This window comes from Falco punctatus, assembly GCF_963210335.1.
Source record: "Falco punctatus genome assembly, chromosome: 8".
Lineage (NCBI taxonomy): Eukaryota > Metazoa > Chordata > Aves > Falconiformes > Falconidae > Falco > Falco punctatus.
In genome coordinates, this window is record NC_137588.1 from 51,242,720 (window position 1) to 51,314,808 (window position 72,089).

Consider the following 72,089-nt stretch of genomic DNA (forward strand, 5'->3'; position numbering starts at 1 on the left):
TCCCTGATCCTAGTAGCTAATTGCTCAGAGATGAGGTCTTGTAGTTCTGGTTCCTGATAAATTATTTGGAATGATACACTGTCTTAAGTTGTGGGCTGAGACTTTTGTTTTGAGAGGGTAACCTTAGGTCTGTCTGTTCAACAGAATAATAGAATAATTTAAGTTGGAAAGGACATCTGGAGGTCTTTAGTCCAGCCCTTGCTCTAAGCAGGTAAGACTAGGTCAGGTTCCTCAAGGCCTTGTTTAGTGGAGTTTTGAGTATCTCCAAGGATGGAATGTCTACAACCTGACTGCACTTTGTTCCAGTGTTTGAACACTCTGATGGTTAACTTTGCTTGCTCACCCCCTCCAAATCTGTAATAAGAATTTTACTTTTTATGAATTTATGTAGTTATGCATATGATCTATATCTCTATAGGTAACTGCAGTACTACTACTACTATGTGCATGCATGCACGTTTCAGGTACCACAGGCCTTTGTTATCAGAAAGTGGCTGAGACTCTCTGTAGATCCCCTCACTTTTTGGAGTAACCTGAGGAACTTTGCTTCATAATAGAATAAACACAGAGTTAACACTCCATGGCCTTTGTTTCTTCATGCCAGCTCTGGTTGCTAACATACTTTTTCTCTACATCCACCTGTATTAACTCCAAATACCTACCTAAACTGTTTTATCCAATTAGTTTGGCCTGAGGCATGTTAGTATCACTGACAGCTTTGGAGACAAACTAACAGAAAATTAGTTACAAGGTTCATCCTACTTGGACAGCTGTAGCTGGTAGGAATATCAGTTTCTACTCTTGCTTTGGTCTTGGGCCATTAAAGTTTGTCACCAAGCTCCTCAGAAAAAATTAAAATGTAGAGGCATCTGCGGTGCTGTTGGGAAGATGCAATAGCAGTTAGGACTGTGCCAGAAACTGTTTGTATGATTAGAAGTTAGATTATTGTTTCATGACACTCATCAGTTTGGATAAAGTAAAAAAGAATATTCAGGTTTGGTTACAAATGGACAGGGCTTTTAAAATCATTAGGTTTAAAACAGCTGTCTGTTCTTCACTGAGTTTAGGGAAAAGCTTTCATTGGTTCCATGATATATGCACCTGGGTGAGAAAAGTCAGAGAAACTTTTGCTTGTCAGCAGACCCAAATATTCCATTCCCTTGCTGAGGTCTGTGAAGCCTGGATCCGAACAATTCTTCATGGACACTTTCAGAAGGTCTTGCATATCTACAGTTTTCTTTTCCTTCTGCAGGTCCATCCCCCTACCTTACCACAACTGTCTTATAAATCAAAATAAGCAGAGTCTATTGATGAGCATTTTTGTTATACACCTTAATTAATGTCTTCTGCCTAATTTAAGCATTATTTATGATTTAAAATATACACTCTGTACAGTATTTGTAGTATTTGGGGGCATTAATGAACACTCCACTTTTTTAGCCACCAAAAGACCTTAGTATTATGCACTTTAATAATCTTTGCACAGTGGATTTTGACAAATTCTCCGACTGTGAAGCCTCTTTCTTCAGAAACTACCTATGTAATGGATGATTTAAAGGTCACCTTTTTTCCTGCTCTGTGTTTTTCTGCTTTCTTCAACAATTCAGTATAATCGATTCAACTATTCATGGAAACAGACAGAATAGAAAATACTTAAAAACATAACTCCTGCTGTCTCCAGATACATCTCATTACATAGTGAATGGTTTCTGCTGGTACATATTAATCAATAGAGAATGTAAACTGAGATGGAGGCTACTCAAAATGTTATACAAGCTTGCTGAAGCCTGCCTTATCCATGTTGTATTAAAACAAATGCCAAGAGACTAGGTTTCAGCTTCATTCTGGCAACAATATCTTTTGAAGGGGGGGGGGCACCTTTTTTCATGTATAACTAAGGAGTTATGCACCTGTGGAGATCCAGTTGTTGAAAATCTGGCCCAATATTAAGTGGATGGAGAGTGACAACATAAGCTTGTCTTCCAGTGATGAGTTATATGTGAACAGGGGGTACTTAAAAACTTTGTATAGTTAAACTATGGTTTCAGATAATTATGTTTTCCATTGCAGACCTGATATGGGAGCTGTGGGAAATCATGTAATGATTCCTAGACATGTGAAATCCCAGTGAGAGAGAAATGTCTGGGAATCTGCATTAAAAAAAGCTGTTGTGGAAATAGGTACTTTGTTACTTACGTAATTTAATGTAAGTCTAGCAGAATTTTTGGAGTTACTGGTAAGATGATTTCATCATCCCAGGTTTCATGAATCTTGTTGGATTTGTTTACTCCTGCTGTATAAAGAAGTGCAAAAGTTTTTGGATTAGTTCTTTTTTTATTTAATATTTAAAAAAAAATGAGCTGTATTTTCAATTAGAGGTCTGAAGGTGCTGTGTTCCTTCCCTTTTCCAGGTTTCTTTCTCAGTTGCATCAATATCACAGTCACATCCATCTCCTCTAGCTACATTTTTAAGTGACTCATCAGCCTCTTATTTCTTCAGTTCCACTTCCCAAGTTAGATCTATCGTTTTTCTTAAATCTCAGTGTTTACAAGTTGCTGTTCTGTCACTTCTGCCATCTTGGAAATTTGCTGCAGGACCTGTGCATTTTGATATAATGCCATGACAGTGATCTCTCCAAAGGATCATCTCTTAGTGGCTACAGTGACAAAAACTCCACAGTCAACAGAGTACATCCTGGAAAGAAAAAAACAAAGACATGGTAACTCTCTCCCTGTCCCCTATTGTCCCTTTTTTACTCTTCTAGCACTTTTACCTGCCCTTTTCTGTTCTTTATTCACCATTTTCTTTTCTTTTTTTGTAACTTTTTAAATTTTTCACAGTCTAATTTTTCTGCAGATGGGCATTTTTTAAATGTTACTACTTTTCTTTGACTTTTCCCTGCTCACCCTTAGTTTCCATAGTTTTTGTCTCACCTTTTTCTAGAGCTTTTGCTCTCTCCCCTGTTCTTTCATCAATTCTTCTTCCTCAGCCTTCTATATAGGCTCCTCTCTGTGAGAAAGAGAACTTCTCTCTCTTTACACTGAGTAATTGCTTTTTCCTTTCTTGAGTTATCTCAGTTCTCCTTTTCTCCTACTCCTCTCTTAAAGACGTGGTAGTTTTACCATTGTAGCCCAAGGGACTGTCCCTGAGGGACAGGACACCAGGTATATACTCAGAGAAAGAAATGAGTGGAGATCATGTGAGAAGCAGGCAGCGCTCTGCCACTTGGTAACTGTTTTCTCGTGCAGAGACTGGATTATATGAAAAAGGCAGCAAGCTGTCCATTTCCTTTCTATGGCACTTTGAAAGTTACTAACTGCTTCCTCTAGATGTTGAAAGATGCTGTTCTTAGCACAAAGATAAACAGCAGAGTGGACTGTGATCACATATATTTTAACCTTCCCCTGACCAGAGCCAGCATCCCTAGGTTTAAAGAGGGGAAAGGGTGCAAGGGTTAAAAGCTCTGACACATGCCATGAAGTGCAGCATGAGCTTTGTGTCATTGGGCAGGCAGAAGCTGCATTGCTTTGTACGCTTTTCAGTCTGTGCCTTTATCCTCTGCCTTTATCATCCTCTGAGCAGGATCACAGCGTAGAGGTTAAAATTGTTTTCAGGCTGCTTGTGTCCATAACTTAGTAACATTTAATTATTTTGTAGCTGAATATGTCTAAATACTAATCCTGTTAGTGTTGATAGGCCTACCTGTGGATGCTGCATGAACTTAGAGGGTCCCTTAGCAGGAATAGGTATTCCTGCAAACCTAATATGACAATTATTTAATGTGTCATCTCATAAAAATGGAACAGGATTCAATTAGTCCTGCATTACATCTGTGGAGGCAGTGTATGCACTGGCAGTACCTCGCTCTATGGTCTAAGATCAGAGTTAATTCCCTGTGGAAAATGATTTTTTTGTTAGATAAATGTTAAGTGGCTATCACAATTTCAGCAACATTACATTCTGTAAACTGTATTGCAAAGGCCAGTGATGACTCTGGCAAAGGATGAAAAGTCAGCTTAAATCCAGGTTTGCATTTTCTGACCCTAAAGGCAACTAGTAGGTAAACAGTTCGTACTAAATGCTCGCTGCCAAAGTATAAGGTATGATCTCTTCAGATATCTTTTTATTTTGGCATGTTCTGACATACATCCCTGCACCAGTCTATATCTCCTTACTTCACTCAGCGGGCATATTGATTCTACATATTCAATTTAAGATAATTGTATGCTTTCTCTAGACCTCTGATGTAGAATGTTCACAAAATCTAGTATTCTATGAGGAGATGTAACATAATGGCCTCTCTTACATGAGCTGTGTTTAAGTCAGGAATGGATTAATGACGCTTGCATGTGAACAGTAAAATGTTTTGGTTGCTTCTATTTTTTATTGCATTTTTTAGTTTTGAAGAAAAATCTTTTATAGATTTATACAAAACAATACTTCCCTTTTCAGGGCATTCAGCACATCCTTTTCATTTATAACACAATGCAGAGATTCTGTAAAAGGCAGTTACAGGATAACAGAAAAAAATATGTTCTCCTGCTACTTACATACAAACTAACTGTGCTGCGGAACCTCAGTATTTCTTTCACTTACAAAATTCCATAAATATAAGATTCTATAAACATAAAATTTATATTTATTTTTATGTGTCTGGCTATTCCTGGTATGTAATCCCTTTCAAAAAGCCTGCTAAATCTTAGTAGTATCCACAGATGCCTTGGTGATAACAGTTGCAGTCAACCATCTCTAAGGCAACAGATGCATCTTGAGGAATCCATATGAATCCAGGGTTTTTTTGTTCATCTTTAGCAGGACTCCATCAGACAGATGATAAAGAGACAAAGAACATCTCTTTATCATCAATAGGTCTGAAATGAAAGAGTCAGGGTGTGTAGGCTGGGGGTGGGGGTGAGGGGTGGTGATGGGTGAAGGGTGAAGGGGGTGTGTGTGTGTGTGTGTGAGAAAATGTCAGGAATTACTAAACATCCAAACTGGAATTTTCTGTATGAGTTCCCATAGAGTAGAGGAAATAAGGTAACTGGTGTGCATGGAGATGGTAGCAACCATAGTTTCTGGAGCCTGTTCCTAAACGATACTTTTTTATCAGGGACTATTTAAAATAGTTAACAGTAGTCTTTAGTTGTAATGACCCAGAATCTCCTGCAAGATTGTCAGCACCCAAGTGAACCTATATCAGAGGTTTCAATGTCTTCCAGAGCAGCCCAACAGCATGAAGCAAAACTGATATGCAAATAGAAATAACTTCATATTTGTCCTTTCTCAGCATAACTTTACCTTCACCAACATAGGCTGAATTGGTGAATGTTATTCTGTTGTTTAAAGTTGTGTGGTAAAGAAGCACACAATAGAGCACCTTTCATGGATTTTGCTGTATGAAGCCAAAACCAAGTAAAAGGTATTATATTTAATTTTTCTGTTTAATACATTTGAACATAACTAATGTGAAACCTTAATTTGTTTAATTGTGGTTTAGAAAAAATAGGTATTTATTTCTGTTAATCTAAATCATTTAAATTGTGTGTTTTGTTTTTTTTTTTAAATTATGTAAAAATTGAAATCCAGCTGCAGGACACAGAAAGAGAAAAGATTTCTGAAAAAAATGGGGGTTAATTTATTTTATTGAGAAACCAGATAATGGTATTTGCAGTTGATTTACTGCAAATATTTTAGTTTTGTAAAATGCAGCTTTGAATTGTGGTGCATATAGGTGGACTTCCATTTCATTAGTATTCTGGGTTGTTGGGATGTGCCAGCTAAATACAGCCATCCTATGGGATCTTGCTGTAGTCATAGCAACCAGATTGCAGTTTCGAATAGCTGTGCAGTAGAGGTCTGGCATAGCTGAAGCACAATGTGCTCAATAAATGGTTTGCTCCCTAATTAGTCAATGTATTTCTCAAAAACCAACAGTAAAAATCATTCAGTAATTAGATTAAGATAACTCTATCATGATTTTCAGTCATTTTTACATGACTGGCAAATTGCTGATAGTTTCAAGAGCTGTAAGTCTTGCTTTTTGTTATCCCTACCAAACACTCAGCTTTAGAGCCAATCCTGTTGGGTAGCTACTGCTATGAGTAGAATCACCAATAGCTCCACTAAGTCGTGAGGACACTGTAAATGAGAGATACAGTGCTGCAATATTAGGCATGACAGTCTCCCAAGCCTCTGATGGTTGACTGGAAACTCATTGAAATAATTGCAAATCTTAAAAAGTCATCTGACTGTAATCTGGGTTAGGCTCAAAGTACAGAAAAATGATGAGATATAGTGAAGACAGGAAAGAGGTTTCCTTGTAACATTCAGTAAGATCTGAGTACCTAATTCCATTGAATTTACCTGGAAGTCCCAGCTGAAATGCAGTTCATTTGCTAAACATTGTTGGTGATGAAATCTGAAATTAAATCATAACTAAATCACTGGAATTTGTTATATGGGGGTTTCACTCTGAATTGGATCTCAGCACAAATTCTTATCAAGAGGGAAAAATTAAACAGACATAACAAAGAATATAAAATGTTTATGACCTACAAAGAGTAATGGATGAAAAATTAGAAGAATCACAAAAAATCTTCACCCTCTAGTGAAAAATAGATTATAATATCAATGATTGTTAGTATGTATCAGAAATCTGTACTGACTCAGAAGACAAAGCCATAAAAATCATGGGTGATGCATAGAATGATGTGAAGAAAATACTGTGGATGCTGGAAAATATTCCCAAGTAATAATGACAAATATGTCAAATAGAGAAAGTATGATTATAAAAAGGATGGATAACTATTAGCTGTCAGCTGTGACAAATGCACAATTGGTTAAGAATTAAAGGAAAATATACAAAATATATTAAAACTAAGGATAATTTGGTATGAAAATTTTACATATTCTGAAGAATGTGACCAAGAACATTCATAAGTTGAGAATTCTGTTTTTCAAGGCCAAGTGTCCAATTTATCTAAATCACTTAAAAAGTTATATAGAGAGATAGAATTATATGTATGTTTTTTTATATATATGTTTGAATAGTAGTTGTGTCTCTGCATCTGATAGTCTTACCCTTTATAACCAGTAAAGCTGTTATCAATTTTCTTAAACCCAGACATTCAGAAACTATATTCTGCAGAAAGGATTGAAATATGAGCTGCAGACTTGAAAACACACTGACTATTTTCCATCTCCTCTCCCAAAAGACAGAAAATGTGTTTTCCTTAAATATTTGCAAGATATTTAAATAAGAGAATTAATGTTATTCTTAAGAACCTCACCTTGCACACAAAAGAATTTGTACCAACTTTATTAAGGTTCTGCTCAGCAAAATGGAAGCTAAATTTATATTGGGTTTAAGTCACAGAAGTATAATTAAAACAAGCAGAGAAATCTGAGAACTACTCCTTTTGGTTGACATGCTATGACTGCCTGATGCTTGGGAATATTTGTGCAAGTTTCAAAATATTCTGTGCCAAAAAGCTTTTCACTGAGTGAAGATTTACCAAGAGCAATCAAACTGGACATATTCTCCCCCAGACCAACTCAAAATGATTCAGAGCAACTGGGTGGTTTTACAGCCCAGTTTCTCCCAATGTCTCCTTGCAGACCGGGCAGGGGCTGCATTTATGTGATTTAGCCTGCTGGTTTAGCTCAACTTCTGCCTTTCCCCTATGGTTTACAGCTGACTTAGTAAAGGCTGTGGGACTCTCCCCAGATTTCATTGGGAGTAATATCATGTTACTAATTCCAAACCTTACTTGCCATAGTAAATTATGTTGGTATTTGAAATATATCTTTATTTTCAATAAAGCAAAATAAAATTGGTTTTTCAATAAGTCACAATAATTACCTTTCTCTCCCTCTCTCTTTTTATTATTTTTTTTTTTCATGGGGTGCCGAGAATCCTGAAGTGTCATTGCTAAAGGCTGGTAAGGAATTAATTTCATTAAAATCTAAGGCATCCACACTTTTAGTGAAACCACCATAAAATACAGGTCAATTAAGTTGAAATCACATTTTTATTTAAGTTTGATTAGATAAAGAAGAGAATATTCTAAATAGTTTGGATTGGAGTTTTATTTCTGAAGGCATTGTAAATAGTTTGGATTGGAGTTTTATTTCTGAAGGCAGATGCATTATGTTGTTTTCAATATAGTTATTTCAGCGTACAAGACAGATGTTGTGTAGGCATAGAAAGCTACACTAACTGTTCTGATGTCTGCATAATTGTTCTTCAAGAATACATTATAGTTCCTTTAAAATTATTTTCATATACCTGCAGGAAGCTGCAGAACTTACCCTGTCCTTCAGGTTCATAAGATTAGTCTTCTTTCAAAGTAAATCTTCTTGCTTGTCTGTCTTTGGATAAGTATTCATTCTTATTTTTAGGCACAGAAAGTCTCTCTTTAACGTGATCTGTAATGAATAAGCCGTTTTTAAGTAAGTTCTATCTTACAACCTTTCAGGTTTTCGTATGTAGTGGATGTCTGAGACTTCTCAACACAGTTGCTTTCAAACCAGTAAGGAGCAGAATTCTAGATCCGAAACCGAATCTAGTAAATACTGTACTGAAGCTTAACAGGCACTTAAAAACACTAGTAACCATGTTTGTTTGTATGACTAGTGTGTGAAAAGGTAATCTCTAAAAACAGCTTCTTGCAGATATGGAAGTCCAAGGCATCCATAAAAATGATCTGGAGGCCTTGAGCCAGTAAAGCTTTGAATATATGCTTATGTATAGCTCAGTGACTTTAATTGCTTCCTCCAGAAACAAGTGAAGCAAATCCTTTGCATTTATCTTAAGAAATTTTTACAGCAGTTTTTATGCAATGATTGATCAGTATATGCTTTACCGCTTCATGCTCCACCTCCTCCTTCATATACAATGACTAATCCTTCATCCTTTACACTTGTGTCCACAGTAGATGATTAGTTAAACAATCTTGCATTTTGTGAGTTTAGTCTGTCTAATTATGCATTAAGGTTGTTTCTGAGGATAGAAACTAAATGAGGGCAGACATTGCTGATAGGGTTGTCATCAGCCAGACGCCTTGGAATTAAACCTGAATTATCAGTATTGCTACATCCCACTATCATTCACTGAAACTCCTATTAACTAATGCTCAAATAGGACATATGCTGACATGTTAATCACACTTTGCCCACAAAATATGTCCTAGCAACCCTGTTTTAAATTTTTGTCATAATCAGCATTTATCTCTTGTAGTGCCTGCTTTCAAAATAATTAAATGTTGATTACATATATTTTGTGCAACATAATGTAATTATTTGCACATAAATAAGCAAATGTAAATAAAAGCTTGAGTACAGAAATGTCTTGGTCTTATAAATTGTTACATAACACACTGAATGTATAAGCACATAAATAAAGAAAATATCATGTGCTGTCCTGTGTTTTAAGAATATTATGCCTGTTATTTCATTATTGTAGTTACCATATTAAAGCAACATAATATTGCCTCTGCTCTTTGAAGTCCCATAGGACTTAGAATATCTTCAGAGATGAGGGTCATATTCCCTTAATTTTTGGTAGAAATCATTAAACCCACTACAAAATAATGCTTTGAATTCTCAGTAAGTTTCTTCTTTCTGGTTTTCCTTTATGATTATGCTTGCTGTTGCATATTTTATTTTTTGGTACTGAGGAGTCATAATCTAACCTGAATTCTGACATCCTTTTGCTAACACAGAAATGTTAACTCTACAACTGTTGTCTAATGAAATCTAAGACAAAATATGAAGGAAATTAATTATCTCCTAATGTGAACTATGTGCAGCTAATTCAAATAACCTCCTTTCATCAGATCCCAGACCCTCTAAAGAATAAATATTAAATTTTCTAGACATCAGGTGTCTAGAGCAAAAGATTTCCTAATTAATTAGTTCTTTCTCTAATGTTTACATCTAAGATAATTAAAGAATTATGCCATAAAGAAATATCCATGAAGATGAAGGGTTTTCTAAAGCAGTATTTTTGCAGATAGTAATATAAAATGAAAACTTCTGCCCATGTTCCCTTGAAAAGATGCACTTTTACTTGTATGTAAAGGATTTCACAACCATGAGAAGTTAAAATACGGATCATAAGTGTATCTTTATAACAAAAGAAACCTTTTTTGTGTTCTAAGATATATTCACATTCTTTTATTTATAACATTAAATACTATTGGAATAGTATTTCTGTTAGAAACATGATATTACTTGTCTGGGACAGAAAACATCATTAGTAATTTCAGTCTATAGTGCTACCTGCCTTTACAGGATGGTGAGCAGAGATCCAGTCCTACAGTCCCAGCCCTGCAAGACTTGCTTGGCTGGCTTCTCTGCTTTTCCCGGGGAGCTCTGTACAAGAATAGAAAACGGCTGAGCAGAGGCAAGCTGGAATTATGACATTTTAGCATATTTCCGCAGCCAAGATTTACGTAGACCTAAAGCCAAAGCCTGGAGAAAATTTGAGCCATTACAGTGCTGCTGTAGCCCAATATTAATCACCTAAGTGTCCACCACCAGGAACAGCCAGATTTTAATAGTACTCAGGGTATGTTCACCTTATGCAACAGTTGACTGCTGTAGAGTAAGCTGACAAATGTCAGCTACACGACCCACAGGGTTCCTTACAAAGTTATATATGGCCATTTCCACTGAGTTTGTTTCCTGTTTATAGGTCATATCATAGTTTATGCCACTGATCAGGCAAAGTAGTGAATTGTGTCAATGAAGATATTTTTGAAGGTAAAAAATATAAAATATAAAATGTATGAATAGGAAAAATAAAATGTTTAAGAACCCAGAAATGTGAAAGAGTGACAAAAAGTATTCTTTCTTAAGGAAAATTTATTTTTAAAATGGTAATATAAAAAAAGTCATAATGGACGTTTATGATTGAAGGTAATGAAACCACTAAAATGTAATCACTTCCTAAGGAGGGAAAATTATGCTGTGCAAAATCAAACCAGGGTGTTTCCAATTGTCTTTGTGTTGTATGCCTGCACAATTTATATATTTATGTTATCTTATATTATGGTTTACTATTACGACAACTTTAAATAAAACCACAAAACAAATGATTTAATATTCTGGTCATATATATATGGTGGAAAAAGATACTATATTGATTAAGATGCTACTTAGAGTTGCATGTATTATAAAACAGCATACTTTCTACTACCTGTAACTTTACATCGTATATAGATGTATAATTGTAAGATAAATTGCTAAGGAGTTACTTTGAAATAGTACCTTAAGAAACAAGGTGGTGTATAGCATTAGAAGTGTATAATTGAAACTGCCTCACTTTTCTACAGTCTTTTTCATTTAAATACAAAATACAAAAATATGATATTGCAATATTTTAACAATGCTTGTAGTTCTACAGGAGGAAAAAAATATTATGCTGAATATTTTGAAGGAAGATGGTTGTATGTCTCAGTTATAATTAAAGGATCATCCCAAAGCTGATCGAACTGCAGAACCATTCTTGAAAGATTGCTATTAATTTTATGGATTAGATTGCCAAAAAGAAAACCTCAAGACAAAATTAAATATTTGTTTTTGTATCTGCAGCTGTCCAAATTCTTCTTCCAAAAGAACTGTTTTAAATAATTAGTCAAGTTTTTTCTCTATTTACTTTATATTTTTCTTATGTAGAATTACAATAGAAAACTTCCATAGTATAAGATTTGGAGGCTTCTTGGGTGGATGATGCGTTTGTGGTTCCCATATTACCACAGATCTAGCAAGGCCAGAAGCTATTCCTCCCATCCTTCCTTACTAAAACCTCCCTAGGCAGTGATTAAATTTTAGTGGTTTCATTAGCTTCAGTCAATTTATGTGCTGGGTTTGCCTTCCCCCATCACTTCATACTAATCTCATTCTCCTCCCTCTATCAGCCTCCATATGCTGTTCCTCGACAAGCATGTTCATGACACTCACTATGCAGCAGGAAGAGGAGGAGTATATCTGTGTATTACAGCATTTCGACTCAGAAATTCATCTTCAGGATCTAACCCAGACTTTGTAAGCCATTTCTGAAGAACAAGACCTGTTCTATCCATCCTTGCCTGAATACTGCAAACATTACATAGCTTGCAATGCCGTCATTCCCAGAGAATTTGAAATAATGGCAGCTACTAAGCTATTTTCATTCAAAGCCATGTACTCGCTTCTAGCTGAAGGGTGGAATGTCAGTGCTCAGTATGCTCAGTATGCTCAGAATGTGGTGATCAGGGGGAAATTTTACATCACATTAGTAATAGACAAAGCTTGTCAAACTTGCATTAAATAGGGGGTTTGGTGGTTTTTGTTGTCTTTTTTTTTTTTTTTCCAATTTTGTTTTCTTGAGAACACAAAGTGAAATGGTAATATTTTGGAGTTTGGATTGAAATCATGCTACTTAGAAAAATGCATTAAACCTCAAAGGAGCTTCTGCTTTTAAATGCATTGCTGAACTTTGCAGTTTGGCAAAAATATGCTTACTCAAACACTTCAGTTAAAAAAGACAGCTAAAAATAGTTAATACAATCTGAATATGCATAAAATAACTTTAAGGTGTCAAGCTATCATCTCTGCTGGATGAGAACTGAAATGTAAGCTAAAAATGTTAAAGGTCAGACTATGTCGCCCTTTAATTTTGCAAAGTAACGTAGGTAAGCGGTTCCTGAATTTTGTATTCGTCCCACCTATGTGTAGCTATAGGAAAGTTAGTCTATTTAGTCCAAGAAAATTGGCTAAACTCTGTACATACCAGCTTAGATGCCTGTCCCATCCTGAGATTCAAATGAGTACAGGAAGCTGCAAGTTTGATGGATAAAGTCAGATAGGGGAGAATCACAGCCTAAATATTTTTACTGAGGGTCAACTCATTAATTACAAGAATGTGCACAAAAGTCGTATCAGCTCAAATGAAATGTCTGTTGTGAAGTCTTCCAGGTGCAGAAATTTCTTGTAGGTAAAGAATGGAAAGAACAACCCAGATTCCCAGTGGGATGATAATTCAGGAGCTAGGGCATCTGTATAACATGCAGATGATCAACATGCAAGTTTGGGGCCTAAGTGCTTGTTAAATATTTATTTGTCTAGTTAAGAGCAGATACCTGATGTCAGCACCCCTTTATTTTTGTGTGACTACCTGGTCTGGATGGCAGAATCTTGGAAAAAGAAATCTGGGAAACGCTCAAGGAGAATAAAATATAGCTGTGTAGTTCCTGACAAATGTTTGTATAACCTGTTTGTAAAATCCTCCAGTGATAGCTATACCATGACTACCCTAGGCAATTAATTTCACTGCTCCTTCATTACTATTAGAATTTTTTCTCAATCTCTAAACTGATTTCTTAGTGTAGTTTAAGCTATTACTCTTTCACTCATCCACTGTAACTACTGAGTTGAAGCATTCCCTGTTCTTTCAGTCTTTCCTTTGCTATGTTTCCTAAATCTCTGGTTATCTACCTCAGTTTGTTCATGTCTCTGCTAAAGCACAGTTGACACAGTTGACAGCTTCATTTGCTTCACTGAAGCAATAGTAGTCCTGCTGAAACCTTGCCAACAGTGAGTAGAGGAGAACCATTACAACAAGGATGACAAAGATGTATATATGTATGCTTACATGCTGTGGTTTATATGTTTATATGTTACAGATATATGTTTTAATGTTATATATGTTTACTGAAACAGGCACAAATATTTATAACACTTATTTTGTTATATGTTTGTAATGGCATGACATTGTCTCATGCTTCACTTATGAACAAATTTAAGTCTGTTTTTAAACTTTAGTTTCAGATTGTTTGTCAAGATCACTGTGAATTCTAGACATCTCCAATGTACATGGGGTTGTCTTATTGGTGGGAGCTGCATATATAATAAACATGCTTTCTGTTCCTTTATCTAGGATAGTGATGAAAACATTGCATAGAACCAGACCTGCAAATAGGCCTCTTATCTCCAGTGAGTATGTTTTTCGTTTTTGTGGTAAACCATTATTAACTATTTCATAATCACAGTTATCCCAAACATTTTTGTACCTATTCTGTATTACTTTTGTGATAGCTGTGCTTCCCTGGTTCACCTATTAGAATATATTCTGTCAAAAGCTCTACTAAAATTGAAATACACAAGATGTCTTCCACATCCATGTGATCTGTTGCCCTGTTAGAGAAGAAAATTAGAAAATTAGTTTGACATGATTTGTCCTGCACTAATTCATGTCAGCTCTTAGACATAATCATATTATTTTTCAGATGCCTAGTTATTTGTGATCTATTTGGCGTTGGGGAAAAATTAGTTATTTCAATTATATACTTCCGTAGCTGACTGGCTTGTGTTTTTTGTATTCCCTTATAATGATAGATAGTGCATTTTATCTTTCTGGGTTTTCAATTCCTCGCAGGTATCTAATGAGCATTAAAATGTCTGAATTGTTGCAACTAGTTAAGTAAATTCTTCAGTTTCTTTCAGTATGAGTAGTTGATTTAACCTGTTTTTGTTTATTCCAAGCTGTGACATCTGAACTAATCCATGTTGTACTGCATTTATTCTCCTTTTTAAAGATTGTCTGGGTAATGTAAATCTCTATTATTACCTTGTATTGTGCCCTGGATCATTGTGATATTTGTTCACAAAAGTTCATTCCACTGCATTTTCATGGGTTAGTCATCTGCAATGGGCACTAACATGTTTTACACTCAAGTTCAAGTTCCCAGACTTTCAGCAAGGATAACTTCCCAAATCTGGATCTCAAGACAAGTGTCATGTGTGAACATGCTAGCCTTTTCTATTGCAGTAAGGTGTCTATTTTGCTAAGCTTTTGTAGTGCTAGTCATTAGGTGCTTATTATTAAGAATTCCTATTCAGCTTCTCTTGTTTCTTCCCCACACTTCTTGCATTAATGTGCAGGTTTCTAAAGCATTGGGCAGATTGAGCCATCATTTGTCTCATTTCCTTCAAAGAGAATGTTCAGGCTGCTGCGGTTTATGCTTATGCGTGTTTTTGTCTTCGTTATTGCTGTCCAGGGCTATGGTAACCAAAGATGAATTTGAAAAAAACTTCTGATTAAAATCTCTATAAGAAGTTTTTGATCCCAGCATAAAAAAAAAATAGAAATTGTCATAAATCTCTGATTTGCTGTCTTGACTTCTGAGGTTCACTAACAAAGGGCAATGTCCAGAAGTTCAGAAGCAGGTTCAGTCTTCATTGAAACACAAAAGAGGAAGAGATGGTTCATGCATAACAGTATTATGTGATGTGAGGTTACACCTTGTACTAACTGAATTTGAATGGTGATGGTGGGAGAGATAAAAGGAAGCTTTTATTCACTGTTAGACTACTGCTTTAAATTTGTGCCTACCTCCTTGCACTTTCAGAACTGCACTACATTTACTGTTACTTTGTAGCTACATTATGTTATCATTCAAAGTGAAGTAGACGTTTTTGGATAGAAAGGAAAAACATGTCCCTAGATTTACACAGTGCTCAATTTATAGATATATGCATGAATTTTGATTTTGTGTATAATTTTCATTTGCCATATGTGCAAGCCTGGTTAATCATCAGTTTATACTATGTGTTGTCATAAACAGGCATCTATTAACATGCTTTTCGTCTTGCAAATACGTGCTTTTCCCTACTGTTCCAGTCCAGAAAGAGTAGTTATCTTGGCACTCTCTTCAGTGAACATCACCAGTTTAAAATAGTGCATTACAGTGTGACAAATGCAATACTGCTTGGCTTTAACAAAGACATTAAGTGACTTAGAAAATATAGATACAGTATGAACAGCAGGGCTAAGCCTGTAATTTTAAAGAAATGGTGTAAACGTAAATTGTACTGTGTCCTTAAGAATTTATCCTCCAAGGAGGTATGAGAGCCAAAAGGCTGGCTGGCATTAACGAGATAAGAAAAACACTTAGAACCATAGAATCAAAGCATGGCTGAGTTTGGCAGGGACCTCTGGAGGTCATCTAGTTGGAACCCCCTGCTCAAAGCAGGATCAATTAAGCAGGTTGCCCATGACTGTGTCCAGCTGGATTGTGAATATCTCCAAGGACAGAGAAGCCACAGCCTCTCTGAGGCAATCTGTTCCAGTGTTTGATCAGCCTTACAGTAAAACATTTCCTTACATTTAAACAGAATTTCTTCTAGTTCCATTTGTGCCTGTTTCCTCTTGTCCTGTCAGTGGATACTGCTGAGAAAAGCCTGTCTCTGTCTTCTTTATACTGTCCCATCAGGTATTTACTCACTGATAAGATCCTCCTGAGCCTTCTTTTCCCCAGGCTGAACAGTCCCAGCTCTCCCAGCCTCTCCCTGGATGTAACATGCTTCAAGCCCTTCGGCGTCTTAGTGGTCCTTCACTGGACTTGCTGCAGTAAGTCCATGTCCCTCTTGTACCAGGGAGCACAGCACCGGACCCAGCACTCCACATGTGTCCCAAGTTGCGAGCAGTGGAGGAAGGTCAGCCCCTGCAGCCTGCTGGCAACTCCAGTGCAGCCCAGGATGCGGTTGGCCTGCTTTGCTCCGAGGGCACATTGCTGGCTTTTAGTCAACTTGCTGCCTGCCAGGACCCTAGGTTTTTTTCCAAACAGATGCTTTCCAGGTGGAGTTATTCCTCCACAGGGGCAGGACTTGGCACTTCCCTTTGTTGAACTCCATGAGGTCCCTGTTGGCCCATTTCTCTAGTCTTTAGAGGTCCCTCTGAATGGCTGCACACCCGTCTGGTGTATCAACCGTTTCTCCCAGTTTTATGTCATCTAATAAATAGAAAGGGAGTTACGTAAGCACAGTAAGATTTATATAGCTGTGTTTTCATACTACGTGTACCAAGGAAAATCCAGCTGCACAGGTACTCTGCTGTTTTGACAGGGTTCTGGATTTTCTGAAATGGAGAAAACAGTGAGGGTCACTGTCCAGGTGACAGACTCCCCAGGGAAACACTGCCAGTACCTAAGCACTTGAGAATACAACCCCCTGTGCTCTGCTGTTCTGGTTGCTAGATCTGGTTGCTTTCAGAGAGATCACTCTTTTGTTCCTGATCTAGTGAATGATGTCCCTGCCCATAGCAGTGGAGTTGGACTAGACGATCTTTAAAGGTTCTTCCCAACCCAAACCATTCTCAGTTCTATGATTGGGGACAGTCTTTTCAGTAGGGTCTGTAGTGATAGGACAAGGCGTAATGGTTTTAAAACTAAAAAAGGGTAGGTTTAGATTAGATATTAGGAAGAAATTCTTTGCTGTGAGGGTGGTGGGACACTGGAACAGGTTGCTCAGAGAGGTGGTAGATACCCCTTCCCTCAAAACATTCTAAGTCAGGTTGGATGGGGTTCTGAGCAACCTGGTCTAGTGAAAAGTGTCCTTGCTACTGCAGGGGAGGTGGGACTAGATGACCCTTAAAGGTCCCCTCCACCCCAAACTGTTCTATGATTCCTGTGGGATATTCCATTAAATGCTTCTCAGTAGATATATATAAATTTTGCATTGGTTCTTATGCTGGTCATATTTAGACAGCATGGGATATAATATGTCCAGCATGACACTATGGTTAAAGATAATCCTAGTTATGGTGATGCTGGGTATAGATTGTCACCATCTCTTCTTTACTGCTATTTAATTCTCACTCAGGAGAGAGTATGACATTCCTTGGTAATTTCATAGCACTTTTTTTGAGTTGATACATACTGTAAACTCAGCAGTAAGTGTTACAGTCACATGAAGTTCCACCTGAGCAAAGAGAGGCCTTTATTTTTCATCAAAAATTGTCTTTTCAGGTTACAAATGCTGTGACTGGTAGATGTGACATAACAGAGAAAATGAGAAAGAATGTTCTGAAAGGGAGCAATCTTTGTCATATGCTTAAATTTGGAAATTCATTTATATCTCTTGGGAAATTAAAAATGGAAAAATAGGGGCAAACATTTCTACAGGTTTTATATTACAAAATTTCTGGGAAGAAATTCAAATTAATTCAAATAAAGAACACAGAAGAGAGCAAGACTATTCAAGGACAACTAGGTAGAACAAAACTGCAGGATAAGGTTAATTGGTATGGGTGGGAAGTCTTTCTATCAGGTTTAAGCAGTGAACACGTCTAAGTAACGCTGAGAAAATTGAGTTAGAGAATGTACACACAAAATTTAGGTACCGTGATGATTGCATTTCTGCTTAAATGGGAGATCTGACTAACAGAAATAATTTCCCCATTTATTCACGTGTGCATGAAGAAAAGGACATCTGGAATTAAATCTTAAGGAAAGCTCATGAGCTGCTGTCTGGAGCCTTCAACTTTAATGTGAGGACTGGCCCCTCCGATTTTCTGGGATGCTTATGGTCCTAGTGTATCCTGACTATCAACTCAAGAGATCACTTTGTGGCTTTCTCTGATAAAGCAAAAAACCAGAAGCCTTGGCAACTCAGACTTATTAGGATTTTTAAAATTTAGTTTAAACGAGTAGTGATTTTATTTGTATTAGATTTTTGATAACTGCTTTAACAGCAACCCTTTGACATGTATGTTATGAAAATGAATACTTTAAATCATAGCTGTAAAGCACTGTTTTGTAATTTTTAACTACATATAGCAGACAAAACCATCATTATCCAACAATTAAGGTGCATGAATTATTAATTTTTAATAAAAAGATAAACTCCTTGCTCTTTAATTAACTCTGTAATAAAGATTGTTCCAGTATATCATTATATCTCTTAAGATTTCAAATCCTAACTGGGTTTAAATTGGCACAGTATTAAAATATTTTTTTTCTCTGGAATGTATAATGAATAAATGTGCAGGTCTCTGTCGTGATTGTTTTCCATTAGCTAACTATACAAAAAAGCATACTGAGGTATACGAAGAGCTCAGTCCAATAGCTTTTTTTAATTTGTGGAGCTTTCTTTACCAGCCAAAGAAAATCAGACCATATATCGTGCATTTTAGTCTCTATTGGTATGAATGAGCTGTTCTGGAGCTTTGAAGAGATTTACCCCTGTGCCAAGACATTATTAAGCTCACCACTGGGATTTCTTTAGAACAGCCTTGTATGAATCCTGGCAGTGGGATTTTTCCATGGAGCTTGGTGGAGTTAATCCTCTAAACCCCAATGAATGTCAGTGAGTGGATGGATGCATAAACTCCATATGTGTTTTTGGAAAATTTCCTGAATATATTCTAATAATCTGAGAACAATAATAAGAAAAAATGTAGTGGATCCACAGATCCATATTCACATTGATTCCTTCCCATTTTCAAATTCTACTCTGCCAGCCAGTGGTACGTAAAATACATGTATATACATGTGTGTGTATGTATATATATCTCTCAAGATACATACATATTTGTGTGTGTGAATCGATGTGTATGCATGCAAATATGTATGTGTACACACACCCCCTGCCAACATAGTTAACTCCCACCTCAATGCCCCATAGTCATCACACAGACATTTCCTCTAGAGGTTTTAGTAGAAGGCTCCTTTGTAAATAGCAGTCAGGAAAATTTATCAGACATGCAAAGAGAGTATACAGACACTCTGAAGTCAACATAAATTATACAAGCTATTTTTAAAAATTGTTTTTTGACAGCTCTAGGGAATTTGGAACGGTCAGTTCCTCCAAAGGTCTAAATTAAAAAAATAAGTGCTTGTAGACTGTAAAAGTGTTGGTTACCTATTAGACCTGATGTAAACATACCATCCAATACAAACAGACAAAATATACCACAACAGGAGACATCGTGGTGATTATCCATGTGTTTATATCCCGCTTATGAAAGTGTATATATAAGAAAGTAAACAAAATATATGTAGAGTAGTTGTTATGAATAGACCTAGTATCTCCAAAACATTGTGCATTTTATGTGACCAAGCAAACATTAAAAAAAAACAGATGACTTCATGTTAAATGTACTACACAGAACAGAAGGAACTCTGAATTATAAACAGAATCTATAACTGGTTATCCAAAATCTTAAATGCAGAGATTTATGACAATTTCTTGAACATTCAGTATTGAGGATATTGAAATAAAATGCATATAAAATCAAAATTTATTTTACATCATTTAAGCTCATATATCATACCATCTACTGGCAAAATGCTCATAGCTCAGTATACATACATATATATATTTCCGCTGCTTTCATGGATAGTATAATTTATTTAATGAATGTAAATAGAATCTGGCACTTGGAAGCGGAGGCGGGATATACAGCATTGCTATTCAAACACATAGCATTATATTGTTTTCCCTGGGTTATTTTGCATGAATGTCTTGTCCTGATGCCAGTGTCAACCTTTTGCTAAGGGGTAGCATATGCCTGGTATTCTGAAGGCTGGCTTCTACATGGACAGGAAAGCAGTGACATGAAATTTCCATGTATTTTACACATTAATTATTTAATTTAATATTTATTGGGAGAGAACCCTCAAAAATATCCAGGATGTTTTCTTTGGAAAGCTCAGCCCCATAAAAATCATAGACTCCCAAGGAGAGATTTTTCATTAAGCTGTGTAGAAGAACAATGCACAGTGGCAGTTGCAAAGCTGAATATTTGGCCACTGAAATAAAAATAGTGTGCAAAGAAATGTGCAGTAGCACTATGTTGTGATGCCAGTATTACAATACTGTATTACACAAAGAAATCTGTACATAGTATGATTTGGAATGGAATTGTTTCTGGAGAGGGAATAACCCCTACACAGGTCTCAGTCTTTGGTGCAAATCTCTGAGGAAAATCAGAGAACTAAAGACTGCTTGGTTCATTTATATCTTATGCTTCAGTTGCACCTTCTCTCCTGTCTTTTTATGGTATTAAGGCAGAAATTTTAGCCTCATTATTTTCAGATGAAGCCTTGATCCCTAGCAGAAATTCTGAAACCAAATTTTGCAGCAGTCTCCAGTGTCTCTAAGTGGCTTTGAGGAAACAGCTGTGGATGAACCACAGTTGTATGAATGTGTGTCCCCAACCTCATAAGCTGGGTGAGTCAGCCGACAGCTAATCCCAAGGATGACTTTGGGTACCTGGCATTCTGTCTTCAAGATGTCTTCAAGCTTTCTACCCTGCTCTTTCAGTTTTATTGCACTGGTTACCTAATAAAAGGATGTAGTGTTTCCCACTGTGAGGAATTTTTGAGTTACTTCTGTGGATTCATGTTTAGGTTTTTATATGTAACTCCTAGTGTTACTTCAGACAGGTTGAAATTCAAGTTTCTCTCGAGACAAGGTTGAACACTCTTTTTTTCCTTATGCTTTGTACATAGCATGATGTAAATATTTTTAACAAATACTCACACTGTGTGGACTAGTTATATTCTTCTTGTTCCTTGCTTCCATGGTTTATAAAGCGGTGTCAGTAGAATGTTAAATACATATATCTCTTGAAATACTTTCATAGCAGTGGTTGCTACATTGTGATTTGGGTTCTCCCACTAGAGTGACACTTTGCAAGACTTGATTTGTACGTCTTGTAATAAGGATTTCCTCTATGTGCCATTTGACCACTCTGGTTTAGTACTGACATATAACCAGAAATAAATTCCATATAAATGATTTCTCATTTTCTTGGAAGCCCAGCTTGAAACATTTAATACTTCAAGAAAGATTGCACTGGCAGTATCACACTAATTTGTTTATGAAATATGTAGCCACATACACGAAAATGAAAACTTTATATAATCAACATTTTTACTGAAATGACATTCTATTTCACCTGTATCCATACATTGTATGAAAAATAGTAAGAACTACTTAAGATTTAAAGCTATTTTAAATTACTCTCTATACTTTCTGTCTTTAAAGTTTGAATTGCACTTCAAATAAGACCATTCTAATTTAGGAGTTTGGGACTAGAACTTTCAGAAAAGAATGAGTGAATCAATTTTTAATCAGCTTCAGTAAGTTCATATTGTGCCATAATTAAAAAGTAAAATTAACGGAGACAATTTAAAATTCATTAACATGCAGAAAAAAATATTCAATATAATCACAAGCAAAATTACCCTTGTGTGTGTTTGCCAAGTTGCGCAAGACTGCATTTTGGAAAAAAACACTTTAATGGCTAATATCTTAAAAGATCATAAATAAATCTTTGCACACCCTCTTACTGCAAGTATGATGAATCAGTGTTAGCATTAATTAATAAGTTTGCATAATTTTAATTAATGAAAGGAAAAATTGTATGTGAGTACATTTTGCATAAAACTGAATTGTTTTGATGCTTGGTGATCTTCATGTCTGCTTCATTGTTATGGTGTTACAGTAAGTATGCATAATATATACTCTGAGAGAGTCATACCTGTGAAAAGATTAGGAAGTTCAGTCCTAAACTGTAGTATTCAGAGTTTGTTATTATAGCTCTTGAGTTTTCACAATATAAACCAACATATTTCAGCATTTGTTATTTTTGCCTTTATACAATGGATAGAGTTGACAGTAGAACATGTGAAACTCCTGTTACATCCTTTGTGCTGGAAAAAACCTGTGTTCAGACAATCCAAACTTTAGCTGGACTTTATTGGCTTAGTGTTAGTAAGTTAGAAGGTTATCAGAAGATAAGATATAAAATATTAGTGAAGTTTCTGCCTGATTTTCCTTTTTGATATAAAAAACCCCACAGGAGTAAAGGTATATGCTATGACTTCTCCAAGGTCTATGTGAAAAGAACTCTGTTTTAGGGAATAGGATGCTAGGCAAAAAGGCTAGACATTCTTATTTTCTTATTCTTGGATAATGTCAGTTAGATAAGATTTAATACATGTCTATAAGAAATCAAAAAAGTAAGTCTTCCTTTTTTCTGCTTTTATGATTAACTCAGACTTTTTAGGCTTGCTGGTGCCTGTTCTTCCATAAGTTCATGTTCTCTTTTGCTTTGAACTTTTAACATTTTCTTGTCTAACAAGGTGAGAAGTGTTCTCAAAGTTCTTTACTATTCTGTACTTTTTGACTAGTCTTAGAAACGGTAAAAAGGTCAATGCTACAGGAAACCGGAATGAAGCAATAAGCTAACATTATAACTTACACTTTATAGGCAATTTTGATTGAATGTAAGTGAAAGTTAATATAGGCTATTAAGGCTTTTAAGTCAATCGAATCTGACCTGTTCAGTATGTATATAAATAATCCTCTATTATACTGACAATTCAAAGTACCTATATAAATCTGTGGTTTGTAGCAGCTTTTAAACAGAGAATGGGACTGATCCAACTCATACTGATACTGATATGAGTAATCAGTAATCAGTTGGAGTGGGACTTTTGAAGTCTCAGGGAACATGAAAATTGGATGTGCAACCTGAGTGTTTAGTGCTTAGTATTTTGAATGCATTCTGTCGGCCACAGCACATGCTGAAAGCTCTCCTAAGACTTACTGCCTGTATAAGGTGTATCATGTAATGACTTGTACATGTCCTACATGTAGCTCTGGTTGGAAGTGGAAAGGACTGTCCAGTTTAATAATTCTAATACTTCCCCACAGGAACCACAGTCAGGGTAGTTTATTTCAGAGGTATGTTTATGAGGACCCCACAGTATGATGCTAAACTTGTGATATCAGTGTAACAGAGAAATTGAAAGGTCTAACCCTACAGTTATCAACATAAATCTTCCTTTAATTTGCTCTTTCTGCCAGCTCTTTTTTGTACTTTGAGAGGATTCTCTCTCCCACTCTGGATTATTAGTCTCTGTAGCTGTGCTTTTCACTTGGTTTCTCATTATCTGCTAGAACTTGGATACAAGTCTGCTTAGATTAAGCCAGTACCCTGTGAAAACCAGGGTAACCCCCATCTGGAAAGAATGAATGATTCTCTTATATAAGTGTCAAGATAACAAAGAGCGATTAAAAGGACATTTCGTAGTATGAGTCATTGACAATGCAATGAGCTGCAGTGCCCTGGTGCCTCAGAAGCCAAATTCCCAAATCCATTTCTAGTGATTAGAGAACAAGTCCCTTCTTCTGTTATTATTACCAGACGGCATTTCTGATTTCACTAGATCTTTTCATAGTGCTTGTATTTCCTAAGTAATGCTCAAAACTCACACCAGATTAGCACTGCCAGCTAATTTATTAAGTTCTGCCTTCTGTTCTTCATAACATTAGTCTCATGAATAACCAAAATAATTAGTTCATACTTTTTACTTTGCCAGTAAAACCAGCACGATATCCCCCATTTACAAAGAATATGCATCAAGATGAATGAAACTGACTTAATGGGATGAAAGATGGACTGCAACCTGGTGTGGCCAGTTTTCCTGACGGTATGAGCTGCATACCAAAGTAAGTATTTCTGGGAATGGTTCACAGAAGAGAACTGTGGGCCCCCAGCCCTCTAGTGTAGGATATGGCCTGGCTGAAGGCACAGCTGGGCTCCCCAGAGTAACACTGTGATGCTGGTCTCAGTATTCTCTGTAACTGGGGATTTGGAGCTACTAGCAGGCCCTCAAATACAGTACAATATGAATTAGTAGTGAGACCAATTACTTTTATGTAAGTGTAGCAACAATTTTTACCTAACATTAGATAGTTACTGTGGCTTGAAGGAAAAAGACAAGAGATGATTCCAAGGACACAAACCCCTAAGTAAAAAAACCAAACAAAACCAAACCAAAAAAACAGGTGAAGGTGATCTTCCCAAAAGGGACAGAACAGGGATCTGTCTCTGAAGCATCTGGAAATGAAAAGACATACTGCACTAGGTATGTTAGACGGTGATGTGTTAAAGCAGTATCTAAACAAAAAGCTGAGAAAAAAAACCCAGACCCGAGGCTGTTTTATTACAGATTTTTGCTTAAGACCCTACATTCTGGAACAGATAATTCAGAGAATCTGACTGATATAAATGAAGTAAAAGATAAAGCATTGTTGAGCAGTAATCTATGGTAAGATTAATACTTCAGGGTGGGAGGTATGTTAGCATTAATTGTTAGAAATTGGCATAGATGCCTGGATGAATTGGCAAATTTGGAATGACTCATTTTGTGGAAATGAATGGCAAGACAAATTCAAAGAGAGTTCAAGTTCTCAGGTGGCTTTCTTCTCATTATGGTATTCTTTTTATAGGAATATCTTCCTGTGCTACATCTAAGCTAGTATTATTTTTGTATTTTGGAAAAATCTAAAAAAAGCCAATTAACTGAGGGATTAATTAGCAGTTAGGACTAGGAATTAGAGGTTCTAGGCATAGTAAGAAACTTTTAAGTTCTTCTAGTTTCATAGATAAATCTATGCCTGCATGCAATATCACTTTCTCAGCAAACAAGTCTATTACTCAGTGTGCACTTAGACCAATTTCCAGTTGTTTATATTATTCATCCATGAATCTCAAATTACCTGAGAAACCTATAAAACTTGCTCTGGAAAGACCTGTTTTCTACCTACAGTTCCGTATTTGGCTGTTTTGGGTATTATTCTTTTGTTGCACCCATTGCCTCAAGGACATTCTTTGAGGAATCTGTGTACCAAAAAGGAAAATCTGTCATGGAGGATTGCTGAGAAGAGACACTGAGGCAGATGTTTTGCAGCATGAGATCTGGGAAGAAAATGCAAGCAAACAGGTAGGCATTATTATGCCCTATGCAGATGACTCCTTCAGGGAGAGCTATTTTCCTGGGATATGATGGATAATTCTAGGTATAGATTAATTTATTAATTGGGCAATGAGAATATTTCCCATTTGTGCAGCTGTGGAATGGGTTGCTTCTTGAACCACCAGATTAGCAGACCATTGGCTGCCTCTGAAATAATTCTCTAAAGACTTTTTGATCTGAAAATGTGTGCTTAGTATTCATGCTTATCAGGTGGAAGAAGATTCTCCATCACTGATGCCAATGTGTTCATGCTTTATTTCATTCACTACTGCTTCTGCCTATTTAATTCACTGTGGCTCCTGCCATGTATTCCTTCTGTCCATGATTTCTTGCCGGATCACTGAGGGATGGGCTGGCAACCAAACATCTGTGTATGTATCTCTCCAAAGCCATTGGCTCAGGTGCAGTAGAAATCAGTGTTATTAATATGGACAATGAGTCACACTACAGTTTGTAGGTACAGGTGCTCAAAAAAACCCTGCAGACAAAATAGTATCTTGGACAAAGTGCAGATGAGTGGCTGAAGTCTTGGGTCTTGTCAATATTAATGGATAACAGATTTGTGTAACAACTATTACAGAGGCAGAGCATAATGGGAACAGTTAAACAGGAATTAACCTGTTTGAAAAGGGTTTGAAAGACATAGTGGTGGCTAAAATAAAGACAGTGTATCACCAGGCAACAACACGGTGTTAAATGGTGCTTCTGACATAATCCTGGTGCTGAGGAGGGTAAATTGGAAGGTTCTCTATGCCTTTTTGCATAAACATGAGAATTTTTGTAATGGTATTCTTGTCCTGAAGCTGAGAAGGAAGAGAGTAGTGTAACTGCAGCGGTGGGTGATAAAGGCCAGTGCCTTCAGCCCACTCATTCAGATGCCCTCTAGTACTAGTGGCTGAAAAAGGTGGCAGTGCAAAGTTTTCAGCAGGTGGCCATCACTTCCTTTACCCACCATCAGGCATAAATGTGTCAAGAATTCTTTAGTAAGGCAGCAGTCAATGTAATTCCTAAGCAGTTTTGACTTCTGATAGGAGAGATATTCAGATATTGTTCTTCTGGGTAAATAAATGCCGGCTTCCATAGAAATGTGCTTGGAGTACTGCAGAGGACAACAGCAAATCTTTCTGAGAATGTACGGGGAAATGAATGGGACCTCCCTACACTGCTGGGGTGAGGGATTTATTTCTATTAACAGCAAGAAGTTCAAGTGATGTTTGGAAGAAGTGGGCTGTGTGTAAAGAAGTATCCTTTCACCCTCTATTTTTCTTCACTTTCAGCATGGAAGGCAACAGTAAGCTCTTTAACAGCAGGATATTTTTTTGCACTCATATATTTGTGTTTAATACACACAGTATATATTGCCAGTTAATATTTTTATGGCATACCATTGAAAAAAAGATGGCTGCAGAGAAATCACACCTTTTTGTCTTTCCTTTTCTTTTTTCCTTCCAAATTATATGGAAAACCATGAATTAATTGCTCTTTCTGGCAATACATAGTGTCTCAGGTGTCTTTACTTTTCTGTATGCTAATTCCTGTCCAAAATCAAAGTATTCTGTGCTTTTGTTGCTTTGTGTTAAAAAGCCTAGGGATAAAGAAACATCCTGCCCTTACTACACATATTCCCTTTATCTCTGTGGAGTTCCAAATGATGCCAAAACCAAGTTCTGTCTTTCTTTTTTCTGTTCAATAGATCTATTTTTTTTATTGTTGCTGTTAGTATATTAGGCAGAGGGAGTAATTTGGCAGGGTAGCATCTTCTTTTAATTCCTAGTACCATGGTCCTTAACCATACTTAATAGAGAGCAGAAAAATTGCTTTCTCTGCTTGACAGCTGTAACTAACTTTGTTCTCTTACTTTTCTCTGTGGATTCTCAGCCAAGCTACAAGTATCGCTACAGTCCATATTGGGTTTACTTAAGTTCTGGAGGAATTAGGTTTTTTTTTAAATGTGTGTGTGTGTGTATGTTTTTCTCTAGGAAAGGAATCCTCCAAAATAGAGAAGTCAAAGCATTATCTCAAAAATTATTAGTCAAAATGGCTATTGAGCATTTCCTTTGGGGATAAAACACTTAAACAGTGATGCTAATGTGTTGTTAGTGCACAGCTGAGTTCTCTCACACACATTCTTTCAGCACATTGTCACATGGTGATGCATTCTTCATTTCCCTCCTACCTCCAACTCAGGAGTCAGAAATGTGCCTTTATTAAGTCACCTTAATTTCTGCAGTATTCCTGAGCTTATGAGTAGTGTAATTGTCAGAAGCTGTAATACTTCTAGCAGAAGTTTTAAATACTTTCCCCCTAATATCTACAGCTTTTTTTTATCAGGAACAAGGTATTCAGAAAGGTGTGTCTTTGAACTGATCAGGTATGGCAGTTCTTTTATATCATGTTCTCAAGTTTGAAGAATAAATCAGGTTGTTTTTTTTTTTTTTAAGTCACATTGCAAATGAACATACTTTGCTTTTTGTTTGCTAGAAATAAAGTCAAAAATATATTAATATTTGAAAAAAATATTCTTCTTTCTTGTTATCCATTTGAGGGGAGGGTTTTGTAATTCAAATTGTATGTACTCACAGCCCAGCTGATCATCTCCCTCTGCCTGCATCCAAACCTTTGAGTATCACAAACTGTGAAAATAGTTTCTACAGTTGTTTTGCAGCTACTTCTCAATGGCAAGGTATATAAGAACCTGAATATACTCTTTTTTAAAAGTTCTTTTAATTAAAATTTGTATTTTATTCATGGTTTATTTATATGTTGGTTTGGGTTTTTTTTAACTAGTGAATCTGTTTTTCTTTTGTAAGTCTCTAACTACAAATACACTGTAAAAAGGTACTTATTTCAAACTGGTAAAAAGCAGGGTTGATGCTGCATAAAAGGTGCAAAAATTGGCTTGGGAGTATTGTGAAGTGTTGAAAACAAGAATGTCCAATGGAAAACTATTTAATACCTATGAAACACATGTTTGTGCTTGGTAAGTAGAAAAGAACTGTTTCCTCAGTGAGTCACTCTTCACAAGTATGTGGATGACAGAAGTTTCACACTTCCAATGTGAAACCCAGAAGCCTTCAAACCATTTGCTACAAAAGAGGAAATTCTGCAACTCAGTTTTCCCTAGTGTATTTATCAGTAGCACACTGTTCAATTATCATGGCCATTATATAAAAAGATTACTTTCTCAGAACCATTTTCAGTACAGATTCAGTAATTTCTCTGGAAAGAAAGGACACATTTTCAAGACTGAATTCTTTGACTTTGTGAATGAGAAGGAACCCTTGAGAAGTAAAAATACCTGCTTTGAAATAGCTGGTCTCAAATCTACTCGTGGAGCTTGGTCCAATCCCTAGCACAGTCAGTGAGAAGTCTCTGACTGAGACTTATGGAGAATTAGAGACAACAGTGTACAACAGTGTACATCTCTCATGTAAGTGTTTCTGCAGAGGAGGTAGGTAGGTGTGGAGAAAGTGGAGAATGGGTACAATAGAGGGATGGCAATGAGCTGACAAAGAACAAAACGTAATATGACTATGAAATACCAAAACAGTTCTAACAATTCAGACATATAGAGCAGGACACTGCATCCTGTCTATTCCGTTTAGTTGCCTGGGCTTGATCTAGTCATCTATACTATTTCCCTTAGTGGCAGGTGGCATTAGGTATCTTGTAGCTTGGTCATTTTGTCTGGTTGGCAATAGCTGAGACATGTTTTCTTAAGGGTTGATAGGATATGTAGGAGTTGTTGAACCAAGCCCAACATGACTACCTATTCTTATAGCAGGTGTGGGTACCCTCCACAGCACATACTGCATAATCCCTAAGGGACATTGTAGACATTACATGTTGTGGAGGGAAAGGACGTCCGGCCTCAGACACAGCCAAAACCATGTGTTAAAAAAGGGATACAGAGAATGTTACATAAATGCTGTGTGTTGGCCAAGTGATTTGAGTGAACTTGTGTGCTGCCCAGTTTACCTGTATGAGCAGGCCACATATGTCAGGCTAATCCTGCCTCCATTGACCAGCAGCTTCTAATTAGGCATAGAAATGAAATGGCTTTATTTCCTGATGTTCCTAGGCAAGATGGTTAGCTCACATACCTGAATCAGGCTCTTTGGAAAAGCAAGCTACGTGCCTGTTTTTTTAATTGTTGATCTGTCTGACTGACAGGCAAGGAAAAGGTCTAAACTTTTTTTTGCCTGTATTTCTTACATTGCAACAAAACTGCAAGCGGAGATGTTTTCAGCTTAGAAGAATAAACTAACTGTTCAATAACTTGAACTTCTGCCATCTTCTTTTTCTCTGTTATCACTTAGTCACCTTGAAGTCAATCAGTTCTCCTAGTAGAAGCCCTAATCTTAGTGTGATGACTGATATTGTAAAATTGCTTAGGAAAATACTAATACTGAGCTAAATGGGCAAATTCTATCTCTGTTATCCTTTACACAGAAAAATGCCTGCTGGCCAACTGATCTGGGCTTGTATCAGGGAAACCCATGCTTGTAAACACAAAATTTATTTACATTCCTGGCTACTTGTCAGTTTTTTACAATTCTGTCTCCCAGAGAGGTTTCCTTTATAGATATTTCAAAATCAGCTGCTACTAAAATGGGGTCTAGCTTTGCCTTTCAAAAAGTTTCAGCCTTTAAAATGAAAATTGATGGATAATAAATGTTTAGGACATGATAAGAAGTTGACACAAGGTGTTCTGTGCCTCAGAAGTCTAAATCTCTGCAAGCATTTAATGGAAATTTTTACCCACTTTCCTGATGATTACATATGAAAGCTCATGCTTTTTAATTTCTTTGCTGGCACAAAACACCTCTTTAATTAGTATTTTAAAATACAATGCTACACATTTGAGATTATTAAAAAACATTCTAGGACATGTTGATGAACTAGAAAATCGAGATAAATGGTGTCACCTTTAACAAATGCATTCCAAAATGTAAAGGAATAGCTACACAATTGATGTAGTCAAGCTTTTCCAATGTAATGGTGTTTTTAAGAAGATTTGAGGGCCTAAAATGGACATAGCTGTAATTAAAGTTCTGCATGCTGATCTACTGTGGCATGTACACATCTCTGTTATTAAAAAGCTAAAGAAATAGACTGTGAAATGTATTTTAAAAAACCAACAAAACAATAAGAACAACCCCCCCCAAATATATTTATTCCAAGTAGAGATATCAGCACTCAGACAGCTTCTGCAGTGACTGTGACTGGAGTCAACAACTTAAAGAATGTAACTGAAAAGTTTTAATTGTTTCATTTGTCAGTCTACTGAAGTGATCATTCACCTATATGTTTGGGGTTTTCTGTTGCATTTATAAAACTCTGATTAATGTGGTATGAAATCTTATTCTGCCCATGGCATCTGAAAGAAAATAGTGCTCATAGTTTGATTACATTGCTTTATGTAACCTTTCTACAACTTTCTACCCTCCTATCTCATTCCCGAGTTTGCAGAGACATGTTTTCTGTTCTGTCCCCTTCTATTTCACATTTTCTCTACTATGCTTGTTTTCTTATTCAGCATAAATAATCATTTTGCTCTACAGCCATCTAACGTCATTTATATTAGGAATTAATACAATGTAACTCTAGGCTGTCTTCTCACTAACCAGAACAAAAAAGTAGACTGTCTTCAGCTCCTAATAAATCATTCCTTTTGGGGTGAAATACAAAGTGCAGTTGGCTGAAATTCCATTAAAATCTTAGATATCCATTAAAAGTGCAAGTGCAAGTGTACTATGTTTAAATGCAGAATGGAAGACAGACTGGGCATATGAAAAATGAATGAGCACTTACAAAAATGATTGTGCTCATTTCAAAAGCTCTAAAGGTTGCTCTGGAAAACCTCCAAATGTTGTGACCACAACCTCCTCTTAATTTTCAGTACTGTGGTTTGTCATAGTCATGAAGTGGAAATGGGGAAACTCACTTTTACAATGGCAGCATTGTAGCTCGAGTATTGCATCGTGATAGATTCTTCTGCATAGTTGCCTTTGCTCCAGGTTTGTCATTTCAGTTACCTCTACCTTGCCTTATGATGTCTGTACTATGTGTCATTTTTAAGATTTCAAGATTATTTTTAGCTTAAAAAAATATCTGAATTGTCACTTCTACATTTTGCACCATTTGCAAGCATCAGGCCAGTTATATTTCTCTGCATTCATTTATGGTTTTTCCCTTTATAATAGATATTACAGTTATGTAATTACTCTAGCTGAAACTCTCTAGGATGTACTCATAAGACTTCAGCTTGCCCTTCCATATGGTGATAAATTTGTTCTTTTACAACCAGAATCTTAGTCTTTTGTTTGAAGTGAAGTTTTTAATATTCTAAGGTATTAATTTAAATAATAACCAGACTCTGCTATTCTTTTTTCTAGTCCCTTACAGCTGCTCAGGAAATTTTTGATGAGTGTGAGAGAGCAAAAGTGAAGGGACAGAATGCAGATCAGTTAGAGTGAAAAAATATTATTTCCCCAATAGAACTGGTTTTGATGAATTTCTCACCTGAAAATGCAATGAAGAAAAATATGGGTTCTGGTTTTTTGTTTTTTTTTACAGTTTTGATACATTTAGACCAAAAATATCAAACAGATTTTTTCTCTCTGTCCTATCAGTGACAAGTGTCTGCAAATGACGACAATTTGGCAGTTATATCTTCAGGAGTTTCTGCAGGGTATGTATAATGTAATAAACTATTCAACATTCATTCACATAATTTTAAATTGCAAGATGAAATGCTCTATTTGTCAAAATAAAGGCTCTTATCTAGTGATAAAGTGCAAAATAAAACCAGCATTTCTAGTCCTGGATTCATCCCATCCTGACACAGAGCTCTAAGACAGTTCATATCAATCATGACCACTAGCACACAGGGTATACAAATACCTGGTGGTATCTTTCAGTACTGGTTTGCATACAACTAAATTTAGATGTCTAAATGCAAGAAAGCAGTTAAAATGCCTTGCCATGTCTCCTGCCAACTTCTTCTTTGCTCCAGAGTGGCAGCAATCTACTGCTGGACCATACCAATAGCGGTTTCTATCCCTGCTGCCCCGTGCCAGTTCAGTGCCGTGAGAATGAAAGGCTCAGGGCACCACAGCACCATTCCCAACACACACGGCTGCTCAAGGAGCAGCTGCTGCCAGCTTGGTGCAACACACCTTGTGCTGACCCCACAGCGTGCACACTTTTTATTCCCATTCAGATATTGAAGGTCAAGGAAGGTCAGCAGGAAGGACAGTGGTGGCCATGCCACACAGCGACAGTTGGACAGTGGCCATGCCACAGCAGGCAGCAGGTGGGTGGTGATGGCCATGTCACAATGAGTGGCAGTTGCACAGCGGCTGTGTCACAGCAGGCAGCAGGTGGGCAGTGGTGGCCGTGTCACAGTGAGTGGCAGTTGGGCAGTGGCCATGTCACAGCAGGCAGCAGGTGGGCAGTGGTGGCATCCCAGTGGATATAAAAAGGGCTGCGGGCAGGGGCAGGCCTTAGGCTGGGAGGCAGACCGGCGAAGTGAGTGCAGGGGGTGAAAGCAGGGTGGATGGGAGCTAAAGGGGTGCCACCTCCCTTCAGGGGCTGGGCCTGGGTCCTGCTCGAGCCCTACCGAGCTGCAGGCCTGTTGGCCATTCATCTCCGGCCTGTAAGGGAGCTGTGGGGATCAACAGCCTTTGTCTGTGGCTGCAAACTCACCTCATCCCTCTTCCCCAGATGCATCTGCAGGAAATGCCCCAGTGCTGCTGGAGCCATGAATTTTGGGAGTGCTTACTGGTGACCTGTGTTGTGTCGACAGTGAAACAGAAGGTGCCAGACATGAGAGGGGGTGGTGAGTGAGAGCAAAGTACCCACGCAGCTGCCTGGCGGAAAGCAAGGAGCTCCAGCGAGAAGGGGTAAGTGGAGCAGAGGGGAGAGGAGGAGGTGAGGGCAGGGCTTGGGCTCCCCTCATGTGCCCCAGCCTGGGCTTCCCGGAGCTGTGACCATGAACAAACCACTTGTTAGCTCTTGTGCTACTTGTACACTGAATAATGTGGAGTGTTCAAAGTTTGTTCATTCAACACACAAGAATGGAAAATAATGAAATAATCTTTTCCTTATTCTTTGTTCTGTAGACAAGATTTGGTTGTAATATTGAATTGTGTTTTATTTAATACAGGACCTTGTTATTTCTACATGACATTTTAATCAAACATGCTAAAGTTGGAAATGGAAAGATTTTAAATAATTATGTTTAATTACTTGAGCATCATTTAATCAAATAATCTTCAATGGTAATAATTATCATTGTCAGTCCTTTTCTCACACAGATATATCATTAATATCAACCTTGATTACTATACTTATAAAAACCTACATTCTAATTTTCTCTTTTAAATCAGCAGTATACATCAGGTAGTTTCAGAAGCATCTTTAATCTTTCATATTTACTGGTTATATCTGCAGCAAATATTATAAACAACCATAAACCTTTTAGCTTTATAAATCAACTCAGTGTTTCAACCTATTGTTGATGATTTAATGACTAGTTATTGGTCAATACATTCATGTATATGCATTAATCTCTTGTACATACTGTCTTTTCAGTTAGGTGTAAAGTTTTTAAACCCAGCTAAGCCAATGTGAAAGACTTCAAGGGGTTTGAGTCTCCTTTTTTAAGCTGGCTTCATTATAAGCTTATAATAAATATTATGTTTTATCTGTAATTCAGCTAATATTTAGATCTGCTAACTATAATACATTAAATTCTAAGAATCGGCACTCTTGGGTTACATCTGGATTGCAACTGCTGAGGCAGTACTATCTAAACAGCTTGAAATGTGTATTGGAAACCAGTAAGCTGCTGAAAGCATAGGGGTTTGTTTGGCTTAATATAATCTGTTAAGAAGCATGATAAATTAGTCCCTGTGGAGTTTCCTGCTATCAAAGTTCGACTGCTTCTGAAACCTGAGCTAGTGTGTTTTAAGTTATCTTGGCTAGCGAGGTGCAGCGATAATGTATCTCATTAATTCCAAGTCTGAAATAATTCCTCAAGAATTAGAAGAGCTGTTTAGGTGTAAAGACAAAATAAACAATGGTAGTGAGGAACCAATTCAGTTTTGCTCAATTTCTTAGGGAAGATGGTTGAAAAAACTCTCAGGCAGCACAGCTGAGCACCTTCTTCAAAACAGAAGCAATGCTGGGTCATAACACTTCCTACATCTCCTCGCTTTGATGCCCCTCTGAGCCCTGCATGTGGAGTGTAGCACAGCTTCAAGGCTCTGAGACCTTCAGAAAGGGGCCCCAGTGTTCCTGGGTAGCACAGACACAAAATTGAATTCTGATTTTGATAATACTGGTACAAATCATTATTAAGATGACATAGGGGACACCAGTTACTACGGTTTAAACTTCAGCCTACTGACAAACAAAACTTGATTTTACTACACTTTTCCAACATGTAAAGAAACTCAGTGCAAGCAGGGACTAGGCAGCGTAACAGGGTGATGTATATGGGAGTGTTAGTCACTTTTTAATCCTGTTCTGGAGTGCACATGCAAGAAACTCTGCCGTGACCACATCCTGCTTTGAAGTATAAGACATACTTAAGGTCAACGGAAAATACCACAGCTGCAGCTTCTTCCCCTCTTGATGAAAAAATGCATCCCAAAATTTTGCTAGACAAAACTGGAGTTTGGATTTGAAGCATAGTTATTCAACAACACATTCCTTATATATGTAAAATTGAAAGCCATATATAACCATGTCATCTTGGGTATTGTATTTATTTGTCACTGATGCTGCATTAAACACCCAATAGATATGATCAGCAAGGGCAATAGAACTAATAGGATATTTAAAGTCCTGGCTGTTTCTTTGCAGATAGTAATAGTAAATACTGACTTTGTCTCAGATATCTCGTAGTATAAATTTGTAAAAGTTGTAGCAATTAGTGGAAAATTAGATCCGAAGTATCAGTATTAGTATCACAGTAAGTTAACTCTCACCACAATGAAACAGAACGCTGACAGACTACTGATGTCAGCAAAATGACCTTCTATGGAAAAAGAGTCCAAACAACTTATATTCTCATTTTTGAAAACTGCAGATGCATCTGGTGTATCATTCTGTGACCTAAAGGTTTCCTCAGAACCATCCAGAACCCAATGTGCTTCACTGCACTGACTACCTCTTACTTAGACTTGTTCTATCTCCAGGGCACACACGAAGTGGTTTTACGTTCAACAGTCTAACACTTCACGGAGGAGAATTAATCTGAATTTGAATCTGAAGTTTTCAAACAGATCTGATGTTGTGTGACTTTTTTTGCAAACCTTTATTCATGTATTACATTGTTCTAGATAATTTGCAGATTGTTAGAAATAGTAACCAATTTTTCACTGGACCCTCTCCCTGGTGCCAGATGGGGTCCATTTACCATACTGATGTCCAGTAGCAATAATAAAGTGGTATTTTGAGGGATAAGGAAAAAGTAAGGGTAAAATTCTCAGTTTATCAAACAGAACTTAAGATAAAGCATCATTTCTACCAATCTGGATCTCATATCTGGTGACTTTCAGTGTGCTGAGCATGCTGTGGATCTCTTTTGTTTATCAAGGCAGTACAGTGTGAGATAGTCACCCTCCTACTTTCCTTCAGATCTAGTGTTTAGTAGAGGTCCATCCTGCAGTCTCTGTAACAGAAGACAGATATGGCTATTTTGGACTTCTATTGGAGTTTAAATATGTCTTGACTTGATCAAGTTTGTTTATGAACTACTTTCACCACAGCTGTACTTTTTTTTTACAGTGACTTCTTTACCTATGTGAAAATATTCCTTATGTTTTGTGTATCCTTTTTCTGATCCTGAACAATATGTCATGGTGCTGCAGTGGTGTCTCTTCCTGTCTACACATAAAGTTAGTAAGAATTGCTGTATAGCTTTTTGCTAGATATCTGTTTACCAGTAAATATTTTTCATGAAGTCTGGAAGCAGTACAAATACAGTCTGGACTAGTTATGCGTGTTATAGTATAGCATTACCCAAACTGTCTTAAACATCACAAAAAATAATTTTCTGGTAATATCAGAGGCCATATAAATATACATTAATATTAATCCTCAACACTTGATTATCAGACTTTTCAACAAGTCAAACAGAAAACAAAAGGTTGCAGGTTATGATTTCCCAACTAATGAAAATAATAATTTTGCTTATACTTACAAAAAATAGTTCATATTCAAGTAAGTATTAAAACACTTACTCGGTTTTCTGTGAATTTTTTTAAGCTGGGAAAATGGAAAAAAGCAACTACATATCTTGAGTAGATTGCCATATAAATAGTACATTTCCATGAGTGACCTTCCTCATTTATTGGAATAGAAAATGATGGCATGAGATCATTTAAAGTTATACAGTGATCCTGAAGAAAAGAAATTTTGCTAAGATGAATTAAGGTTGGGGATCTATAGTACTAATTTTTTTGGAAAACACTGCTGAAGACCATTTCAGTAAATGCGTAATAATCCTACATTAACTAATTGTGGCTATTCAATAGCATAGGTAGATTTTAAGATGGGGAACAGTGAATCCTGGACACCATCAAGATGTTCCAGTAGTAAGGACCACTGACTTTTAGGTAGAGAAGGAGACTGAGGGAAGCAGCAGCCATCTGCCTCGGTGCAGAACAAGCTTGTCCTCTGCTGGCCGAGAAGCAAGCAGTGGGCTCAGGTCCTGACCTAGGGGCTGGAGCAGCTCGCCTTACATCCACTCTATTTGAGGAGGTGTCCAACTTCCCACTGTCTCCCCTTCTCCCCCCTATTCCATCCTTACTCAATATTTGAACCAGCACTAAATCCCAGGGATGGGGGGACAGAGGGGGGATGGAGGGGTTGTTAAGCCTCATTCCACCCTGCTACCCAGCAGCTTTGCCAGTTAGTACTTGATTTCAGAAAGTTCTCGTAAAAACATCACCATAAAAGGCTGCAGTCATTCAACAGGGAAGGAAGAATGTACAGTAATCTCCTTGGAGCAGCTTTTTATATTAGAGCTGTCAAGATTCATTGGCATGAATGGAATGATAGTGGTTCAGGTCTCCACTAGATGAGAATGGTAATAACAGCAGTAAAACAAATTATGCCTCTTTTTTCTTTTGTACGCATTTTAAAGAAAAAAGGAAAGAAATAAAACAACACAAACATCTTGAAATGGTCCTTATTTCTGAGGATGGCTCAGTTCTGAATATTTGGATGCTTTTTATGTCTTCCCAGCACATATTCTGATCAACAAATCCAAATTAATATTAGTTCAGAGAAAGCAACCATGCGACATAATCTTCCTGTCTGTTCAATGACTATGTTTTCTGTTTTATTCTTGTCTTCTGTGTAATTTTTCTGCTGTTTTGTGTTCTAGAGACTTCCAGTCTCCTGAAAGAAACATATCTTTAACATTCAGGAAAAGGAAAGATTAAAAAAAAAATCAAATCCAAAACCACTCAAGAGATTCATTCCTGTACCAAGAGTCCTTGTCGATTTTGATCACGTCAGGTCTCTCTTAGAGTTGCAAGAGCTGTCACTCACTCCGTGCTGTAGGCTGGCATTTGAAATCTTCTGGCTTGCCTCTTGACATCTCCCACTCTGTTTGACTTGTTCAGCTTTATTTCCTTCACAATAATAGATGGCCCTGAGGAACATATTTTTTTCTTACCTTTACTCAACTTCAGCCATTTAAGCTTTGGTTTTCTGTGAGATTTGCTGCATTCTTTTCTCTGTGGTGAAGCATTATTTTCACATCTGAGGACTTTAACATTTGAATAATACTAAAAGTCTTGAAACGTTAGTAAAAAACAGTAAGATTTTTTTCAATTTTCCCCGCAATAACATATTAATGGGAAGTCTTATTGTGCGACCTTATTTAGAATATGCTAATGAAGATGAATTCTCTAGTAAAATATGCATTTTCCAAATTATCAGGCAGACACATCCTGTATGAAGTATTTTGTTTTCTTTTACATTTTAAATTAAAAAGTAATTGGAGCTTGGTCAAAACTGCCTGAAGTTGAAGACTCTCTGGCCAGCAATAACTTAATTAAAAACCAAATTAAAAGTAGGAAAATATGGAATATGCAAAAATGGAAGATGTTTAGCCCTCTGGGAAAAAAGAGAAACAGGCAAGTGCAGTAAGAAGGAGAAGAAAAGAAAACAAAGTGTGGGCTGCTGTTTGGATTTTTGGCTGTACATTTTCTGACTTTTGATGCAAGAGTTGACTTGTATAAAAAACTCTGGATTTCCATTGAGGGCCACTTCTCCTTATCCTTTGGAGGTTAAATGCTTTTGGGTTATAGTTTAGACAAATGTCTACACCTGTTTGGCAAGGGCCATTCAAAGACTGCAGCAGCTACAGCAGATTTCAACCAAGGAGGGCAGCAGGGGGTCATATAAACAGTGTGAGTTGAGTAGATCAGAACGCAGAGGAAAGTAGTTGATTTTTCTGGAATTTGAGCTCTTCTGTTAACTTCATAGGACAAGAACTGATTTGATCTCTCTTGCCCCCCAAGACAGGAAAGATTAGGATGGATAACAAGGCACCTTATGGGGCATCATGGGCAGCCAATTTGAATATGTAATTTAGAAGCATAGTTGCCTACACATCTTCAGTATTCGATGAATAGAGACTCTTTTCTGGAGGTCAGTTCAACAGAAACTTTATTTTTCTCGCTGTCTTTCAATGTCATATACAAGGAACCCATAAAGACTCTCAAAGCCTGAAAAGAGGTAGGATTGGCACTTTGCTTTTCTGTGCCATCTCTATGAATTGTGATGCTGTTATATCCTTGTGAACAAATAGGTAATCATCAGATTGGTAAACATAAGACAGCAGTTATCAAGTTGCATATGGTTTGTTGAGCTTACCAGGTTTTAATAGGTCATAGACAATGAAAGTAAAATACTAGTCAAGCAATTACGAAGTAAATTCTTCTAGCTTGTTGACAGCAGAATTGTGCTTTGTAGATGCAGAGCCTACTGTAAGTCTTATGGATGAGACTTGCATTTCAGTGTGAAGTCAAGAGGAGTAATTTAAAGCTATTGTGCTGCTTATCAGATTAGCACAGATAGCTACTGTATACATTTATGCAGCCTGTTACCCTTCCCATCTGAACTAGGAGGAAGTGAAAGTTCCTCCTTTGATCACATAAAGAGAGGTGGTTTCCCAGGAGGTCTCATTAGGCTGGATTTTTTCAGCATTAGTCACATATTTCTTTAGCAGGTCTTTTGCTGATTGTAGAAATGTCAGTGACAATAGACAGAGCAAACCAGAGGAGATTTCAGCAGTGTTGTGCCTACTTAATTAATCCTGGTTGGTGTTCCAGAACTTGATATCTGCTAGGTTAATAATAAGAATAAGCATGAAGGGTTTTTTGTAGAAAATATCCATCCACAAATATATCAGGATGTCTAACAATATAATTGGACTCTCAAAAGGCTATAAATAACGTGGTAATTGAGCCACTATGAAAGTGAACAGGAACAAAATGAAACTATAAGATAATGATTTTGTGCCATCAACTCCAAATTTTGTACATAAAATAGGACTCTGTTTTATAGAGTTATGTTAACCAAAGAGAACACCAGAGACTGCAAAGATGCAGGCGTGTGTGGTACCTTAAAGTACTTGTGTGGCATTAATGTCTAGAAGGCCCATCTGAGACAGATGCTGTGCTCTGCCAGAAACTGTATAAACAAAACTAAAGAAATTATCTATTTGTTTACAAAAGAAGATGACCCCTGTTCTTTGAAGACTTCATCAAGTATTTGTATAATAAAGGCAACAGTCCTGTAACAGTTTAAAAGCTAATAATTGGAAAAGGAGGATCTGAAGGCCTGCTTCTTTCCTACAGGCACCAGACTGCAAACCTTACTCATTCATAAATGCTCTGCCTGTCTGAACAAGATTTCTGGCTTTCTGTAATTGGGGTAGTGGCTCTTTTACACACAGCTGGTAAGCTACCAAAGGCGATTTGAATCAATTAGTCTGCCTTTCTGTATGACATATTTGAATTTCATGTGCTAGTTTCTGAACCAAAGCCAATCTATGATTTATTTGAACGAAATCACTGTTCCCTCAACTTCCTTTGTAGGCCGTTGAATAGTTTCCAGAAGAGTTGCTGACTCTTAAGTAGGAATTTAAGCTATGGCAATAAGATTGTTCTTGGTTTGGAATGAGCCACAAAGCTGAGGTTTGAACTCAAAGGAAGGACACTTTGATTTGTAGATTTTCTTTTACAATTTTTTTTCAGTTAAATTGCTTATTGATGTGTTAGTTAAAGAGGTAGTCTTTTTAGTCTTTTTATGTCCTTTTCCAAGATGTTTTGTATGGACATACAGGTGCTCGTACACACATAGGGTGACTCCTTGCATTTAGTGGGTAAAGATCACTAGTGGATGGCATTTAGTGGGTCAGCAAAGTGACAGCAAAACTGTGGTGGGCAGAAGAGAAGGCAAAGGCACTTGCCTTTCATTACTCTGGCCTCATTATGTAAGTGTGGTCCCTTAGCTTGAAGCTGCTCTAAATCTTATGAGCTGTGAAGCCCTTGCACACCAAGTAACTTTTCCTTTTTCTGTTTATCCACTCTCTGTGAGAGTTCAAGCATGAAGTATACAGTTCAAGCATGGTTCTGTGTCACTTGAGTATTCACTCTACAGAGCAGAGGAAGCCCAATCTTCCAATGTAGCTGTTAAGGATGCTTTGCAGAAGTGTGACAAGGGAGCATGACTAATTTACCTTTTTAAATGAGCAAAAGTAAAAAAAAATCTGGTTTCATTATCTTTTACTCCTGGTATTTTAAAGTCTAAAACACATTCTAATTTTGCTTATTTCATTTCTTCATTACATGGGAGGATGATGCTCTGCTTTAACAACTGTCCTTCAGAATGGCTTTGAGACCTCCCTTATCTTGCTAAGATACATAAATGTATATAGGAGCAAAAAGTAATGTATAGACAAAGGTCCGGCATTCCAAAAAAAGCAGGAAGTGAAAATAGATCTCAGTCAAAAGGATCAATATACTTGTGATTTATCCTCTTTGTGGCTGTTCAGCCCTAACTAACTTTTGTTCTTGACCATTACCTTATAGCAGGAAGAGCTGAGGTGCTTTTATGCATATAGGCTATAAAGTGTACAGGTGCTGATCTGCAAGGACAGGCGATGGCTGCTGGCTTACAAGGCTCTTAGATGGCATCCCTAAACTTAGGCAGGCAGTGCTGACGTACTGTTTTGAGCTGAAACTTCTTATTGTGTTCACAGAAACAATTAACAAGTAATGCTCAGGGATAAAATCAAAGGCTCCTCTTGGGTGTTAATAATTGCCCCAAAGAGATAAACATGTTTAATTTTCTGCCTGAAGCCTATGGCAATGATATGGTATTAAATGCCATTTCTCCTTTACCTCAAACTAATAAAAATAAATCCCTTTAAAATAAGAAAAGGCATACGTTTTAATTTTAGTTGGGTATGTCTGTGTCCCAAATTAAGGGACTGCTTTTTGTTCAATACCTGTACTAGTTGAACATGACACCTTACAGACTGCATCTCAATTGCTTCTATTAAGGTATGCTGGCTAGCCCGATGCTTCTTGCTGATTGGTGCCATTTGAAGTTTCAATAAGGGTGATTAGAGTCCAGATTCTTAAAAATAGCTCAGAATCTTGCAGGCTTTTATTGTTCCTCTGAGTACGTTTGAAAGCCTGGTCTCAGTATGTGATTCTGACAGCATGCTTTCTGTACCTCCACTAGTGGGGCTGTGAAGGCGTAAGGAGCAAAAGCACAATTTCTTTTTTGGGTCAAGATTAGAATGAATTTTGATGGTAGCATTAATGATGTTTTGGGGGAACCTTTACTCTCTGCTTCTGAGATGATCCTAGTGTAACATTGACTTACTTTGAGAGAGAAGACAGACCTTCAGGTTATATTTACATTGTAAAGGACTGAGAATATTTGTCAGAATATATTTGACAGAAACAATTTGTGTTGCTGAGTCAAAGGAAAGAACAGTTTAGGGAATGGCAGGTAGGTAAACTGAAGGCTGAGTGTTTCCAGCTGAGAGTTAATATTAGCTGAGGATCTAGTGCCATGAAAGACTAGAAAAATACAACACTCAGAGCCAAAAAAGATAACAGTTTAATTCAGTGAGGTTTGTATTTGGACATTATCTGATCTGGAAGCATTCTGTCACCTAAAGAATATAAACCACTAGAGAGCGATGAAGCCGTGGTGGAAAAGCCTAACATGTTAAGGCATATGGTTGGAAGAAAAGTCTAGTTATACTACATCTGGCACTGAACCAGCTGCAATAATTAAAAGGGGTGAACTAAGAGAAGAATCTTGCAAGATATATGTATATATTCCTTATACATATATATGTTGTGTATATATATATATATACATATAAAAGACATATATATCTTATATATATGTATTATTCTGTCACCTTTAAAGGTGACAGATGCTATACTGCAAGTATGGCTGGTAAGTTTTAATACATTTGTCTTTGTAGAATAGACAAATAGAATAGACAAAAAAAAATTCTTCCCTTCCTATGAACAGGAATTATGATCTAGAGCATGAACATTCCTTTGCCTGAAGATAATAGTGTTAGTGGATTTATTAATGATAAATAAAACCTTATTACCTTTTTCATTTGCACAGAATCATAAAGTATTATTTATTTTACTTTGACTATGGTAAGGAGCAACTCATGGACCAAGTCATGCAGCTCCAGGCATAACGTATTGTTTATTAACATATTTAATAGCACAGTCAGTTTTATTTCTTATATTCAAGAGCCTCGTATCTGTTTGTCTAAGAAAGAGTACCTAAGAAAGAGAAACTCCATTCTGGTATTAATTTGGAGGAAAAAAACTCCATCTTTCAGAAATGTTAAGTGTATTCTAGTAACTATGCATTGATAATGGCTAAATAAGTTTGAAATAAGTAAGTGAAGGAGTTATTTAGAGGGCTTTTATAAGAATGGAATTATGTTCTTGTGCAAAATGGGGGGTCTGTTTTCTGCAGAGAGAGGATTAAGAGGAAACTGTCATGATCGTTGTGACTAACTAGACAAAATGTTTGATTCTGTGACCAGATCTTTGCATGATCGTGATTTTAATCTGTCACTATCAAAAGTCTAAGATATGAACCGGGTGTCCTTACAAAAGCTTTGGCTGTCACAGTCAGAATCTGCCGTAATGAACTCCAAGAACTTGTAACACTGGTCATCCTTCCTACCTGACAGTGAGGCTTTCTAATTTTTTATTCCTATTTGATACCATTGAAGGGGTTTTGTGTAATGTGGAAAGAAAAATGAATGCTTTTACAACTCATGCTCTGAGGCATTTCCCATCAATGATTCCAGCTGTCATGAGTTGGCTGATGGGTTATCTGTTTTCTCCAGTGTATTCATCTCAATGTATTTTTGAGAAGAATAAAATACTCAGAAGGGTAAGCCAAATAGGACATGTGACTACATTCTAGTTGAAAGAAATATTCTCAAGACAACTGAGGAATGGGAGATTAAAAATATAATGCGTTCTTTTTAAAGTTTATTATGAGAAACTTGAGGTTTTAACAATTGAGTAGTGGACAGGAGAGTGCACTTTTCCCTGAGTGCCAGATGGTACTACTGTGATTGTATAGCATCTGAGGAGTTAGTCCTGTTGGTTTACAGTCAGTCACTATTTCAGTGGTTACTCTCAGCCTTGAAGTCATCCCTCAGTTCATATACTCATTAATTAAGAATGATTTTGAGAGTGCCTTTTTCATTGTGGCAGCTTAGCTGGTCAGGGAAGTGCTCTCTCTTCAGTCATATCTCCCTTCCTCAGAAAGACAGCATGAAAACAGTTTAGATTAAAACTGCTTTTGTTTTCTTTCTCTTCCTTCAGAACTCAAGATGAAAACTGACTTTAATTAATGGGCAGGACTATCTATGTAGAGAGCCTTGGAGCACATGGCTGAAAGGCACAGGAGCTGTTAGGTGCCTTTGTCAAGCTATTTAACTCCTTTTAATCTCAGCTAGTCCCCCTAAAACAGCAGGGTAGGAGTCAGGCTTTTATCCTTCTTCATTCGGCATTATCATTCAATTGCCATAAATGTTCTCAGTGGGCACAGGTTTGCCCTGAGTATTCAAGAAGGTACCTCCCTGCCCTGCCTGCCCCCCCTCCCCTTTTTTAAAAAAAATAATGTGAAATTCTATATCTTTCTGTGTTGGAAGAATCACAAGCATAGAAAATGGCTCAAAGTGTGGAGTGGAGAGCCTGGGGATGGCTCTGGATGACTACCCAGCAGGCAGGGGAAGCTGCTGAACAGCAACTCTCGGGAAATAGGTTGAAAATTAAGCAGCCAAATAGCATCTCAGCCATGGAGCCAGGCAGAGAAAGGGTCAGGCCTCAAATACTATTGAAATTCAATAAGAACATAAAAAAGGCGTAATTTTTCCTGCTTTATCAAGAATTCTTTTTTACTTATTTGCATTAAATGGGTAGAGCCTTAGAAATACTACAGCATAAAAATCAAGGCCTCTTCAGTCCCATGGCAATTAAATGTTCATTTACAAATCTGTATTTTCTCCTAATTCACTGTTGCCATGCATGAGCAGCAGGTGAATGTATCATCTGGCTTGTTGTGATAGTGTTCAAAAGAAATGTCAATCTACTTTTTAAGTAATTTTTCTCATTAGGTTTTGAGTACAAATGAAGTATTATGCTTGGCTGCAACACTTTGTGGGGAGAAGCAGTGGAAGAAGTTAGGTGAATTTTCAAGCCAATTCAAGGTTGCTACAGGCTCTAAAACCGAACAGAGGTGGGAAGTGAATAAGAATTCACTTATTTTATCAACTTCATCAGTCTAGCTGGGGAAGTTACCATGTAGGAAGTGAGAAGCTGTACTGTGTATTACTTGCTGTGTTATAGAAATCATGGTACGCAGTTGTAGGAATTCCCTAGTTCATGGAAATGCCGAATGTGCACTTTGCATGGGATGTAATTTACTTGGCCTTTTTTTGCTTGCTAGCAACATCCAGAAAAATAATTAGTACACAGACAGTATCACTCATCTCTGCTCCCGAATGACACAGCTTTTGCTCAGTACACACTAAACATTGTGACACAGCCTACCCCGATGATATTTAAAACATGCAGGAAAGACAGAACTGCCAGTAGCTGTGGGCTTGTTGATCCATTTTAGATGCATCTAAGCAAGCACCAGCACTGAAATGTAACAACAAAAGCAGCAGAATTTATCATTCTTCTGGATGTTAAACCCACTCATCCCTTGCAGAGATCACTAGGCCCACTTGGTTTTCAAGCAATGTCTGCATGAAATTGCACAAGGAGATGAATATGGGAAACTGCTGTAGAAATTCCAAGCACTTCATCTGTGTCTCTTTAAGGAATCACAAAGCAGTCCAGAGGAAGTGAATGTGAATATAAATGAGTGGCTATGATTCATCTATTACATTATTGTGTTACACGTCTGTAGGTGTTTCTTTTGAAGATTCTAGAATGTAGAACATACAATTAATGACAATTTTGGACTGAAAGACAGTATGACATAAAAGAAAAGACATCACTAGATAAAGGAAACAAACCAACAGACAAAGACCATGTGGAGGACAGGTTAAAAAAAGTAATAGGATGTAGCTATAGGTACAGCACTGCCAGTCAGTTGCCTCAGTCAGAGCGTGCCAGCTGTGGTTAAAATTAACTCTTTTAACATAACTTAATCCATACGCTACAGCTGCTAGGAAGTGGCACGTGAAGCATAGAAGTCTGCAATCCTTCTCTTTCAATTGAAAGCTGATATTTTAATACCAGTTCTTACTACACTCAGGTTACGGTTGTTATTGGCATGAATGAACAAATCCTAATCAGTTTAAAAAAACATTAGTCTGATAACCTTGATCATTAGAGGGCTGCAAATTAGTGATTTATAAGTAGTTCATTTATTCCTTCTAGGAAAATGTAAAAAATATTATTTTCTAGGTCAAAATCTATGAGGTTTTGGCCAAGATTAATATAAAAAATGAATGAGTTTACTGTAGGTGATGCTGATGGTAGTAGCAGTGAACTAAAGAGATGAACTAATATCTGGTGTAATTAGGTATACACTTACCAAATCAAAGGAGAGGTGGCATTGCTAAAATTGGTGCAGACCACAAAGATCAATGCCTCATCTTTTTGGCATAATTCAATCCTTAACTCTCTGGTTTTACCATGGAACCATGGCAGTTGCCTTTAGTTTATAGTGTCTTATGACCATATATAAAAGAAGTAATTGAGTATATGATAGCATCACAGATTCCAGTATCACCAATATATAGTAACGGCATAAAATATGAATGACACCAAGGTGATTTGTATCCCTTATTTTACAAGGTGCCCAGTGGTTGAAAGAAATAGGTACGTTGCATAACTACTAAAATGAACATGAAAGAGAAAGATTTTAGATAAATGAGGCAAACATGGAATGAAAATAGAGTATAAGATTCTTTTAAATAAATGTCGATCTACGTAAATCTGTGTGGCAAAATACTAGATTAAGAAAAGAACAGAACAAAACCCAAATGTTCCTTGCTATGCATAGATTTTTATTTGAAAAATCCGACCAGATATTGGCATCTATGAAACTGCCTTCTGAGAATATTGACTTGGCTTCATTTACGTATATTATATCTGTAATTGAAATGGTGAGGCTGAACTTCACATGCTAATTCCCTGAAAGGCCCATAACAAATGCAATTACTCAGTTTAAAAATTATACATTAATGTAAATTTTCCCCACTGTCTTCAGATGACATTGGTTGTTAATTATCTGCCTAGTATAATACAGGTGTGGAGTATAGTTCTACTGGAAATAATAATCAATATTCTTCCATTCTCTTTTAAATAGTTTCTCTATATAAAATACTTCAACATGACTGGCTGAAACTTTAAAAGACAATTAAAAATAATTTCCAAAGATGCTAGGTTTAGCCTGAAATTTTGGAAACTCATGACAGTTACTTATCATCCTAAGGCATAGAAGCTGATTCAGAAACAGAAGAGGAAATTTCTTTAAACTTTATATTTAATTATTATGTGTGCAAAGAAGACATTAACAAATAATTTCATTTTATGTTATTTGTTCCAAGTAGAAAGCTTGGAATTTTGCAAATTCCAAAATTACTTGAGTTGCAAATGGGTGTTGCTGCTAAGACATGAAACAATGAGCCATCTCCATTAATGTTCTGATAAATCTTTAGTATCTTAACATTTTTTACTGTATGTTACCACTTAGAATAATAACACATTCTAAAACCAAATTCTGTTTAACTGTACCTTTGTGGGGGTTTTAAGAAAATTATACTTAATGGAAATATATCAGAAGTAAATGTAGAGATGCAGAATAATCTAACTTCTCAGTTTCACATGGCAGGGCATGGAGGTAACCCTTTGTGTCTGAGCACTTGCATTCACCAACATGAACTTTCATCTCTATGCGAGTAAGAAAGATCCAGCAGCTTGCTCCCTTCTCAGCTGGGAACGGCTCCCTGTGAGCTGGCACTCTTGTGTTCCTATGTTGCAGACCTGCCCGCTGATGTCTCAGGGCTGCTGGACCAGCGAGAGCCTTGGTGGTACTGAAGTCAAAGGCTTTACTGAGCAATGTGTGGGGATGGATGGTGCAGAGCTGCAGCCAGTGGTGCCGTGGAACAAGGAGATGGCATCAATGCATGTGACCTTGCTACTAATGTGCCTGGAAGAGAAGGGGAAACAAAACAAGAAAACTAGAAATTCATATTTGTATGCTATCAAGATATATCTAAACAGACCATTTTTTCTGCATTTGCAAGATCATATACATTGTTCAAGCAGCACTTAAACAATCCACTTCTGTCACCTGTCATATTACAATGTCTGGGCAATCTAGGTGCTTTGTCCAGGGACTCAGAGCCACTAAACTGAATACTGGAAGAGCTGGAAGGACATACAAATCGTTCCTTTAACAGTCTGAAATGCTGTCATTTTGTCAACTTGTTTGTCACAAGTTCACATGCAGTCAGCACCTATGGAAAAGATGGGAATTGAACACTGTCACACAATTTAACACAATTTGTCTGAAAGTAATGTGATGTCCCAAAGCCCCACAACAGCCAAAAATTCCTCATCTTTTATTTTTATTGATGTCCTAGAGGTGGAGCTTATTTTTTGTGAATTTTTAAACAGACATTTTAAGCAATTTCTAAGTAATGATAACGTGAAACTTTTTTCAGTAAGACTCTTCCTCTACTAAAATATTTTCAGATGATTTTTATTATTATTATTATTATTTGCAGATTAAATTCTGTGGAAGAGTTCCATTTCAGTTGAATTCTCTACTTCACTGAAGAATATGGTCATATTCTCATAACAATATCATTTTATTGCTTTCTGTAAGCTTCATGGAAGCACCTGAGAAAACTTGTACTTCCAGGTCTTCTGAGGTCCAGGTTTTCCTTGAGAAGCCCTCTATGCATCAAGTACATATCCCATGATGTATTTGTATTCTCTTATGGCTAAAATCCTGTAGTATATCGTGGGAAATGCAGTATAATTAGTGTCCAGTCTCTAGGGTGAAAGAGGGTGAAAGATACCGAAAGCGCTATTCCCACAGACTTATATCCCATAACTTCCTGATCATATTGAGAAACAGAATCAAAACTAAATGGATTTGAATGAGATTTAAAGATTTGGGTGGAGGAGAAGAAATTATATCTGCCTTTGTTGTTCAGTTCCCACATGTAATGGAGAGATGCTTCAGAACATATTATGCACACAGTATTTGGTGAGCTTGCCTTAATAACTCTTTATATGAATTTCTTACAAGTACAAAATCAAAGCCCTTTGCCTTGGTGTTCAGAATATCATTTACTGTCATCTGCTGCATATGTCCTGTTGCACAGCTGAGAAGCAGTACTGACAGAACAGAGGCAGTGTGCATATAAAATAATACCAAGAGCTCTTTTTTTGCTTTGCATCAAAGTACTTACACACTTGATCTGAAACATGGCACGTTAGGGGGGAGTTAAGTTTCTAGTTCTGGTGAGTCTTTGCTTCCTGTGCAGGCTGTCAAAATAAATTACAATATCAGATTTCATTACTTTTTTTCTGTGCTTAAATATGCCTCTCAAAAATGTTTCCTCTCCTAAAATAAGGAGAAGATAGGAGCATGTCAAACCGTTTTTATTTTGTGTTATAAATCAAAACAAAGAGATAGCGTGAAATTAATTTGTTTCAATTTTAAAGAGTGTTTTCTTTTTATACTAGTATGGTATTAGTTGCTTACTTGAAATACTTATCATAATCACTTCTGGCCTAAAATTCCCTGATTGCACTTGACTTTTAAGTTTAACTTTCCTGATTAAAGTGCCAGCTTCATCAAGTCAAAAATAGGAGCTAGGAACAAAATTATCATAAAGTTAATTTCTTTAGGAGAAGGGAAAAGGCCTTGGGGTGGTGGTGTGTGGAAGAGAGAGGAGAACGTGAAACTGTCTTTAATGGATGCTTGCAAAAAGAGCTCCATTTTCCTGCTGCCTAACACCTCTCAGGTAGAGGCAGTAGGGAGCTAAGTTATCTAGCTTGGACTATCTGATTTTATGTGGCTGAAAAAAGTAAATCTACTTTTCTAGTGGTTTATATACTAAATTGCTGTAATGTGCTCCAAAAATATATCCATACAACTTCTTGAAAGAGTTTTAAAAGTGAGTTAAAATGGAGTCAGTGCATTATGAAGAGGTAGATATTCAGAGATAAACTTGCCACCTATGAGCGGTCTTTAAAAAAAGTATTAAAAAAACCACCAACCCATCCTGTATTTTAACTTGGACTTTCAAAAGCTCTTCTGAACATCTCCTTTAGCAGATGTTCTGACATTCAGATAAAGTTTGTTCATACTGAGTGAGTAGATATTTAACTAAAATATATGAACTATCCATTTGTCATTCTCCAGCAATTGTCTAAAACTAAATACACCCGCCTTCCACTCTTTTTTTTTTTTTTTCTCTCTGCCAGGAGGGAGACTTGAGCATAAATTAGTTCAGGGGAAAAAAAAAAAGCACCTAGCATCATTTATTATGGTACCTGAAAGTCAATAGTGCATACTATTTTTCTGAAAGTTAATGAAACATATAATTAGAATTCTCTTTCTGATGTTTTTTGGGGTTTGAACTATGAAGTGTATGCACTGTGCAAGCAGAACAGTTAGGTAGAACTGTATCACTACTCAGAATTGGAGCAATTAGCACGCTAAGGAGCACACATACTTTTAGATCATTTCTGTTTCAAAGTGCTTGTACCCAAAGCTGTATTCTTTGATGATCAAACAGTCAGTGCTTTTGTTTCAGACCATTTGAACTTTAAGATGAACAGTACTGGCATTTTCATTTTCCTATATTTCTTCCACTTCTATTACAAAAATGAAGAAACCAGAATATTTTATAAGTAGACTGAACATAATTTGTCCTGCATGATATTCCTATATTTCTATCTGTAAACTCATATGCAGCTTAAAAATTATTTTTTTAAAAATTATTATGTAAACTCTCCCTTAAATGGAATTATTATGAGGGTATTGATGTTAATGAGAATGTTAGGTTAGTGCAGACTTTGAGAGACAGAATAAATCCCATCTTCTCCCATCCCTTTGAAAACACGGCAGATGAGTGAAGCAAAACAGACATCCACAGAGATCTTCATATGCGAGTACAATATAAGGATTTCCAAAGACAGTTCAAAATTGGCTATCTTAAAATCCAGTTCTTTTGGAAACCAGAATCATTCCAAAACAGGATGACAAATAAAAGCACTTACCTTAAATTGTGAAAATTTGCTGAAATGGCTGTTGTTACTAATGAAAGAATCTGTATTTATAATTACAACTGCTTTGGCAATGCTTTGTGAGTCCTACGAGCATCAGAAGATGCTTAAACTGTTGTGATCAGATAGATCACAACAACTAAAGGCTGAGCAGAGATGGTGATGTCTGTCCCAGTGCTGTTAAAATGGCTATACAAGAAGTCTGTCATTCAAGTAACCTACTCAGATGGGAGATTGAAAGAAATGTTTCACCTGAATCCTGTTAGACTTAAAAAGAGAAAGGAGCAAAGGGCTGGAGATATTTGGGTGAAAGTGAATAGTTGCTTTCATGCACATGAAGTGCCTGAAGTTGAGGAAAGGATATAAGTAGAGTGCTAGAGACTGTGTTGCCTCTGGGGTAGGTGTGGAGCTGCTGGGGTGTTATTTTATTCTATTTTATTTTGGGGTCAGGCTACAAAAGAGTAGTGTATGAATAAAAAGATTGTATGGCTGAAGCACGTGAATGAATTTAATTATGGAATCAACATAATATCCAGTGGCGGGGCAGTAAGAGTGCTTAAGTCAAGAAAATGATGTAGAAGAGGGGGAGCAGAGGTGTCTAGAAAAGGCTTCATGAGCGTAAAGTGTTTGGGTTAATGCTACTAACTCTTTTCCAGGGCCAAAGCTCAGAGTTCCTCACTGGAGAGTAGTAGGCATTTAGAGGCAGTGAACTTATTCCAAGCTACTAGAATATAAGTGTATATATAACATACTGTTGTGTTGTATTAGCAAATCCATGTGGGTAAGGAGGGTTTTAATTTTGCATCTTTGAAAGAGAGAAGAAATATTCTTTTCCCCATTTCTTAACTTTTGTAAGGTGGTTATTTCAGTGCTAACTCAATGCCGTCTTCGTGGATGTCTGCTGCTGCAGCCCTGTGGTCTTTCCCCTGGAGCCTGCACTAGGTAGAAGTGGGATGCTTCAGCTCTGTACCCAACAGTATGCCTGTGAGTGTAGCCCTGTATTGTTCCACTTCTTTCAGTCCCAAAGTATTTTGATTTGACTTCCCAGGGAGTGTTACTGTGGAGGAAGGGAACACGCAGTTGCCTGTAGTATTACTGTTATGATGCCTGTCTTTATTTAGAGGAATCTTTCATTCAAAACACGTTGCAGATACATTAGTTGAACTTACATAGCTTCTATAGCAATGCTTTTAATTTTTATTTTCTGATCAGTATGTGCACCTCTGAGAAAAAAGAATTGGAAATGCAGCTTCTGTCTCTGCGAAAAAGAATTAGAAATGGAAATGCAGCTTCTGCCTGATGATAATTTTCACTTGCAGACTCTTTACTGGAGAAATGGAGATATAGAATATACGTTAATCAGAAAACTTGAGACCAAGGAATTTCTAAAATTTTCCAGGTAGCTGAGAAGTTGCTGTCTTTCTAGGTGAAGGTTCCTAGTGATTTTTCAAAATTGGTATTGTGTTAGGCAGGTCTACTAGGAAAAAAGCAAGAAGAAAAAAGGAACAAAGGGAAAAATTAAGATTAATCACACTAGTAAAAAAATATCAGTAAAAGTCTAGAGTTAGGATCCCCCTAGCCTCAGTCAGCACAGTTTAGGGATCAGACAGAGGTTGAAGAGGTATTGAAGGCAGCAATCTATCATCTATTGCTCCTTTTTGGCTGTTCATCCTGTCATGCCTCTTATAAATAAGGAAAGCCAGATGGCAATCTCATATTGTTATTGCTCTGTTGTCTACATAGAGTTTTAGCTTCTTGGAAAAATTGAAAACTTGGCTATAATTTTGTTCTTGTCTTCAGGAACTGTTCATTTTAATTTTAAAATGCAGTTTGTACCAGTCTTTTTGATTTTAAGTTTTGATGACTTCTGGCTGCAATACCATGTTTCAGGTTGTGTTAAACTTGCTAGCATTGAGGCATCTAACCCAGCAGATGTTCCATGAGCTTATGTCCTTTTTGGTGTTTATACCAACAGAACTCAAGCCAAGTTATAAAGGAGAAGAATCAGAGAGAGCTTCTTTCACTGTCTTCCCCTCCCTGCCCCTACCCCATCTCTTTCAGAGATGCTTGCTACAATGAAAATGTGTATGGCTGAGCCTGAGAAACCCTAAGGAGATCTGAGTTTGTGTAAATTTCAAATAAATATATGGATTCACAAACTGATACTGTCACCCAAATAAGCCACAACGCATTATGTTGTGTCATGAAAAGGACTGTAAGTGAATGAATGCCCCTTACCATGCAATGTGTTGGGCCATTAAGAGCACTGAATTTTCCATACGCACTCGCTGCTCGCAGGTAACTTGATGGCATTTTCTGTAAATGTTGAAAAAAGAAAATCCTGTATCAGTGACATAGAAGAAACAGGCTTAACCCCCCGGGCAGGAATGGAAAGTGCTACCAAGTGCTCAACAGCACCTCTGTGGGCCCCCCTCAGAAAGGATGGGTTGTGTGAGGACAGGTGATGTGCCCTTCAGTCAGCTTTTACCACCAAATTCAAGCTACAGGGTTACGAGCAGGTTAAGAGTGTATTTAGATTTGTCAAGATGAGTCCCTGAGCTAAAAAAAAGTCACTTGGGCATCTAAAGGATGCACATCTCATCAACCCTCGGAATATTCTTGGCTCTAATGTTGATTTTAACTTCATCCTAGCTATTCTGTGAGACAGAGAATTTAATGGGAGTTTTAGTGTTTGACTTTCCCTAGAGCATCTGCTCCTCAGAAACTATCCAGCTAAAAATGACACATACTTATAATCCATTGTAGCAATTTCTTTGAAGAAATAATCCAAATTCATAATGTAATTTATTAGCATCTCAAATGGTAGTATTTTTTTCATTTCTTGGTGCAGAAAAGGTAGCATATTTAGCAGCTTCCCAAATTATTTTTTTAATTGCTCTCTATTACAGGACACCATACAAATGTTGAAAGTACTATTGTGTCTTTGAAAGTTCAGGACTTAGGATATTCTTTAGGAAGAGCTGTACTGGTGGTTTATGTTGCAGAGACTAACAGTGTTTGGACACAACTCATGGTGAGAACTTGCCAGTTGGGACAAGAAGAATCTCCAAAATAGTGACCAACAAGTCGATCTGTATATAAATGGAAAAGCTTTTTTCTCAAGAAAGTAAATACTTGGGCAGAAATCCTCAGGACTGCTTTTGATTTCTAGCATTAAAATTTTACTTTTTCCAATTATATTCATACAATATGAATCAGACCATTACATCTTGCTTTCTACTTCTAATCAACCAATCAAAACTATATCACAGATTTTATTCTGTTGTCTCATTATCTCAGTTCTAATCTAGATACCAGTGCAACAACTGTCAAAGATGAGTCCTTTGGTACTCATTGCCCTTTGTCTACATAAGAGATTCTAATGTCTACAGCTAATGTTCTCTAAAATGACCACAGCACTGAGGAAAAGATTTTACTGTGCTTGCAGTGAGGCTCTTCTTGTAATGTTGCTATGCATTTGATTTACCATTTCTTACAGCTCTAAAAAAACAACAAACTAACAAAACCTCAAATCATTAATATATTTGCGATCATTGATTTCTTACTTTTACTTATTCCCAGTTAAAGGATTTTATCATCCTTAATATTTTATCCATTCCTTTGAATAAAGTCATAAACCGTCTAAAAATCACATCCCTCATTCAATTTTTATTTTTTTTTCTTACTGAAAAAGAGTACTGGCCTACATGGCTCTTCTGTAACAGTCAATTATTGTTAAACGTTAGCTTTTTTTTTTTTTTTTTAACTGGACATTGTCCAAATCTCTGTGTCCTTCAACAGCTATTTCAAATGCCTCAGCTAATTTTGTAGCCACCTACACTGAATGCCAACAAACACTTGGTAATTTTCAATGGCTAAGTCCCTCATAATCCTTCTTCTGTCATCTTAAATTATTTGAACTGCTGCTTAGCATTGTGTCATCAGCAATTTTGTATCTCTTTTCATTGATTCTATCAGCTAAATTGTTTCTATGGAGAGCATCAGGACATAAAGTAGACTAGAAATACAAACCAGCTTAAGAGTGTTATCTCAACACTCATCCCTAAAGAGTTACTTACATACAGGTTTCATAATGGCTTTGGCATAGATTAACTGCAGATCTTTATAGTGTTTCCCAGAAAACGCTTTGAAGGACAGAAGCAACTCAAGCACCCACCAGAAATGTATCATTATGTTATACCAGTGGTGAGACAAAAGTCACTCTTGCAACATGCCTGCAATATGCAGTCGTATGACTCCTGTCACCTCTAGGTTAATATATCTGAGCAATTTATCTAGTGTGAACATTATTCAGTGTTACATTTTATCGGTTTTCTATTCAAACTTTCCTTGGGACTTGATCCTGACTTTTCACAAGTATAGAGAATATTTTAAGTATTCACAAAAATACATCTGCTGTATTGTCCAGCAATGCAAATTCTAGATAGCTCTGGTATTTTGCTAATTTGTGTCTCTCTTTCTCCTGTGGCTTCATAATTTTTTTGGAGAATAGCCAATACATTATGGAGCACAGACAGTTAAATAAAAGTGTATGTTTTATATGGAGAAGACTGATAGCAATATTTAAAAAATATTTAAAGCCCCCTCTCTCCCAAAATGAAAATAAAGTCATGCCTGAGAAGTTATTCAGAGAATGGACATTTTCAAAATATTCCCTTTTGCAGAAGCCCCAGAAAAATGCCATTGCAAGTTCTTGGGCTGCTGGGGGTTGCAGGAATGAGCCTTGTGGACTGCCACAAAGTTGGGACCCCATGTCACAACGTCCTTGTTCGGCAAGCTGCCACAGAGCAACACTTACGGGTGTTACTGTTTCTAAATGCTGTAATGCAATATCCAGCCATCTCCAAGAGAAGACATGATATGGTATTCTGAAACATGAGATACTTTATCTCTTTCCTTAAAGAATGGAGATGTTACAGATGAATTTGAGGTATAAAAATGTTCCAAGGGCATCCCCTTACTATCAGATCATTTACAACAGACTTCAGCTATTGATATTTCAGCTACCTTTTTTTTTTTTTTTTTTTCCCTCAGAGATGTGCAGTGTACTAGGGATTTGATGTATTTGGACAGCCTTCTCATCAGATGTCCTTTGAAATACCTGTGGTTAGCTGCTAGATATTAATCTAGAAATAATTTACACCACCTTTTCTAATTTTATTTTGAAGTATGTTGCTCCAACTCGTAGTCAGGGCAAGAAGAATCTATAAAATGTAGTAAGAGGTCTGAACAACAATGAACTTTATTTCCAAGGATTAGAACTACTGAGACTACAATAAATAAAATGACAGCTTTATTAAGGAATGAATTGAAGTAATACGGCATTTAGGCAGTTTCATCAAATTGGTAGTTTTCTAATATGGTATAAAAGGTGTCTGCAGTGTCTAAACTTACTGAGTGTGTCTAACAGCACAATGAAAGGGAGATATAAGTTAGTCTTTCTGGAAGAAAATTTATTGGAACTCAGTGAGGTTTTTGTATATTCTCTACTTACCTGAGTTAATTCCTAGTGTTTCTAGGCAGCTATGGCTTAAAATAGCGTTAACTTGCATGCTTTTGTTTCCAGTAGGAATTAAGTACTAAACAAAAGGCAAAACTGGTATCTTTTCCCTTGCCACTTTAGAGCAACTAAGCCATTTTACTCTTTCACATATTGTTGAACTTTTGACTCCAATAGACTAATACAGGACTAAATCTGGGAAGTATCTGAGTTTCAAAGAAATGCCATAATTAAGTGTTTCATGGCTCATTCATCCCTTGACCTTTGGGTTGAAACAGTCAATAAGGAGGCACATTACTGTCAATGACATCTGGTTGTTTTCCACTATAAGAAATCTCTTTCATACTTCAGTTTTCCCTGGGTATACTTTATTGACTTTCTCAAGAAAACACCATTTAATATAGGCCAAGGGAAATAGCTTTTAGCTATAAACCAGCTGTACTAGTGTTAAGAATTAACTGTCCAGTTCCTAAACTAAGAAACGGAATGAAAGAAAGAACTAGCTCTGATACGTGATTAATCTTTTCAGGTATTACATGCAGTTAAAGTCTGTCGTCGGTTTCAGACTGCGAGTTTGTTCATTAATATTACAGTTCGTGTTAGGCTTACCTTTAGGGTGTGGTTTCTGTTTTGTTTTCTTTTGTTTTAAAACTTTTATGAAAACCTAATGAATTTTAAAATGGTTCTAGTCCCTCCTGTGGGATAAACCTTAATTTTTTTGAATCAGTAGCCAATGGCAAGCAAATTTCTTCAAATAATATCTGTTCCAGCTTTCAGGCTAAAGTGAAGCCTGGGTGTTGTAACTTGGTGTTACTACTCCTAATCCCTGTCTCTGAACAGCTCTCAGCTGCTGCAGTGTGTCTTCCATGACTGAACTCTGTTGAAGGAAGAAATGCAAGGGACAGATGTGCACTTTTCAGACTTCCTTTGAAGCTCTTTCCAGATTTTTTGTTGCACTTCTACTTGTAGTCTTCGTACTAAACTCAGGTTGAAGGCTTGTTTCTTTGTGTTTTTTTTTTTACTGCTCGTTCAACACATATCTCACTTCTGCTTTATCCTGCTGTGTCCAAATGTGATGCACTCCAAACATGTTGGGAAGATTCTCCAGACACAATTTGTATGTGTACTTGTCATATATGTGGGCTATGGTTAACGTAACAGGTAGCATGGTTGTTAGCACTGGATCTAGAAAGCAAAACAGTTGGTATTGATGACTCATGAAGCATTTTATATGTCTGGGGATCTTGCCTTGACCTAGCTCTTGTCTGTGCCGTGAACTGGATGTGTGTTAGCTGGAATGTGTGTTCTTTGAGACTTGTCTAACAATTCACCTTTCTGCAAAAGAAATTCAATTTTTACACTCTGAAAGGCACACCAAAGCATGGTAATTTGTAAAAACCAGGATTCTTTGCTTTAGGAATGCATTCCTAAACCAAACTAAAATAGTATTGTGGATGCAGCAATGGATTTAGTGTATATATGGTGATGTTTGTACTCTGAGGTGGTTGTTTGCTTTGCTCCAGTAAGATTAACCTTTCTGCTAGCATTTCTGCTATCTTTATGTTGCTTACATAACAATACAGCTTTATCTGAGAAGATAATACTTCATGCCCTTGGTTCTAAAGGTCTTTGCTGAAATTCTCCTGTTGGCTCATTTTGTTTGACAAAATTCAGTTCATTGCCTACAGTGCAATGCGTGTCATCAGTCATAGGATGGTAACACAACCAGATGTGAGACACTTCATGCTTTAGGCAGTCATCTTTATTTCTGTTGTGCTCTTTGAATTTTATTCTCCTGTGCCAGCTTAACTCTGAAGTATATATTAAAAAGGTACTCCTTTAATTAGATCAGAGTTAGTTTTGACAGAGTTCATTAAAGTCAGTGTGGGACTTTAATTGAGTTTGGTGGATTTGGCCAGCATCTGTCTCTCACCCCTCATTTCCCTGTTTCTGAGAAAAGTTATATATTCAGTGTCTGCAGTCTTATCTGTGTTCTGATAACCTTGCTGTATGTGTTCTCTTACTCATTAATACTATCTCATTCAGACTAGTTAAACTAAAGTATCAGTTAATGTGACTAGATAGCAAAACGACCTGACGACAGTCACTTTTCTTGTATAACACATTTTTTCTTATTCCTTATCTCTTTTTGTAGTATTTTGTACTTCCATCTCTAGACATATATCTGAAAATTAACTATTCTGAATTTCTTTTAATTTCAAAAAGCACAGGAACCAAGTCTCATGCAGTTCAGAGTGTATCTTTCCAGTCTGTGAATGCTTTGATGTGGAATTAGACAGTTCTTATTCTTCAAGTAATGACCCCTCATATAGAATCCCAGCACAAATACTGTTGCTTGCTCCTGTCCAATTCACCTTTACCAGCCAAGAATTGCAGTTGAGTAACTGTCAGTTTCTAGTTGTATCTGTTTCTTATTCATGAAATCATTTGTTGGACTACTAGTTCACTTCCTTTGTTTCACTTACTATTTCATGATCTTTAGAGAAGCAGTTAACAAACCCCCATTAATTCTCTTCCTTTCTCCAGTACAGTTTGCTTTGGAATACCAAAAGCATACAGAGAAATGTTAACATTTTAGCAATTAATTTATTTTGTTAAAAAAAGAATAAAATCTTGCAGAAGTAATATTAACTAGACTAAACATAATTCTTTCTACCTTAGTGCATGTTAAAAAGCACCTGGGTGCTCAAAAACCACATTTGGACACAGCCCTAGAAGCCTGGAATGCTGTGTCATTCAACTGAAGACATAAAGAAACTCGAGTAATGAAGAATTTAGATTTAGTGCTGTCATGTAATATTATTTTATATATATATATATATATATATATATATATACACTGAGTCAGTGAGTTACTAGCATGTGGGTCTGTACCTTTGCTTAATTGAAGTACTTAAAAGTGTTTATAGTCAAGCTGCATGTGTTATCCTTATTAATTACATTTATTGACTTTAAGCACTCTGTAAGCTTACCTTTCTCAAAATATGCTTAGAGAGAAAGCTAGGAGTTCTTGATTGACTGCTTTTATTTTAGGAGGGGACTTTACAAAGCAAGTGGGATCTGAGATCACCAGTGTTCTCATTTTGGGGGCTATTTTTTAGATTAAATATAAACGCTGGGTGAAGAGGCATCTACACCTACCCTGGCTGATTACTTGTACCCTCTGCCCATGCTGCTACAGGGATTTCGGAGGGGAGGTGGCTTCTTTCAACAGCAGCTGCTGCATAGGTGTGCAGTTGTGTTACCAGATAGCATGCTTTCTAGAAAGGCAGAAAGAATGTAGTTTTCAGGCTGGTGCAGAAGCTAGATGAGGGAAGAGACTTTTAGCTGTTTAATCTGACATTAGCAGATGAGTAGGGGGAACAGTAACAGCTTGGGAATTTGGTGTTGCCGACTCCATCTATGAGACCCCAACAGTCTAATACTGGCTGGTAGAAGCAGAGATACTTTAGTGTCTTTTTCCAAGAGATAGCATGTCATCCTATATTTATCCTATAGGTTGGCAATTCTATACAACCTCAGGAAAGGAAGTTCTGGTTCTTCTTTTTCTAAGGTACCTAATACAGCAGGATCCTGCACTGTTCCTGTGACTCTTGAGAATCATCTTAGTATAAATAAGAATATAATAATACACCTTTTTCCAGTCTTGCTGAGATGGCTTAATCAGCAAACTCATCTGGGCTGAAGAAGAAAGTGGGTGGTAGCTTCTTTGGACACTGAGGAATAATTACTTTATGTTGTTGTGGGAAGTAACTTCTGTCTGCATTTACATCAAGAAGATAGCTCTGATGGAAAGGCTTATTAGAAGTTCTTCTGCCTTGTTAGGACTGATGATATGCTTAATAATATAAGCGGAATTCAAGAATAATATCCATATAGTATTAAATCAGTAGAGGACAATTTATTTCTTTGTGGTTTTTTTTGTTGTTGTTTTGTTTGTTTTTGGTTTTTTCTGTTTGCAACTACTGTCTCTATATAGACTCCTCTGTCTACACCTGTCAACCTAGCAAATATGGTATTAAAAATATATATTTACATATATATATCTATATATAAAATACGTGTTCCTGTCTACTAGACAGGAACATCTGTCAAATTCCTAGCTTGTATTTACTTCTTTTGACCATCAGTTGGTGTGTTTTGTTCTCCTGTCACATAGAAAGCTCCCCCACGCCAGGATACTGTCCCTGTATCATACACAACACAGTGTGTTCTGATCCTTGGCAGTGGTTATGAGAAGGTGGATAGAGTACTTTTTGAATGTGTGGAACTGACTTAAGGAACATTATCTTTTTAGGTACTATGGCAGTAATTTAGATTATTAATGATTCAATACAAGGAAATAAGTTTCCCAAATTGTAGTTGGAAAGCAAGAGGAAATTGTCTCCTCAAGATCTTTTAATAGCCCAGTTATCAGATTAGCAATCTGTTAGCAGCCTGGACTGTCATCAGCAGGAACCTACGCACAATATGAGCTGTCATTTATTCTTAAAAACAGAAAGAAAATTAAGAAAAAAATTGAATTTTTTTTCACGTCTAGAATAGTATTAAAGTTACCTTATAATACTGGAACTATGATCCATCAGTAGCAGTATCCATCCTTCAGCAAGGGCCACATAAATGCAGGGTAAGAAGAGGAAAAACTAAAAAGGTAGCCAAAAGGCAATCCAAACAAAAGATCCCAACAAAAGAAAAGAATCCTTTCCTAGAACATATCCTTTAGTTCCTGTAGAGAAAACAAGAAAACATACAACATATAATAGATGTTAGTCACTTAACATGCTGGGCTCTCTGAGACACAAGGTTCTGAATAGTATCAGACAGAACAGAGTAGTGAAGTAGCAAGGAATTATTTTTTTTATAAAACTTTTACCTAGTTAAAAGCATTTCAAAAGTCAGGCACCTTGCTATTAGCACAATCCAGTCTTTCAAGGTAGTATCTTATTTTCTAGGGTGCTTTTTTTTTTTTTTTTTTATGGCATTTCTGAATCCCTGACATTTAAATTTTACATTACATTCTGGTGTGACTTGGGAAGAACATTGGGTTTACTGATTAATTCTGGAGAAGTAATTCAAACTGTGTCTTCAGCAGGAGACTCCCTGCTGGCATCTTGCCAAATATCTGAAGAACTCGATGCAGCTGCTGACCTGGAGTTGGAGACTCCCAGAAGACTCACATGTATCGTTTGTTTATTTCTGGCTCGAAATTATCTCTATAAAATGAGACATCCAGTAAACAACTTTTGCCTACCTCAAAAGTTGGCTTTGATTCCTATTTCTAGAAATTGCATCTCACAAATCCTCTTGTGTTTGATTCAAACTGGCCAGTTATGGCTGTTCCCTGCAGACAAAAAAATAGGTAAGCCGCATTTATAAAATACTTCTTTTTCTACAGCTACATAGTCATTGTGAGAAATCAGTTTATTAACCACTTGCAGAGGTAATATGAAATGCTTTTTCATAGTCCACAGTTTGAAACAGTGAACTCTGAGAGTAACTTTTGGTCTGCTAAAAAACTGTATTAGGTCTAGAGTACCTACTGTATTCCATAGAGTGTGTGATTAATCATTCTTTCCTTCTATTTCCTTACCTGGTAGCTGAGATTGTTTTATTTCAGAATTGCTTTGTGGTAAAATAAAGTCTGTGAGAACTTTAAAAGCTGTAAAGACTGTAATAACTTTCAAAGAACCCTTACAAAAAGTTTTCTTTTTCAAAATCTGTTGCCAATATGCTATCATTCATGCTTTCTGAGCACGTGGCAGGAGAACATTTTCTACAACAATATGTTGGTGTTCCTTGTTTGCTTTTGAGCAACGGTCAGATTTGGTGTGCACTGACATAGGTGATCATGTGCAGCTGTGTGTGTAGTTAAGCACTCTCTGGAAAGTCAATTTTCTGTGCTAGTTTACAGCTGAAGGATTTTCCTATATGTATGGAAACAACTGATATGACAGAATGGGACAGAAATGAAGTAGTCTATAACTAATATTTAAGTCTTCATTTCTTCAGTCTCCCATGGGGGTTTTCATGTTAGGTTTGTGGTTTTCTAAGCCTTACTTTCACTACTCTCCAAGCTGCAAACTATTTCAGTTGTATTGTTGTGGACTGGACACCTGACAATCCTTTTAAAGACAAATGTGATTAAGATAGGTGATTGCAAATCAAGACGGGAAAAAATTGTGGACTGTTTTATTTCATGAGGAACAGAGCTTGGAGGATAGAATTTCTTCTAAAAGTGTTCACTTGCATTTAAAATGAATATCGGAAGACAAAGGTTTGTTCCCTTTTGTTGTTCTGAAAAGCTGTTTCTCTCCAATGAGAACTTCAGAAAAATGGAGTAGCTTATACTTTTTGATATTTCTATGGAAAATAGTGCATAACGCAAAATATGACTTAGTGTAGCATAGAGCCACTAGGCTAGAGATATGCAAATGAACAGAGAAGGCTACAGTACTGGGTAATAACTGGGACCACGTGCAAACAAGCAGTTCTTGTGAGAGTTTTGGCATTTACTTAATGAGCCTAGATTTCCTTCTTGCTTTGTAATTCAACAGCTGCATTTGAGCTTTGCAAGGGCAGTAGAATAAACTCTGCTGTTCATATGCTGGCTTTTTTTCTCAAGCCCCTAAATAAAAGGGATTTCAAACAAGTATTTCTAAAGGATAAACAAACTACTGCAATGAACACCTCTGCTCTTTCATTTGTTAAAGTCCTATAGGTTATGAAAAAGTATAAAACATTTTCCTGCAGAGATCTGTATGTCAAGTTCAGCCTACCATGAATATTACAGTTGAATTATAAATCCTTCAAAAATGGCAAGATAACGTTTACTCCAGGAATGCAAATGGTTATCAAGGTAATATTTCATGATTATGACCATATTTATTTTGTTAATGTACCCAAGTGTCTGTTCTGAAATGATGGGGAAAATCAATCTCAATGTGCGCAAACAGAGATGCAAAGGCTGACAGACAGACACAGACTATCTTTTTAATGTAAAGCAATGGTAGAGGAAGCTGCTGTCAGGTAGCAAAGACAGCGTGGTAGAAATGAGTAAAGGAGGGAGAAGCTATATTCAGGTCTATTTCTGTGTGGCAAAGCTTTGAGTTGTATTTCGGTGATTTGGTTCTTTACCACTTTGCCTGCCAGAAGTCCTCAGGCGATTATAAAGTCCAAGGAGGACCAGGAAGTCGATGCTCTTATGCTGTGTTGGAGACTGAAAATTCAATGCGTTCTGTACCCAAAGCAACGTTCATCTGGTGTCATATCAAAAGATCTGAAGGGATTGATGTATTTCATATTGTGTTTTAATGACTGCTAAATCCTTCACTGAAGGTCAATATGGAACATCTTGACTGGGAGCCAGGGGTACGGGGGACTGGTTAAGCACCAGTACAGTTCTGTTGCCTCTAGCAATTGTATTAGCCACTTTTGTTTCTGACAATTATAACACTAATGACTTATTTTCCCAGAATTAGGATAGCGTTTTGATCATGAATGACTATATATAGTATTCTTTAAAATATCACATCTTCTAAGCCTTTGCACTGAGAATTTGGTTGCTGTAAGTTACTGTAAGTTTATGAAATAAGATATGGCAAAAATAGTGGAGCAATTTTCTGTGCATATGTGTATTTTTGTACAAGTCAGCTACTGGTTTTGCAGATAGTTATATTATTCTCAAACTATATTTTCCCTGACTTGTAAGAAATACATGTAGAGGTATCTTAAGAAAAAAGACATATCATTTACTATTGCAGTATACTTTTATAATTTATAAAATACCTGTTGATGCAATTTTTAAAAAAACACTTATTCTTTCATTTTATCCTATATGAAATATTAGTACTCACTAATAGTAGCTTTTCTGCATATTAGCACTATTTCTTCATTGAAATAAAATACATTCCAGCAAAAATATTATCAAGGAAACAAAGCAAACAAACAAACAAAATGGTTTAAAATAAACACTGAGGTGTTAGGCGAATAAGTTAAACAAAATACCTAATTTAGTGAAACTGGTTCCTCTGAAACTGGTGAGGGGTTGGACAGAGGTTTGGACCCAAATAGATCAAGTGACTTAACTAAAATAAGAAGGAATAGCTTCTCAGTCCATGCCTGTATATATTACAGGTTTGTACAAGTTTATTTGAATATTACTTAAGAATTTCACCAGTTAGCGATTCACAGTAAATTTCTGATTGAACCTCTTCTATACTGCCTAAAAACATATAAACTGACTGTAATGGAACTAAATTATGTACAAATAGGGAATAAACAGATTATCTGTGTATAAAAAGATACTCTTTCTTGACCCAACCATAACTTAGACTCTGTACATTTTAGTCTCTTCACTTGATGGATGGCAGATAGCAAAAATTTCACATTAATTGAGAATGAAAACAGACTCCTTCAGAAATATGAATATAGGCATAAGAGGAATTCTTATAGTATGGTTGTCTTGGATTTTATTGTTGCAACTCTTGCAGCGCAATCACTCTTGCAATTTATAATCAGAATTATAAAGCTGAAACAAAACATTTCAACCATAACAATTATTTTTGTGGTTTTTTTTTTTTTTACTGTAAAAATATCAACAGATTTAATACATTCCTCTGCAACATTAATTTTCAGAAAGTTAACTTTTTTCCATAAAAGCTATTTTATGTTATTATATAACATGTCAAACAACTATGCTTTTCCACAGAAAATATTCGGATCAGACATGCAGCAACAAGGATTGTCATATTACTGTATGTTCAGGATTTGGCCTCTTAACCTCAAAACATGTAATCATTTTAGACAGGTAGCTAAATTACCCCATAAAGGGACTAGAACATAAGAATAATTCTTAATTAATTTCAAAGTAGTTAACTCAGTATCGGCAAAAGGGTAGCCACAATGGTACGTTGCTCAGGTGTTCAGTATGTCACATAACTGAGATGGATTAAGCCTGTTTAGGTCAGACTCTTATTAAATCATGTATCTAATCGTAGTTTCTTGATGTTTGTGTTTTCATGAAAGCCTTTTTGTGTCTTGAACATATGCTTAGGAAAGCCTCAATAGTGAGGTTATTTTAAAAATATGATTTTTTTTCATATTTTTTACTGGTGTTCACTGAACAAGAAAAAAATTTAGAAGCAACATGGCTGGAAGAGGTATATAGCATTATATTTGGTACTAAGTATTTCTTTGGATCCATCTTCTGGGTTGAAAATTACATCATTCTTTAACTTGTGTCTATCCATTGAGCAAATTAAAACTTTCAGTACAAATTTGCATGAGTAAATATTTCAATATGGATGGAGTACTTCGGATTGTAGAGGAGCTCATTTCAGTTCTTCCCTAAGTTGACATGCCTGTAATGCTTCTAGCAGGGAAACTAGAGCAAACAGCCAACATCCTGGGTTGTGGGGATACAAAATGGTTGGCGCTCGTGCCCGGTTGGTGCCCAGAGTATTCAACCCTCTCTCTGGTGCTTGGTAATATTTTACTTCCCAGTGCATGAGGAGAAAATAATCTGCTTTTGATTGCTCCTTGCAGGAAGCCATTTGATTAGTGTGTTCATTTCCTGTTAGTTGTTAGATAACCAAATAAATTCTCGTGGTAGATAATTTCCAAACGTTCATGGTATTACAATTCAGTCACTCATTGACTGAAAAATTCTGGCAGTAGACTCATTTCATTACTGTAGGCTTAGAAAAAATTAAATGAGAGATGTCAGGCTTTCATTGAAAAGTGTAAAATATTCATGTGCCTACTGAATTTAGTTAAGTATGAAAATTTAACCAAGTCAAACAGAGATAGGATGGTTTGATGTTTGTGTCAATGGTCCTTAAGTATCTTCATGTATGGCATTGAGTTTATGATAGTCAGACTGTCATATACATTGTTAAACATAAGAGGTCAGGATGATATGCTTGGAAACTGTGACTCATTTTGTAAAATTTCTTCTTTTAATGCTTTTTTGTTTTGGGCATTACAAGTATTAAAATTCTGTCTAATATCAGTAAACCCACTTTGTTCTCCTGTTTGATACTGTCATGATGGCTAATTTTATTTTGTTGTCTGTAAACGTTTCCAGTACTTATGAGAGATATTTGCCAAAAATTTATCCCTTGTTTATAACATTTTAAATGTCAATGAGGCAGGTCACTAAGAGGCATCCTGCTGAGGATGGCAATGTGACTGTTAAGTTGCCACTGTTAGGATCTGTCTCCACCAAGACTGCAAACTGTTGTCTATACTCTATGCAAAAAAAATGTGTAGTAACTGCACTCAAAGGGGAAAATGGGAAAAAAAAACCAAAACCCCAACCCCAAAGCCTCTATGTGTATTACATTTAAAACCTACCTCTTTTTCTTAAAGAGTCTGTAGTCTAGAATGGTAGATAAGAAAGAGTGGCAGGAAGAGCCTGCTGATATCTCCTATTTAATAGCAATGAAGGCAATGAATAAATTGTTTCACGCAATGTATGGTTTTCAGTAGCCAGCTGTGACCCATATTTAATTAACAAGTTTATCCAGAGCATCTCCTGGTATAGCATTGAACAAAGTCAATGGTGTTCCACTCTGAGGAAGTTGAATTGAATTTACATACCTTAGAATATACAACGTAGCGTATTTATGAGCGGATGGTGTAGAAGACAGAAAGTAGGTGTTGTCAGAAGGTCATTCAGCTGCAAACCATATATATAACAAGTGATCCTTTACGAAACAACTGCTATTTTATCTACTGACTGGATATTCATTTAAATGTTTTTGAGTGGTTTTTTTCTCCAAGTGGATGAGCAAGAAAATAAATGGAGTGAAACACAGATGTTCAAATATATATGGCTCGTTAATTAGGTGTACAGAAACAGCTTTCAGTGGGTCTCAGATGTGCAAATAACTATTTAAAATGAAGATTGTATTTTAAAACAAAGTTTCCTCTTCTTTAAACATGACAATTTAATGTTCTAGGTCATTTAATTCAGTAATCAAAAATCTGCATTTTAAATATCATTGTTTTTCTCAGCTCTCATGAGTAGATTGTATGATTTTTTCCTCATTTAATTTAAATAAGCTCTACTGCAAATGTAACATTGTTCTTTGATTCCAAATTAATTGATCCCTATATTAACCCAACTTTTAATTAGAAGGTACTCTGTGATTTTGACAAGAAAATTTGAGTATGCATGTGAGCTTGAAGAAGAAGAAAAAGAAAAGATTAAATGGGAAGGTCAGAGTAATCTCATTAAGTTTCCCATTAAGTCTTGAAGGCTGAAACATAGACCAGGTTTAAGTTGCCTGAGTTTGGCCATAAAACTCCCATCCACACTAGTTGGGTCAAAATGTACTTTCAAGATTAGAGGAGACTCTTTCTGAGCATGAGTAGTGAGTTAGTTATGTACGAGGTACCCTTCAGTCCCTCTCCAAAGGAAGGTAGAAGGAAAAGAGGAGCCTGCTGCACTAGAATTGCACAGGGCTGGTCTCTCGCCTTGACACTGACATTGAAATAATTTAATAATGTCACTGTCAATGATATTGATGTTTTCCCAGTCATTGTATTCTCAATAATAGCAGTCTTTTGTAATACATCTGTTACTTTGGATGTGTCTCTGTATGTGGGTATATATTTGTTTAAAATATGAAATGCTCATATTATGGAAATTACTTTATTCCAGCAGATAAACATAGCTGTTATGTTATGTTACCTAATGAATTCATTTTTATCTCTCTAAATAATGAGAGGAAAAGTTTTTAGAGGAGCTTATGGCATGTGGTATCAAAATGCACACTGTATATAAATGAACTCTTTCAGCTGTTGTTGCTGTAAATGAAGCTTCAACCATATTTAAAAAAAACCCCATACCATAATAAGACCAAAATGAAAAGAACCTACTTCTATTTAAAAATTAGAAAAAAATCTCAGCGGTATATATAAAAAAAGTTTAAAAGAAGTATCAAGACTACAGTCTAAAAACCCAACCATCTAAAAACTCAACCTTGTTAAAAACCCCAGCTGTTTAAAAAGAAACCATATTAAAAAGCACAGCAGAAAACTTCAGTGACTTAAAAAACCCCAACCTTCTAAAATATTAACCATATTAAACGAAATAATCTAAAACCTCAACCACATTAGAAAAAAATCTGTATAAAACCCAACTTAAAATACTTAAAAAAAGTATTAAACTACACAGTATAAATACAACCATATTAAACAACCAAATATATAAATAAATATATAAAAACCCGAGCTCTATTATAATCCAGTTGTAGGAAAAGCAAAAATATGAGGTAAACCATATAAACTATATCAAAATTAACCATACTAAGACCAATCCCCTTAAAAACCCCCAGCACTGAAAATCAGCCATATAAAAACCAACCATAAACAACTCCAACTGTAATGTAAACCAGAGTTTAAAAAAGAAGTTATGTAAATCCTACCAGGTAAAACCCCCACTGTATAAAGACCAATTGTATAAAACTCCAACCCTGTAAAACCAAACAGTATGAAAATTCAACAGAAGAAAAACTAACTGTATTGCAAAACCAAGATAGAAACCTCAAACCATATTTAATAATGACAGTAGAACAAGCCAACCATATGAAAAACTAACCATACCAAATAGCAACAATAATAAAACCATATAAAAACCAACTATGTAAAAACCAACTGTATAAAAGCCCCACTTTATTAAAAACCAACTGTGAAAAACAAGTGTAACAGAACTGTATTTAAAACACACCATATTATTAAAACCAGCCATATCAAACCTCAACCCAGTTAATAACAACCTTGTTAAAACAATATAAAACCCAACCATGTAAAAACCAGCTGTATAAAAAGCAACCATATTAAAACAACTCCATCAAGAACAACTGCTTTAGAACCAACCATATGAAAAACAACTGTATTTTAAACAAACATGTGAAAAACCATCATGCAAAAGCCAATAGTGTTAAAAACCAAATGTGCAAAAATGAATTCTGGAAAAAACCAATCATTTAAAACCTAACCATATACAAATCCAACAGTATGAGAAACCAACAGTATAAAACCTAACCATATTAAGAAAACAAGGCATAAAAATGCAACCATATTTACCAACCAAAGTACAATAAACCAACTGTATAAAACCATATTATACAAAACACCAACCGTATTAAAATCAGCCTTGTAAAAGGGTTGTGAAACCCAACCTTCTTAAAATCAAATGTGCCAAAACCAGCTGTGTAGGAAACTAACCATATTAAAACTAACTGTAAAAAATGTTGTATAAGCCCAAACGTATATAAACCTAACAGTATGAAAAAGCAACTGTATGAAAAACTAACAGTATAAAACCTAACTGTATTACAAAATGAAAGTATAAATAACCAACTATATTAAACAACCAAAGTGTAAACCAATGATATAAAAAAGCCCAACTGTATTAAAACCCAGTAATATAAAACCCAAAGCATAGAGTGTCAACCATAGAAATACTCGATACCAAAAGAAATCTTATAAAAAACACAACTATATTAGAAACAGATTGCTTCAAAACCCAACCAAACAACCAACTGTATACAAACAATGAACTGCTTAAAAAGACAATCATATTTTTTAAAAAATTAAACCCCAATATACTAACCATATTAAACAATCCAAGTGTAAAAAACCAACCAGAAAAAACCCAGCCATATTAAAAAGAATAGTAGAAAAAACCCAAAGGTGTAAAACAAAATATAAAACCCACCGACCATTTAAGCAGCCAACCATATAAAAGCAAACTGCATTGCAACCAGCCGCTTCAAACACAGCGGCACTAAAGACAAACATTAAAAAACAACTGCAGTGAAAACTAACCATATAAAAAACTGTAAAAAACAAATTGTATGAGAACCAAGTGTATATAAACCAACCATGTGAAAAACCAACTGTATTAAAAACAAAGTGTAAAAAACCCTGAGCCTCAAACACCATCTAAAAACGCCATGCATCCAAGATAATCATCTAAAAAACAGCCACACACAAATCAGCCATATAAGAACACAATCATATAAAAAAAGCAAGAACCAAGAGTAGAAAAAGAACTGTATAAAAATCCCTGAAAAACTGTCAGAAGAGCCTACCCTATTAAAAGGTAACTGTGTAAACACAAACAATATAAAAACAAACTGCATCAAACAACCAAGGCATAAGAGTCCAGCTATATTTAAGAGCCAATGTATAAAACCCAAAATGTTTAAAAACATAACCATATTACAACCAATCATACCAAAAGACCGACTGTAATAAAAACTACTGTAAAAAACCCAAAAACTTTGAGGAAAAACAACCGTGCTAAAACCCCCACTAAATTAAAACTAACTGTGTAAGTGTAGAAAAAAAAATGTATAATAAACAAAAGTTTAAAAATAAGCCACAGAAAATGTATAGAAGCCTAACATTCAACCCTACCATATAAAGAACCAACTGTATAAAAAAATATACAAAACCACAGCATAAAATACCGGCTGTAGAAAAAGTTCAAAGTATAAACCCCAAACAATACAAAAATCCTAATGTATAAAAACCCCCTGTTATAAAACAGTATTTAAAAAATACAAAAAACCTAACTATACCTAAAATTAATTAAAAACCCAACCATATAAAATCCTAACTGTATAAAACCCAAAAGTATTACATTACCAAGCTTATATAAAAACACCAAAAGTATAAAACCACAACAAAAATGTTCATTTACGGGTGCTGTCCTTTTTTCTGTCAGAATTTAAATTAAAGGTGTGTTAATTTAACATTCAGCTCGTGGGTTTCAGTAGGCTTTTAAAAATCCATCCACAGCCCGCTGGATTCTCTGAATTCAGTCAGTCCTGTCAAGGCTTGTTCTGCTGTTTGATCATTGTTGAATCAATGACAATCTCACCTCCTCTGTGCAAAAGAAATGCAAAAGCTTCTGTAGAACATTGGTTGTATACATCAATTAATGTATAGCCTAGATTTCATTTAGTTATGGGACTTGACAAGGTCAATTATTTATTTACAGTGTTAATACGTGAACATATTCATGGTAGACTGTCAAAGCAGAAGTAGAGCTGAGGTGGTTGCGA

The 72,089-nt window shown here is 36.4% G+C and overlaps 1 long non-coding RNA gene across 1 annotated transcript; it reads right to left on the reverse strand.

The window, feature by feature from the left end:
• Window positions 1-2,801: 2,801 nt before the first annotated feature.
• LOC308068798 lies at window positions 2,802-38,974 on the reverse strand. The gene is made up of 2 exons (XR_013930132.1): window positions 23,022-38,974; window positions 2,802-22,988 (listed from the first exon to the last, which is right to left on the reverse strand). It is a non-coding gene; the product is annotated as an uncharacterized lncRNA (long non-coding RNA).
• Between the last annotated feature and the right edge of the window lie 33,115 nt (window positions 38,975-72,089).